Source organism: Pleurodeles waltl, chromosome 2_1 (genome assembly GCF_031143425.1).
Source record: "Pleurodeles waltl isolate 20211129_DDA chromosome 2_1, aPleWal1.hap1.20221129, whole genome shotgun sequence".
NCBI classification, from domain to species: domain Eukaryota; kingdom Metazoa; phylum Chordata; class Amphibia; order Caudata; family Salamandridae; genus Pleurodeles; species Pleurodeles waltl.
In genome coordinates this window covers 93335813-93407901 of record NC_090438.1, presented here as the reverse complement: position 1 = coordinate 93407901, position 72089 = coordinate 93335813, and the positions used below count along the sequence as shown (strand labels likewise).

Below are 72089 nucleotides of genomic sequence, written 5' to 3'. Positions count from 1 at the left end.
GGAGAGAGTGCACCTACGAGCGCATGAGTGTTTGGCTAGCCAAACACACATGCGCACTTAGGTTTCTGTAGCCCGGCTGTCTTGAACAGCCGGGCTGGAGAAACTGAACAGACCCCAAGGCTGTGTCTGAGCGACAGTCCAAGCTGCTCAGACCAACTCTGATGCTGCTTTCATGCTAGCGTTAGCATGAAAGCAGCACCAGGATTGCTGGGGAGCCTGTGCTGGTGTCCCAATGAATGCTAGGACACCAGAAGAAGAGCAGAGGTGCAAGGCCTCAGGCGGCGATGGGAAGAGGTAAATTTTTTAAATCATATTTTTATTTCCCTGTCCCTCCCCCCTGCCCGGCCCTCACCTTGGGATTTGTGGTGGCAGCCGCAGTCTCATACCCTCCCCACCTTAATCATCCATAGATGAGCTCCTGCCCGGCGCCAAATTGGAGACATAGGTGTTTAAGTAGCCACGTGCCTCAGACTCACTGTGAACGGTCTCCCTTGCATTCATTTGCACTCACTCATCTTCCATTTAATTATCTAAAGATGTGTGGCGGTGCATTTTGTTTGGTTCTCCTAAACCCCTGTGACGTATGTGATAAATGGTGGAGGAGGGGGGAAGGATAAGTAGATTTACAAACAAAATGAACTTAGGCTGTGTTGGTAGCTTGTCGAAACAATAATTAAATTCTATTCAACTCTGCTGATTTTTAGAGGGCAATGACCACCTTTGTGTGTATATTCAACTTGAAGGATTTCTGGTAGAGACAGAAAGGACAAAGAGAATGGAAATTAGGTAGCAAAAAAGCCACGTTTCAAGTGATTTCCTAAAAGCAAGATGATTTGTATCTGGACAATGGCTGGACAATGCGTTACGTCTGGCCGGCAGATACTAGGACCTCCCTCCAAATTTTGAAAGACAAATTTTGGGGGTGGGACACATGCCACTGTTGATCTGAGAATGTAGATTGGGGAGTAGTGTGAAACTTTGGAATGATAAGACTTTGGTCATAGTAGGTACAATGAATCAGAAAAAGAGACTTAAAAAATAACATTCATGTAGAGATGGGTAGCCAATGAATGGTGGCCATAGAGGGCTCTACATGGGAAATCGATGGGAGACTGAAGATAAGTTGCACTGCAGTGTTCTAGATATGCTGAAGTTTGGATGTTAAGAAGGCTGGGAGTCTGCAGCAGTGTATTTTGCAGTAATCAAACCTTGATAGGATATTGACATGAGCCAGTACCTGTCAGGAGGTTGTAGGCAAGAGATGAAGACTTTTCCTCAAAAGATGGAGTTGGGATAAAAAGGAAGAGGAAGTCTCCTTATCTTTGTAGTCAAGGAGAGGTTGTTGTCATACCTGAAGCCTAGGTTGCTTACCTCGTTTACTGAGGTAGGAGGCGTCCCTAGATTCTACAGTCACCTACCGTTGAACAAAAGTGCATGCTGCATACCTATCAACATAATTTTCGTTTTCTCTGTATATTTTAAGAAAATTTCTATTTATCCAAGAGATTACGTAATTGAAACAAATTTGAAAAATTAAACAAGGATTGTTAGAGGAATCATCAAGACAAAATTAAATGTGATTGTCGTCAGGGTAGGTCAATCTGGATAATCCATGCTCAAGTTTCCAAGAATTGCATGGGTTTAGGGGGAGGTGTACCTCTTGGGATTCTGTAAATATGATGTGATTCAGGTAAGGGCCTTGCACCTGATGTCCACCTGGTGAAGCTGGGTGGTTAGAATATCTTATGGCACTGTGTTAAAACCCAAAATGGGTCTATTAGAACCAAGTCAGCAGAATGACCATGGTACACAAGTCACATAAGGTCATTAAGAACTGATATAAAAGAAGCTTCTCTAGTATGGAATGATTCAATGCCAGATTGGGTGGGATCTACAATTGTGTTTGTTTCAAGAAAAAATGAAATTTGGAGACTTACTTCCTTTTCTGGTATATTGATCGGGAAAGGAAGAAGAGGGATGGGTTCAACTATGCTTAGTGCAGTTTAATCTGCAGGTTTCCCTAGAGGGGGTATACTCATGGACTGTTTCCAGCTTGGTGGAACGCTAAAATGATTGAGTGATAGGTTAAACAATTTTCTAAGTAGTGGGAAGATAAGCTATGGTCAGGTGTCGGTTCCCAGCAGGGCGGGGATGGGGGGAGTATTTTATGGAAAGGATGTGATTACATGTTCCTTTAGGTTCTGGTGTGTTACTTTCATAGACATTGGGCGTGTTAGAGGTGCCTAAACTAAGCAGAGGGAGCATGGGGGCACGAAGTGTATTGGGTGAAACATATTGAACTGTTGTGTTATTTTATCATGTAGAAAAAGCAAGAAACCAAGAGACGTGGATTGGAATAGAGTTGCTGGCATTCCACAGCAAGGGTGCTTTATGAGGTTGGAGACTGCTTTAAGATTTGCTTAGAGGAATTTGTGGTGTTGTTACATTTTATCTAGAAATAGCTCTTCTTTGGAGTCAGTCAACCAGGTTAGAGGGAGACGGCTGCATGACCTGTAAGCAGACAGCTCCCTACAGTTATCTGTGATGCCAGCTATCATATGCCAAATGGATTGACAAACCTGCTGTGCTAAAATGCTCTGAGGTATTGTGTCCAAAATGATACCCCAAAGCTGCCTGAAGAAGCTCAGCGTTGAGATTGCTGTCAAGTGCTTCACCAGTGCCAATTGCCCTAAAAGACTCAGTAGGATCTCCATTGTCAATGGAGAGCCCTAGTCTTGCGTTTATAGACGGTTGCTTCTTACTAAGGGGAGAGGGCCCCATTACTTCCATGCCACAAGGAGGCCTTTCGCAGAATCTAAGGTTTTTCTTGGATCATATTCCACCAGACGGCGGGGGGTGTGGCAGCAAGAGCGCCATCTGGCTTAAAGAGACAGTGTCAGGTCTTCCCCTGAGATGTTTTCCACTTACGGAAATTGAGATGGCTACTGGTGCAATATGTAGCATCCTCCCTAGCCCGAGAGCATGTAAATGACCACACAACACACTGAGCTCATTAGCAGATGGATTTAATCCTCAGCATATGATCACACTCCACTCTCGGATCATGTCATATCTGTTAATAAACACACCTGAACACCTCCCAACAAGTTACGCAATTCCTTTTTGAGTCTGCCTAGAATCGCACGGGTCCTAGCGCGCAAAGGCTCACAACACTACACAATAGATAAAACCAGCTAACAGTGTTCAGGATTACTTCTTCTAAGGCACCTTATTACTGTAAAAAGATAATGGTGGGAAGGAAGAAGATGTGCTTATTTACCCTCCTTGGGCACGATTCCCATATGTGTGGCTCAGATACATGCCAACCTGGTCAGGCATGGACACACCCTAATCTGCCTTTGGACCATGAACTAGTGGGACGAAATGCTTTATCGAAAAGTGAAATTATAGATCCTTCATTGTGGTTGCAGGTCCAAGCCTCATGTTACCCATCTCACACATACAAAAATAGCTGCATGCAATACTCTGGGAAGTTTATGTACAAGCCAAGTCAAGGGGACTAGAACTATGGGCAACAGATCTCCAGAGAGCCGGGTACAATGCCTTTACACAGGGAGCACACATGGACCCTCACTCTCTTTAGCCCTTCTGGTTCGCCTTATTGTGGTAAGGTCTCAACCCTTCTCTCCTTCCACCACAGGCAGGGGCACCACCTACCTCCCTGGCAGTGTAAATCCAGAAGTGTCTTCTGGGGGAGGAAATTCCATAAATGTTAAGTTGACAACTACATCTTGCTACTTCTTGTGAGGTAAGCCTTCCATGCTCCCCGGAAGTCCATCTAAGTATCTTCTCTGGACAGTATGAAGCTAGTTACAATGACTGTGAGGGGTCCGCAGGCCTGGGTTTCTTTATTTCTCTCCGTCTGTGCCTTACAATGATAGACTGCTTACTCGAGGTATCTGACGCCTTTTGGCTTGAGGAGGCCCAGTGCCTGGCCATCCTACTCTTTAGTGCCCTTGGGTCATCCTTCCTTTTGGTGGAGGCCATGAGCCTTTCAGGCTCTCCCCATTAGTGACAGTCAGGGGCCCTAATGGCACAGAAGTGTCCCTACAAAGCTGCCCTGCACACAGCACCTACAAGCATCTCTCTCTTCAGAGGTCACCTTGCTTCAGAACAACTCTAGAAAAGCTCCACTTACAGCAGTACTTGTGGAACATACCTAGGCAGCCAGTAGGGAGCGACAGTCCTCACCATCGTCGCAGGGTAATTTACATTACTGCTTCCTACAGAATGCTCCTTTTCTGATGAAGATCTATTTGATTATCACTTATTTATATATTGAGCCAGCTTGGTCCGTGAGTTTTAAAAAGCCTGTACCAGACTGCGGTGGCATCAGAGCACATACATCGCAGCAAGCAACGCCTCACAGAAGTAAAAAGAACATTTCTAACAGGAAAACAATGAAAAGTACAAAGGATGAGGGTAACAAAATAATATGGAGCAATACAAAGGTGTAAACACGGTACCTTTGACAGAGGAACCCTTTGGTGAAGACCATGAAGCTGAGACAACAGGAGCTCTTTAGATTAAAGTGTGTAGGGAGTACCAGCCGGGATGTGATGGAGGCAATGTTGAGGGTGGGGAGTGAACTCATAAGATGGGAGGAGCAGAGGGGGAGGGGGAGAGAAGAGGTAGTAGCTTGCCCTTGTGAGACAGAGGAGGGCCTCATTAAGCGAGAGACGGTGTGACAAAAGATGTTGGTCCTAGTTTCTTTCAAAAGCACAATGCCATAGAGTCGGTCAAAGATGCAAGATAAAGGCATTCCGAATTGGAGGTACAACCTGGCAAAGTTTAGGACAAAGGTCCATGGTTTTTTGAAGGGGTAGACTCCATAAATAGCAATGCAGAGCTGCATTGAGATCTATGTGGCCCACAAAGCTCTATATCATCATGTAAGCATTTAAGGGCACTGGAATAGACAACCTTGTGAATTTGTCAAGACGTTTCATTTTGAGAAATGATACAGAGTCACTGGGATGCTTCTTGTGGAGATGAAAGAGCAGGAATGATGTGGTCAGAACATCCACTATCTGAGATAGATATGGTGTAGCACATAAGGCACCCTGGAGTGGGGAAGGGAGATTCACGAAAAGACCAATCTAAAGCAGACGCAATTGTCCAGTTAAACCACCAGAGGTTGACCTAAAGACTAGAAATCAGCAGCAGGAAGCACGTGTTAAACACCTATTAGGAGACACAGTGATAGAAGACAGCTGTGTGGTTGACATGAGTCTGAAAGTGAAGTTTTCTTTTAGTGTGAAATCCACTGATTTTATGTTGTCAACCAAAACAAGCGTGAAATTGAACTGGGACAAGAAGAAGAGAGGGATTTATGACAACGCAGAAGAATTTAGAAAAAAAACTGTATTTTGGTTGTTTAGTATGGTGCTGTATTTTGAAATGCAGGATGGTAGCAAATACAGAGGTAAAAGGTTTGAGGATGTCAGATTTAGAAGACATTCCAGCTGAGTGTCATCAGCATTCAGATGGTATTTAGTCCTGGAATCTTGCAGCAGGTCACCAAGAGGTTCCATATAGAGGTTGAAAAGTGATGGAGCTAAAATTGTCCTTTGTGGGAATTTGTGAGGAAGTGTGAGGGGTTGGACAGTGACATCAATTATTACCCTGAGAGAGCAGGTTCGAGGTCGGATGGGGTCCAGATACAATGTCAGCCTCCCCCGCCACCTCCCAACCCATGGCTTGCCTTGTGCTCTGCTGGAGATTGCACCTGCTGCAGTTTTGCAGATCTCACCAACAACAGTCACGGACACTTACGGGCAGGGTGGCCCTACACTCCAAGTGTGAGTTACACTGAAGATCAACTGTGAGATACACAAGACAAATTTCAGGTAAGAGGGTGGCATGAAAGTATGTTAACTTATCTTTTATCTATAACCACAAGATTTGGCCAATTTGGCACAATGGATATTTCCTTATCATTACTCACTACACTTTTTTTCTGGAGGTTACCTGCCATTACTTCCCGTACTGTACTGAGAACTCATACATGTTACTTACAACTCATAAGATTCATTATAGGTACCACAATATGACCACTAGTGCATGTAAGTCAGGGGAGCTAGCAGCGGTTCAGGGGGTCATGTGAGGATTGTGATTGGGGTATGTGCAAGATGGTGAAGAGAGGCTTAGAAGTTAATTTAAAACTCTACTAGTTAATTTTGAATGGTGGGTAGTTGAAGACTCTTGATACAAATGATTAGTTTTGCCTGCATGACCTCAAAACAATGCACAGTGAGAACATGGATTGGTGCCAGATGCATTAGAGTATCCAGCTGGTATCTTTAAGGGCAGAAACAAACTTGTCATATCATGTGCAATTTCCAAATCAATCAATCAATCAATCAATCAATCAGGGAATTTGTAAAGCGCACTACTCACCCGTGAGGGTCTCAAGGCGCTGAGGCAAGGGCCGGCTGCTACTACTTGAACAGCCATGTCTTGAGGTGTCTCCTGAAGGTAAAGAGGTCCTTGGTCTGACGCAGGTGGGTGGGAAGAGTGTTCCACGTCTTGGCGGCGAGGTGCGAGAACGATTTTCCGCCGGTGGTTCCTCTGCGGCTGCGTGGGATGGTGGCGAGGGCAAGGTCCACGGAGTGAATCTACCGGATCGGGGTGTAGAAGGAGAGCCATCTATAAAGGTATTATGGTCCGGTGTTGTGCATTGCCTTGTGAGCGTGGGTGAGGAGTTTGAATGTGATTCTCTTGTTGACAGGAAGCCAACGTAGGTCTCTCAGGTGGGCTGTGATGTGGCAGTGGTGGGGGATGTCCAGGATGAGGAATGTGGAGGCGTTGTGGATGCGTTGCAGTTTTTTCTGGAGTTTTGCCGTGGTTCCTGCATAAAGGGCATTGCCGTAGTCCAGTTTGCTGCTTATGAGGGCTTGGGTGACTGTTCTTCTGGTTTCAGTGGGGATCCATTTGTAGATCTTCCGAAGCATGCAGAGGGTGTTGAAGCAGGAGGAGGAGATGGCGTTGACTTGCTGTGTCATAGGTAGCGAAGAGTCCAGGATGAATCCCAGGTTGTGTGCGTGGTCGGAGGGTGTCGGTGCGGTTCCTAGTGTGGCAGGCCACCAGGAGTCGTCCCATGCGGAGGGGGTGGAGTGAAAATGAGGATCTCAGTTTTGTCGGAATTCAGTTTCAGGCAGCTGTTCTTCATCCATTAGGCGATGGCCTTCATTCCTTCGTGGAGGTTGGTCTTGGCGGTGTCCTTGGTGAGGGAGAGAATCAACTGGGCGTCATGGGCATATGAGATGATGTTGAGGTTGTGAGATCGGGCGATGTTTGCGAGCGGAGGGTTGGGCTGAGGGACAAACCCTGGGTTACGCGGCAGATGATTTTGGAAGCTTCAGAGCGGAATGGAGGGAGGTGACTCTCTGAGTTCTGCCAGTGAGAAAGGAGGTGATCCAGTCCAGGGCTCTGTTATGGATTCCTGCATTGTTGAGATGTGTGCGTTGGGTGTGGTGGCAGACAGTTTTGAACGGGGCTGAGAGGTCCAGGAGGATGAGGGCCGCAGCTTCGCCCTTGTCTAGTATGGTTCTGATGTCGTCGGTGGAGGCGATGAGGGTGGTTTCAGTGCTGTGGTTTCTGCAGAATCCGGATTGGGATGGGTCCAGAGTGTTGTTCTGCTAGAGGAAATGGGTCAGTTGTTTGTTGACAATTTTCTCTATGACTTTTGCCGGGAAGGGGAGCAGGGAGATGGACCGGAAATTCTTGAGGTCCTTTGGGTCCACCTTGGGTTTCTTGAGGAGGGTGTTGATCTCAGCATGTTTCCAGCTCTCCGGGAAGGTGGCGGACTCGAAGGAACTGTTGATGATTTTCCGGAGTTGGGGTGGGATGACAGAGCTTGCTTTGTTGAAGATGTGGTGAGGGCAGGGATCAGATGGTGAGCCGGAGTGGATGGTGTTCATGATTTCGATGGTGTCATGGTCGTTTATCGTGGGTCCAGGAGAGCAGGAGGCTGGTGGGCTGTGAGTCTGTGGCGTCGGTGGTTGATGGGTGGGTCTGAGAACTGAAGCTGGCATGGTTGTCTGCAATCATGCGGTAGAAGAAGGTGGCTAGGGACTCGCAGAGGTCTTGTGATGGCAGGATGTCGTTGACGTTGGAGCCGGGGTTGGAGAGCTCCTTCACGATGTTGAAGAGCTCCTCGTGGCTGTGAGCGTTGTTGTCGATGCATTCTTTGAAGGCGGTTCTCTTGGCTGCTCGGATGAGTTGGTGGGGTCTGCGGATGGCATTCTTGAAGGCAGTGTGGTTGTCCAGTGTCTGATCTCGGCGCTCCTTCTTTTCGAGTCTTCGGCATGTTTGCTTAGATTCTTGGTGGTCGGCGGTGATCCAGAAGGCCTTTCTGTCGGTGCATCTGTTGAAAGGATTTTTGATTGCGGCGAGAGTGTTGGCACAGTCGTCGATCCATTGCCTGAGGTTGTGTGCTGCTGTGTCAGTGTCGGTGGTGTCAATAGGTGGGCTCCGGGAGAGGGTGGTGATCAGTTGGTCTTCGGTGACCTTGTTCCAACTGCGGTGGGGAATCCATTGTGGGTGATGGTGTTTGTGGGTTTCTCAAAGGAGAAGTGGATGTAGCAGTGGTGGGTCCAGTGGAGTTAGGTGCTGTGGCTGTAGGAGACATGTTTGCTGTCAGAGAAAATGGGATCAAGCGTGTGTCCTGTGGAGTGGGTGGGTTTCATGACGAGCTGTTTGAAGCCGAGGTTGGAGAGGTTGTCGAGAAAGGTGGTAGAATTGTTGTCATTGGTGTTCTCGAGGAGGAAGTTCAAGTCCCCAAGGAGTATGTAGTCTGTGGATGTGAGAGCGTGCATGCTGATGACGTTGGTGATGGAGTCGCTGAACTACTGTCCGGGGCCGGGGGTCTGTAAACGAGGGTCCCTCAAAGGGTGGTGTTTGGGTCAGTGTGGATCTGGAAGTGCAGGTGTTCTTCGGTGCTGGTCGTGATCCTGAGTGTGTTCTTGTGGACAATGGCGATGCCTCCTCCTTGTTTGTTGGAGCTGTCCCTGTGGGTGATCTTGTAGCTGTCCAGGATAGCTGTGGCGATTTCGGGCGCTGAGGAGGGGTTCATCCAGGTCTCGGTCAGGAAGGCAACGTCTGGGGAAGTTGAGACGAGTAGATTCCAAAGTTCGACGGCGTGTTTGTGGACGGAGCAGGTGCTGAGTAGGATGCATCTGAGATGGTTTATTCCTGCCTTGGTGGGTTGGTCGTCAGCGTGGAGGCTGGTGAAGGTGCAGTTCCGGCAGGAGAAGGGTCCGCGGGTGAGCTGAGAGGTGGCTTGATGGTAGGTGGGTGGGCGGCCGTTGTTGAGGGCGTGGAGGGTGGTGGCGTCGTAGCGAAGAAGGGTGTAGCGGCGGTGGGGGGCGAGAACCAGGGGTTTCGGTGCTGGGCATGGTCCAGGCGTGGACAGGCGCAGACGGGCTTGCCTTTGGTGTGGCCGCATTAAGTAGAGAGGGGGGAGAGGACAGCTGGGAGGTGGGAGCGGGGTAAAAAAACGGCACACAAAAAAGGGGGCGGCCCGCAGGGGCAGCGGGAGTGCAGCGTGAGAGAGGAGGGGGCGGGCCGCAGGGGCAGCAGCAGCGGGGGAGAGTGAGAGAGAGCAGAGTGGAAGGAAAAGCGAAGAAAGAGTGGAAAGCAAAAAGTCAGAAGGAGCACTGAGGGGAGCGAACGGCAAACGGAGCACAAAGGGAGCAGAAACGGAAGAGAAAGCACACAGAGAGCACAAATGAGGTTGGTGGCCTTCAGTAGATCAGAGGCGGAAAAGATTGATAAGCTAGTCATAGATGAAGGGAAGAGCTTTGCCTGGGCAAACATTCACGGACACATTTATCAAACTTCATGCAGTGCAGCAAGCCACTTTGCTGCTCTGCGCCAGTGGCGAAACAAAGACCCCCTCCCCCCCTGGTGCAAGGGGGCCCCCTCAGCACAGAACCCAGGATCCTTGTGCCATCATGCAAGGGTGCCTGCTTTGTAGGCAAGATTGTTTTTGTGCATGAATGGGCACCTCCCTGCACAAAAACAACCCTCAGAGGTGCAACAAGGAGAAATATCTTTATTTCTCCACGTTGTTTCCTCTAAGTGTGCTGCAGCACACTTAGAAAGAGAAAAATGCCTAAGAGGATTGTTTTTGTGTAGAAGATGCAAGAAGGTGGGGAGGCGTAGCATTTTGACGCATTCCTAGGTTTACCAGTGTTGATAAATCTCGGAATGCGCCAAAATCCATGGGTGGATGTGTGGGAACACCCACGCTCTACACATGGAGCGCCTCCCTCGGGAAGAGCAACACAAGGCAGCGTGTTGCGCTGCCTTGCATTACTCCAAATTTATCAAAACATTCAGGGGCACACAAGGTGGCCTCTAGAATGTCACTTGAAGGTGAATGTCACTTGTGTAGCACAAGGGTGATGAAAAACCTTTATAAATATGCCCCTCAGTGTGATGCCAGCCGTTGAGTTGGACAAGACCACTACATTGTCTGCGAGGTTACCAGTGTTTTATTATCTGGATAGTGTGGATAGTGGATCCCAGGTAGCGGGACTAGAGGGGACTGAGATCACGATGTGCAAATGACTCAAGAAGTGATTGATCCAAGGGCAGTTCGACTGAAATTTAGGGGCAGCTGCATACATAGGGTAATTCAAATGGCAAATGGCAGAGTGAGTGGACCCCAGTACTTGGAAGATGCCTAACAATTGAATATCAAAATTTTATTTTTTCACTGACACGATTCTGAGATAGGATAACACTTCTCCTCTACTTCATGACTATACCAGCTCCTGGGTGTACAGTACATCCACTTTAGGACACTGGACTTGGTCGATTGTATGACTCATGGAATACCCTCTTCATTTGTTGGTACTGTGAAACTCAGGCCCATATTTATACTCGGTTTGTGCTGAATTAGCGTCATTTTTTGTTTATGCTACTTCAGCGCAAACCTAACTTCATATTTATACTTTGGCGCTAGACATGTCTAGTGCCAAAGTTATGGAGTCAACGTTGTTTTCTGAACGTGAAAACCTACCTCGCGTCAATGAGATGCAAGGTAGGCGTTCCTGTCCAGAAAAGGACGATATGGCCTTTGCGCCATATTTATCCCCCTGTGCTAAAATCTAGCATGGGGGCCTTAAATAATGGCGCTAAGCTTGCTTAGCGCCATTATCTAACGCCTGGGTATGGGCAGGTGTAAGGGGACCTGTAGGAATATTTCCATGGTCAGAGACCCCAGGGACACCCCCACCCACACCAGAGGGACACCACAGGATGGGGGACCTATCCCAGGTAAGTCCCGGTAAGTATATTTTATTTTTTCTATTACTTCGCTCGGGGGCCCTGACTTGGGGACCCTGCATGGCGCTGGCCCCAATGGCCATGCCCAGGGGACATTTGTCCCCTGGGCATGGCCATTGGGGTGGTGGGCATGCCTCCTGTCTTTACTAAGACAGGAGCCATGTCCATGGGGGTTGTGCACCAGAAAATGGAGCTACACTGCTTAGAGGCAATTGTTCTGCCTCTAAACAGTGTAGCGCCATAATTCGGTGCACAAGCCCCGGTTTCACCTACGCCTCCCCCGCACTGTTAGCGTCCTTTCCAAGGACGCTGAAAGGGCATTAGCGCCGGCTAGCACCATTCCATTAATATGGCACCCGGTCGGTGTCTTGGAATGGCGCTAGCTGGCGCTAAAAAGTATAAATATGCCCCTCAGTTCCTACTCAAGGCACTAGACCTGGTTGATTGTACAACTCATGGAAGGACCTCCTTATTTGGCAGTAATTTAACCCTATCAGCTCCAAGGTGTATAATACAACCACTTTAAGCACAGGACCCAGTCAATTACATGGCAAAATGGAAGGACCTCCCTATTTGTTAGTAATTTGACAATACCACTCCCTGGGCCGTTGTGTGGCCCATAGAAGGACCTCTTTATTTGTTAGTAATTTGAGCATACTGCTCCTGGCTGGACCATCCATCCACATTAAGGCAATGGACCCAGGCAGTTGTACAGCCCGTTGAGGACCTGATTATTTTTAGTAAATTGATTATACCAGCTCCTGGGTTTACAGTACATCCACTTTGAGGAATTAGACCCGATCAATGGTACCGTCCATAGAAGGACCTCCTTATATGTTAGTAATTTGACTGTACCAGCTCCAAGGTGTACAAAACATTTTCGTTAAGGAAGTAGATCCACTTTGTTATATGCCCATGAAAATACATCCTTATTTGTTAATAACTTGACTATACTGCTCATAAGACACTAGACCTGGTCAATTGTATCATCCATGGAAGGACCTCCTTATGTATTAGCAATTTCACTATACTGGCTCCAAGGTGTACAAAACATCCGCTTGAAGGAACTAGACCCAGTTGGCTGAAAAGACCTCCTTACTAGTTAGTCATTTGACTATACCCTTCCTGAATGTAGAATACATCCACTTTAAAGCACTAGAGCCAGTCATTTGAGTGGACCATAAAATGACCTCTTTAGTTTGACTAAACCAGCTCCTTGGTGTTCAATACATACACTTTAAGGCACTAGACCTGGTCAATTGTATAGCCCATGAAATGACCTCCTTATGTGTGGGTAGTGTGACTATACCACTCCTAAGTGTACAATACATCCACTTTAGAGCACTAGACTCAGTCTATTGCACCCCGTATCCATAGAAGCAAGACAGGAGGTAGGGCTTTCTCTTACCTGGCAGCCAAATACTGGAACAAGTTCCTGCGACACATCATGACACTGGGTCACTTATGGATTTCCGCAAACTGATCTTACTTGCAGAACCCACACCTGCTCAGTGCCTGGAAACCCTCATGGGTGACAAGTTTCATGCTGTACAAATCCATGTCACATTACATACTATATTGCTCACAGGTATACAATACATCCACTTTTAAGGCACTAGATCCAGTCATTTGTATGGACCATAAAAGGACCTCCTTATTTGTTAGTAATTTGACTATACCACTCTTGGGTGTACAATACATCCGCTTTAAGGCACTGGACTTGGTCGATTGGATGGCCCATGGAATGGTCTCTTCATTTGTTGGTAATATGAAATTCAGTTCCTGCTTAAGTTTGGCTTTCAAGTCAGTACAAGCATCTTTGGGGCATATTTACTTGAAAGTGGTGCATTACTCCTGATGCACCTCTTTTCTTGCGTTGCCCTGCGTCACTCTAACGACACCATGTGTGCGCCGCATTTACTATACAAAGCACCATGGCGCGTGTTAGAACAATAGTGTAAAAAAAGTTTGACGCTATTGTGGCGCTTTGCAGGATTAGGGCCAAAAATTATGGCACAAAACATGAGGTAGTGAAATCTTGTAGATTTGACTGCGCCATTTTCAAGGTCCTCCCACCACTGCATTGCACGCCGGAAATGTCCACCTAACGCCACATTAGCATAAAACAAATGATTCTAATGTGGCACAAGGAGGCGCTAGGGGCTTGGGGCTAGGGGCTTGTTAAAATGGCCCTTTGTGTTTTGAGCTTTTCTTGGAGTGTGACATGGCTTGTTTTGTTGTTGGCCCCTTCTGCCTGGATTGCACGTCCACAAACTTTACAAGCCACCTAGCACTACTTGGCTCTTTGAAGGCAGGAAGCGATATAGCTAGAGATTTATGCAGAATGGTCTGAGGTGCTTGGTAATACTTTTTCATTTGATCAAGCCAAGATTTGGGTGAAAACGTTTACAAACGCTTAAAGTTGAAGCGCAGTTCATCCAATAGAGAAAAACACAGATGAAATTCTAAATACAATAAAAAAGGGTTTAGTACCCATGATGTTCATTTAAAGATGGAAGACATGACCTGCGATGAGTGGTTCACCCTGCACCAAGTATGCTCTGTGGGCACCAAGATCTTCTACAAAGGTCTCATGCAAACAGAAGAATCAGATGCATAGCTCATACTGCACAATGGAACAAGGTCATAATGTATGCAGTTTTTCATATAATATCGCCCATGTCATGACATAACAGATGCTTATTGCTACCCATCTCAATGGTATTGATGGCATTGACCTCAGGCGGATGAAAGGCTAAGTTGGCCACCAGAATTTATTAGACCCGACTGATAATGCGGATAACTGCTGTGAATAAAGCATAACATATACTGAAACCCACTTTTAGTGACCGTAATCCTTTTTCAGAGTTTCTGAAGCTCGGTGACTTCTGCACATTCATGTCTCTTTTCTTAATATTTATTAAGTGGAACAAAAAGGCACTGCACGAAAAGGACGAAACTTGTGGGGAAAAACTCAATAAGACAAACATAAAATGAAGAACAGTTCAAATTACTAATATTTATTCTTATTGACAAAAAGAAAATACCTTAAACATTTGGTTGGGGCATTTATATTTCTTTTTAAAGATTTGGGTGTGGGTTGGGAAAATCGAAGATAGAATATTTAAGGGTAACAATAGCTTGATCAGAATATCGAGGAACAAAGGGCTTTATTTAGATTCTGGCAGATGAGGGTACGCCCTCAGAATGTGGCGGATGTCTTATCCCCCTTAATATGATCTCCATAGGATATCATGGGATTGTAATAATGCGGACAGGAAATCCGTCACATTTGTGAAGGAGTATTCCCCTCCGCCAAGCCCTAAATCAGGCCTAAAAGCGCCTATGGGTGAGTTTGTATAGATTTTCTATATCTAACTCCACATATATGTATCTTGCTAATATATATAACTTCATGGTATGTAGATGTGGAATTAAGACTAGTGAATCCATTTAGGGGTTGCCATGGATATCAGCTGCGACTGCTGTCTTGCCCCTTCTGACCCCTGGCACTGCTATGCAACCCCAGAGCCTTCAGGGGGCAAAGTCAGTACCAAGGACACAGGGACAGCTCTGCATTCCTTCCTTACTTTCTGCTCATTTTCATTATACTAACAGTGAATAATACTGTATTATGCATTATTAGTGCAATAAAAATATAGCACAAGGCTGAAACATAACCTTTGGTGGCAGCTGATTTAATTAAAAAAAGGTTTTAAAAAAATATTTTAAATGCATGTTTTCTGTGTGCATGTGAGTGAGTTTTTTTATGTGAGAGAGTGTGTGTGTACGTGTGATCACGTGTCAGAATCCGTGTGTGAGTGAAAGTGAGAGTCAGTGACAGGCAGAGAGAGACTGTGTGAGATTGGGGCCCAGATTTAATACTCTTTGATGCAAGGCAACCCTGCACCTAAGTTGCTGTGCTGCCTTGTGTCAAAGGGAGAGAGAAGAAGTGTTTCACATCTACTAAAACATGGCACATTTCTTTCTCCCTTTGCGCTCTCTTGGCAGCCATGCGCTAACGCACACACGCTTGCGCTCTAGTGCAAGGGTGTGTGCATATTCTGAAGCATTGGTTATGCACTCAAAGGGGTCCCTTCCAGTACAAAACTATGCTTTAAGGCTTTTGCCCACGTTGAATGTGTGCTGTACAATGCATTCCACTTGCAAAGTGGGAAAAATGAGGAGAAGAAATAAAAAAACAATTTCCTCCTTCAACCTCCCTTGAGGATCCGTAAAATGTTGGTGCAGATTCCCGTCTACCAAGGTTTGTTGTTAGGGATTTGCATCAAACCAATGGGCTGTTGCATTGGGAAACCCATGCACCCACAATGGGACGCACCCATGACGCAAAGTAACGCAAAGTAGCACATAGCACAATTTTGCTCTACTGTGGGATAGTAGTAAATCCCACCCCAACACTTTGCACCAGGTTTGCATCACTAATGATGTACACCCTGCAAAAAGCATTTGTAAGCCTGAGAGTCAGTAAGTCTGAGTGAGTGACAATGAGTGAGATTATGGGTGAATGCAAATGAGCGAGTAAGAATGAATAAGAATGAGTGTAAGGAGATCTAAGAGAGTTTAAGTGAGAATGAATGAGTATGAGTGAGAGAATGAGTGTGAGTGAATGTGAGTGGGAGCGAGAATGTGATGTGATGCCTACAAGCTTGTCATTGGTTCAGGCATACTGAAGGTAATTATTGTCTTTTAGAGATACCTAGGACAATCTACTGGCACAAGCATATTTGCAGCAATTCTTAGAATGACAGACTCCTGTGACAAAATTCTCATACTTAACTGGGGTCAATTCTTGTCATAAAGGGCACAAATTGTGAAATACTGGTACTAGCATAGGATAGATAATTTGTGGCTTATAGGATACATACTGGCATACGTTTAGAGATTCTTGGCATGTGGACATGTGGACACTAGTGATAAATGCTAGTACTAGCATAATGGAGGTAATTCTTGACATAAAGTTGGACAGCCTGGCATATGGGAAGGTGGAAAGCATGACAAACTGCTGGGCCTGGCATACTGAGGTAATGTTTGACATAAGGCTCATCTATGATGTATGGATGGTATAAATTGGAAAATTCTGGCACTGGCATATTTTATATATTTTTTTATAAGGGGGCACTAATAGAATATGGAGGCATAGATGGCAAAATGATGGCCCTGGCACAATGGAGTTAATTGTTGACATATAGGGGCGCCCATACCACATTTTGAAAAAAATGTGTCAGCTCTTGGGGAACACCAGGTTTCATTGGATTGGCGTATCATGAAAGCATTTGAATATATAATAGGTGCCCTTTCAGTGCATATGGTATTTTATCAAATGTATGTGAAAAATGTCCTAGTTCACCTTATTCTTTTAAAATGTTTCTCAGGGGAAGAAATCTCCTTAAATGAGGTCTGTCTTGCTCAGTGTGAAGGGTCAAATTATGTCACTTTCTGTAATGTCATTAAGGTGAAAGGGTATGTGATGTCACTTTGGCTACTCTTGGCATTTTGGTGACTCAAGGCCCTGGCATTCATAGCTCTCTAGGTTTACTTACCTGTTCAATATTTTGTCCCTCGATATCCTGCTCACAATGTGGAGAGCTGTTGATGTTCTGCCTTCGATATTCCCTGCCACAATCAAAGGGTTTGTCTTCAGAATAGATGTAGGATTGACTGAAGGGTTAGGGTTAGATTTGAGGTTTGTGACAGGGATATGGTTACTTTTAGGCTTATGGATTGGACTGGGGTTAGTGTTCGGCTATGGGTCGGGATAAGGGTAAAGAAAAGTTCATGGGTAAGGGTTCGCTTCATTGGTTAGGATCCTGGTTATGGTTGTGATTTAGGGTAAGGTTAGGGTGATTCGTTTGGGGGTCGATATTTGCCTGTTTAGGGTTAAAGTTAGGGCCAGGGGTGTGGTCAGGAATGTTCTGTATTCTGATATTCTTCATATTAGTTCCCTTATAATTTTAAAAGCAATGTAAAATGCATTTTTCTTCATAATGGGTTCTTCCAAATCCCTTCTTATTAAATATTTGCTTCAGTTTTTCATTATTCTTTAGCACGTAGATGTACATGAAAATACACATCTTATGAATGATGCTGCGACTGAATATACAAACATAAATATTAATGTCAATAAATATAAACTATGAAAACAAATAGGATTGTTCTACTAATCACAGGTTCCATCTTATGTCTGTAATTCGCATCCCCAAATGGTTTTATCGAGTTGGCCAACATATTGCTAGTGGTTTGACTCCAGTCTTCTAGGCGCTGTCCTGCCGTGGCCTTGGATGTGGCTGAGTCTGTGACTTATTGCAGGCGTGTCAAGTCTGATGTTTTAGGTATGTAATCATCATGAGGGGGATCTCCAGCTGATCAATGAGGTGTATTCTGTTGACCTGTTTCAGAATCTTCCTGATCACCATCCTGGACTGGGACATCAATGATTTAGGATGAGCTGTGCAAAAAAGAGAAAATTAATAAAATTAATCGAAAGTGAACTCTGGAATTGACAATGCTCATGCACCACGTGGCATGGCGTAGACTTCTGTGACACAGGAAGGGCTATGATTTATTTAAATCTGTGTTTTACATTTATATTTAACAGTGGTGCAGTCGACATTTTAAACATATCCATGGATGGATACATGAGAAGATAAAGGAAGAAGCAGACAGATGGATAGGGAGACAAACAGGCAGGCAAGCAGGGAGATGGATGGATGAATGGCAGAATGTATGTATGGGTGGATGGGGAAGAATGGATTGATAGATGAATAGATGGCAGATTGGGTGGATGGATAGATGAATAAATGAATGGATGGAACAGGGAAAAATTGAATGATGGATGAAAGAATGAAAGGATGACAGAATGTGAATGTGAAATTGATGGATGGATGGATGGATGGATGGATGGATGGATGGATAGAACGGTAAATGGATTGATGGTTTTGTGAATAGATGGATAGGCAGAGAGATAGATAGATAGATAGATAGATAGATAGATAGATAGATAGATAGATAGATAGATAGATAAATAGTTAGATAGATAGATAGATTAGGACAGTCTGCCGCAGGCCGATAATAACTGGGACAGACTCACATAAACCTGGAGACTGAGATAGGCTTACCAAGCCTGGGAAAGACAGAGACAGTCTAGATAGACTTAAGCAGACTCACATAGACTTAGAGAGACAAGAACAGACTAACATAGGCTGGGAAAGACAGCCAGAATACAGTGAGGCAGGCTGGCCTAGTCCCAGCTAAACTGAGATAAAGAGTGCTAGAAAGTAATAGATCTGCTAAAAAGCTAGAATAGGCTGGGATAGACTGCAGTAAATTGTGATAGGGGAAGAGAGACAAAGGTATACTGAGATAAATTGCGAAAGGTTAAAATAAACTGAAAAGGACTGAGGCAATGATGAATAGATGGGCATAGACTGTAATAGACTGGATTGAGACCAGCTGAAATCTGCATCGCTCCTGGCTGTCCCTCGATTTAAACAAGCATTTGCAATGCAATGGGTCTCACGTTTGCTCGAGTTAGAGCTATTAGCGTTGCAAATTCCTTACTGGACTTTTCTTGCCACATAAATTGAAAATGAAAAGTTAAACAGTTGATATAAGTGAGCCGATTCAAAGCGGCATGGCAGCCATGAGCATGAGCGCGAAGGAGAGACACAAAAGGAAAAATAAGTTTGGTCACAGTCAAACGTGTCGGCAAATGTGCAATTATCCATGTAACAGGGTCGGTGTCCAAGGCGGTAACAAAACTACCCCAAGGAGGGACAAACGTAAAGCATTTACCAATGACAACAAAGGATTTTTAAAAGGCTTGCCCACAAACGAGTGAAAGTGATGGGTGTGAGGTGGGCATGGTTAAAAGCCCACAATACTTAGAACAGGTCAATGCACTTGCGCACTCGACCTAAAAAAGGGAATGGATGGCCTCAATTTTTCTTTTACGGCCTCCTCTATCTGGAACTCTCATCCTTTTTCTTTACAGTCATATACTAATTATCGTACCTTTTGAAAAGAACTAAAAACATGCCTTTTCAAACAAGTTTATCTCAGCTTTTAATTTACTTTTTTAAGAAACCCTTGGTGATCGAGAGCTCAAAAAATAAAAATTAACATAGCAAAACAAAACTGAGACAGACGGTGAGAGATTGAAATAGATATGCATAACATCCTAGACCAGAACTATGTAACTTGAGTAATAGTAGTGAGACAACATGAATAGTTATAGTCCATTAACAAAATTAAGTGGTTTAAGCCACACAGAACAGGCAGCTAACACGTGTTTCATCTTATGACGACTTTTTCAAGGCTCCAAAAAGACCAATAAAGTCCACAAAAAGCCCGACGTCATGAAAGCGAAAAGGGCGAAGTATATTGTGCACTGTATCAGCAGAAAAAAATACTCCTGATGGACAAAGATAGTGTATTGATAGTCCTTAAATGCAAGAGTCAGTGGCCAAATGTGTTAAAGCTAGCAATCCAGACAGGGGAGCCCTGATAAGCCCCCCGTCAATCTGTTCGTCGGCCAGTAACCGGCTCCACATTAACGGTGTGGGTACGAACTGTCATAAGTCGAAACACATGTCGGCTGCCTGTTCTTTGTGGATTAAACAACTTAATTTCATTAATGGACTATGACTTCTGTGTGTACTAATTGGACAATTCATGTTGTCTTGCTACTATTACTCAAGGTAAATGGTTCTGCTATAGGATTTTATGCATAGTGGGTGGGGGAAGTTCTCTCACAAAGTTTTTGACACTGCTGGGGTAGCGGGTTTGTTCTACCTAATGAACAGACAAAGATTATTTACCTGTACTAATTGGTTGCAAACGGGAAGTGCGGTATTGGCTTTACCACTGCTACCTTTTTCTTTTTAGAGATTGAAATAGATTGGTCTGAGTTTATACAGACTTTCAAAAACTGAAATGGACTTATAGAGACTGGAATAGGCTGGAATAGACTTTGGTAGACTACAATAAACTGAGAACATGAGTCAGATGGACGGAAATAAATTGAGATGGACTGAGGAGTACTGCGATCAACTGAGGTGGCCTGAGCCAGACCGGAATAATCTGAGATTAACTGGGATTCACTGAGCAGTGATAGAGGCTGAGAGAGATTAAGACACATTGAGATAGACTGAAATAGAGTGACCTCAGGAAATGTAAAATGCCCTATTAAAATAAGTATCATTATTCCCATAAATACCCCTAGGAAGATGGAATAGTTAGAACATTCCAGAAGTACTCACATGAGTAAGAGTTTAGGCATGAGTACATGCGGCAAGTGCGCATTCAATCAGCACTATTCAGAACGACGCATCCATAAAACCTTTTTTTCTTCCCTGAGGTACATAGTTTTCTTTGTGAAAAAAACGTCATCTTCATTTTAACAGTTTTTGAGGGTGTTATCTCTTTACGTCTACCCTGCATGAAGAAATAATCATTCCCTCAAGAGGAAATAATCTCTGAATTCATCAAGGGTGGAAATGTTTCTTACTAATATTTGTGACTAATCACAATCCCTCACATATGTGGATGTTAACCTACCTTTCAAACCACCAATGCTCTGGAATATCCAGTCCCCACCACACACAAATGGACACCCTAATGACAGAATTTGATGTGTGAGCAAATCCATTTGAAAGGATACATTCTCGTGCTGCTCATAACAAACATGAATTTACACATGCACATCAAGCCATTTGTTCAACTTAGTAGTACAAACAACTTAATGAATTAGGCCCCAGCTGCATTTATAAGTCCAGCCCGGGTCAAATGTACAAAACACTTATGTGGTTACAAACTATGCAATGTGCAAAATTAAAGGGTTTGCGACCACAAAAAATAGTGCGTTCGAAAGGTTTTCTCACTTAAAAAGTGGTTCCACAACTTATCTCGAATATCAGTTAGGAGGGTGCATGAAAGGGGTCCACTACTTACTGCACTTTGAAACTACATATATTAGCAGTTTATGGCTGCAATTACAAACCATTGATCAGATACTGATACCTGAGTTGGTGGTGGTATGTGTTGCACAAAGGGGAAGCAACCCCATTTAGGAATCATGTCAAGCTGTCTCGGGAAAGCAGATAGTGGCACAGGTGTCAATGCAGCCCTATTGTCCACAGCAATTGTTTCTTTATGGGCATGGCAGCTCCAAAAAAACAAACAGGATTGCAAATGCAGGAAGGGAGGTCTGTAGTTCCTTTGCAGTTCACCATCCCCACATTTGCAGCTACTAGAAGGCGGATACAAATTGTACCTCGTCTAATTATTACCTACTGGGCAAGTCATTTTGCAACACCCCTGTGAATGAACCTCTTTGTACATAAGTTGCATCACAAAATGCAAACTAGTGGGTGTGCGTTATGCACTTCCTGGTTTGGAGACAGGGATTAGTACATTGGGCTCAATGTTCTAAATGTGGTTAGTGTTGCAGCATACAATACTGTCCCTACAAGGTGACCATGACCCGAAGCATTAATAATTATGTGACTGACAGCATATTTTAGTAATAAGAAAATAATGTTTATTTACATGTGTCTGTTAGCAGAACTGGGCCTTCAAATGTAATTTACTAGGCCTTTTCCTGTTTGCACTGACAGCTGAAGAAAACAGGGCTTTTAAAAGTTCCACAAACAAGTTCCTTATGTGCATTTTTATCTTCTGTGTTTTTTCTTTTCATAAAATATTCAAAATGGGATTCACATTACAGTGCTGTTTTCTTGTACTATATCAGTATGTAGCATTAATCAAGGCTTTTGCTGCCTGCTGCCATAGCTGTGTTCCTATTCATTGTAATGGCTTATTGTTTCATTTGCTTCATTAGTGCAATGTTGTTTTCCCTTTTTTGTAGGCTAACAGGGCTTATTATTCATTAATAAATTAGTCATTCCGTAAAGTGGCCTGTTTTATGCACCACAAGTTCTACAATGTTGATTGGTTTATGTCATGGAGCTTTGCTATTACAGCCCTATGATATCAATTCATGCCATGTTGAGAGCATTGTTTTCCACTTCTTTGAAACTGTAAAATGTGCCTTTTCTGGGATGTGTGCCAGACTTATCTTAGATTCATGCCATGCCTTTTGCATGCATCTACGAAGGCAGACTGTATGACAGTCTGTTATTTAATTTATGCTTAATGAGCTTTCCATGCTTCTATACTGAGCATACCTTCATCGTGGACTGTTGTATGACTTTATAATTAGACGTTTGCTTTTGAACGTACGATCCCCACATTAGACTGTCTACAATTTATCTCTTTTCCTTGACTTGTGAATGGAGTCGATTTATATTAGTTCACTACTGAACTACATTTTGAATATGGTAATTCCGTCGCAATTAGGTTTATTTTTATGCATTATAGATACAGATTTGATTCTGACTAACTACTTTTTGCCTTCTGTAATGATTATAAATTCTGAGTAAACGTTTATGGTTTGACTTTGAATACTGTCCTGCAAACATTTTCTTTATTGGTACAAGGACCCTCATCCTTTGGGACTCAGTCGGGAGTGGGACAGTTTAAACCAAATTCCAGCTGCTGCTGCAAAAAACAACTTATGGAAATGCAACCCTCGGAGAATATCCTGATGCAATTTCCTCCTTTAAACTATTCTTAAGGCACGTTTTGGTGAGAACGTTCATTTGGACCTAGTACGCAGCTTAATACCAGCTTGCAAACTGCAAACCTGGAAGGTCTAAGTGCTGTTTCACTTTATTGATGGAAGGGTAATACCATTTTTGGGAGGTGGAGTCATGTTGTCACTTTTGTATATTGTCAGTACTCCCCTGGGGGAACCATGCATTTTGTATGTGGGGCTCCAGCATTCCCTAATGTGTTTGTAGAACATATGGCATTCTTTAAAAATATTAAGGCTTACACTCTACACTGTTTCATTACTTTAAAGGCAGAGAATGATCCATAGCAGCACCAAAACACTTGTGCAACAAGAAGAACCTTCTGATAGAATCTGTGCACTGTTTAAACAAACATGTCCACCCATGTTCACCAGTTTTGCTGCATGTGTAATGGTAAATGGAGATGACAGTATTTGCACCAGGGCAAAACAATGAGTAACTAGATTTCACACTTTTTTGCTGAGATTGCTGATTGAACAGGAAAATAAAAAATAAAAAAATCTGTTTGCTTCATGTTTTTAAACAGCTTCTTAGTGCATTAGTGCACTACAATGTATTTGATAAGATCTCCATTACGTGTGTAAAAAGATTTATAATTGTAAACAGTGCCTGTGTATTTGCAATTCAATTTCCCCATTTTATCGTGGTGCAAACACCTTGCTGTGATATGAGCCAGAACAAATAGTCTTTAATTCATTCCACTGCACACAAACAACAAAATAGTCCAAAATCGATTTGCATTTTTTCCACCTGTGCAAAGTTTCTGGAATGTGTGCCAAATTCAGTCATTTAGAATAATGTTAAATTTACCTCTCTCTTTCATTAGCATTTCCAGTGCTTCATGGTTAGGGAAAGTTTTATCGACAAGAATGTTAGGCAGGTATACGTCTGCTCCAAAATCTATCAGAAGCTTGATGAAGGAAGTATGACAACCATGTTTGAGACACATTTCAAGAACTGTCTTTGGTTGTTTGGTACGCGCCAGGATGTTTATATCTGTGGTGTTGTAGTTTGGATCGGCTCCATAGAGTAAAAGCAGTCTGAAGCACTCAAGATGCCCGTAGACAGCGGCCAAGTACAAGGGACCAGTAGTTCCAGTATTATTAGAAGCCCAGCCTGGGAGCCTTGACTTCACATTTGTTTCAGCCCCATAATGTAAGAGTTCCCTTAAAATGTTCACATCGCCTTCACGAGCAGCTGTTAGCACAGGTGAGCAACTGTTGTGGATGCTCCCACAAGGGTTGGCTCCAGCCTTTAAGAGGACTTTCACACAATCCAGATGTCCGGCGCTAACGGCTGTGAAAAGTGGAGTTTGTGCTTTCACATCTAGGCTGTCTACTTCAGCTCCGTGGGCCAACAGAACTTCTAAGCACCGGAGGTGGCCCAGCGTGGCAGCCAGGCGTAGAGGGCTCACGGGGACACCCCAGCCACTTCTGCTGTTGATGAAGGCCTTGTATTGTTCTTGGGACAGGAGTTCATGCAAGATGATATGGTCGTTGTTTGACACTGCTTGGTTGAGTTCCTTTTTCTCTCCATTGTCTTCTACGTCTTCGTGGGACTGTAGCATGGAGAAGATCTTTGTGATGTCCATCAGACTCATCTTGATTTTTCTTGCTAAGACCATCTTTCAGTGGAGAAACTTGGAATGCGTTAAGCCTAGGAGACAAAGACACACGCTACATTTTAGATCCAGTTATGGTTCAGGCTGTAAACCTGTATCATTTAGGCATGTTTTGACATCACAAATAACTGTTAGAGCTATTATATGTATCCTAGTAGACAACTACATGTATCTTAGCAGACGACTGAATTTTTTTAAAGAAAGTAAAAAATAACTTGTGTAACTGTTAAGGACAGTCCATTCTTAAAGCATTAATCATTCATATACTTACAACCCTAGTAGATCCTCTAGAGGTAAAATATTGAGTGGTTATATATCTTTTTATGTTACTAAGCTGTGGACTCACCCGCTTTGTAACTGCTCCTAACTTCTGAAAACACTGGAATTGTAGCACAGAATGACACATTTATTGTCAAAAGGAAAAGTCAGGATTAGAACTTAGAGCTCCTTATTCCGTGGCAGACAACATAATGCATAGACCACATCCCAACCTTTCTGACATGCTGTTTCACCTATGCAAAGCTCAGATTTGTTAAAGGAGGTATTTTTGACTTTGTTTTTTTCTTCTTAGACATTGACTTACAAAGCTCTTGAGATAAAAGCAAACAAGAGGGTATGCACAAGAAAACAATGCATTGTGAAATAGTTAAGATGCTAAAACATAATTAAAAAAAAAATATTCCAGTAGAAATATATTGAAGCACCACTTATGAATTAATTTAAAAATGATGCATAAAAGGTCATAATTTCAAGGTTACTAGTAAATCCCTATGCTGGCACATTACCTGCAGCTGTGTATTGATTACTAAAGTATTTAGTAGATTATGCATACACAAATTAGGCATATCAAGAAAACATTGACATTTTTGTCTTAAAAAGTATTTTCAAACTATTTGTTCATTAGTTCTTTTTATTCAGGGAAAATAGTCTTAATTTTAAAAACTTAAGGAGCCCTGATGTATTTCCATTATCCGTACACCTCCAGGCTGCACTGAAAATACCCCCCAAACATGTTTTTTGGAATGTCCTATATTAAATAGTTAGTGGCTTATATGCAAACTACTTAACATAATTATGAGGCTATTTAAAAAGGCAAATAATTTTTTCAAGTAACAGTGAACAAATGTTCAATTGTTGGCTTTTCACCTTTACATATTTCTATTTTTGAAATATATTTTGCTACACTACTGATATCTAGTATCCAAATATCAGCTAATTTTTGTAGGATTTTTGAGTAGCATTTATTGTAAATATATAAAATTACTGTTTCATGACTTTAGCAATAGCCAACCGACTGAAAGGTTCTATACAACACTATCGTAGTTTTAATTTCAAACTGCATAAATATTAACCACACAGTATTAACGACCACTTTATCATCAAGGCAAGCGTATATGGGGAAGTATAGATTTAGCCCCCCATTATGACTTTGGCAGACCGGAAAGGCCATCCGCCGAAGTCCTGCCGTTGGCTTACCGCCCGTGTGGTCCCCTTCCCGCGGTCCCTAATATGAGTTTCCCATTGGATCAGCGGGAGGAAACTCCCAGCGGGAAATAGCCCACAACATTGACACCGGCTCAAAATAGAGCCGGTGGCAATGTTGCTGTGCGTAGGGTGCACCAGCACCCATCGCGCTTTTCACTGTCTGCAACGCAGACAGTGAAAAGCACGACGGGGCTGGCCATGGGGGCCCCTGCACTGCCCATGCCAAGTGCATGGGGAGTGCAGGGACCCCCATGGGGCCCCCTGTACCCCATCTCCACCAGCCTTTACATGGCAGTGCTACCGCTATGTAATCGCCAGCGGAGAAGGGACTCGTAATCCCCAGGCGCGTTTCCCTGGCTGATTAGGACTGCCAGCACTGCCAGCCCCTCCAGTGGAGGAGAAGTGGCGGAGCTGGCGGTCCGACCGTGGCAAAACCACCACAGTCGTAATGTGGCTGTCGGACCGCTACATTGGCGGCGGTCCAACCGCCACCGCGGCCCTGGCCGTCTTAAGACCGCCAGAGTCATAATGAGGGGCTTAGTGTTTTTAGCTCCATATTTATTTACCTTGATGATGTGACAATAGTTGAGACTGTTAAATCAATAGATTTGCCGGTCGATATTAAAACCATGATATTGTGGTATATTCAGTGGTCTGGTACTCACTATCCAGAGTACCTGTTTTGGTCCACAAATGTGATGGTACTCTCTCATTAAAAGTATTGCAGAGAAGTGCAGGTACCCTCCATTTCATAAGAATGATTGCAGGCACTTAGTACCAAACAGGTAAATAAATGAAGATCTATTGAACTAAAATACAATCTAACATGAAAATGAAAGTCAGTATGTTTATTGGATAATATGCAGCAACATGCTATTGCATTGCTCCTGCACAAGTTCAAAGGTATTTAAATCTACCGGATATATTTTACAGTAGACTATTCCACATAACTTTGTTTATTAAATTTTTGCATCCATGGCAAGTGTTATTTCACAATGTTTATAAATGTCTAAAACAGAAGATGGTGTTACTTTGTACGTAAATTCTACCCTGATAGCTGCATTTGCTGCACTAATATTACAGCAGGTTTTTGGTTTGATTGATATGGTTTGTTAACAATTTGTTTTCAGTAGAAAAATATGATAATTTGGCAAAAGAGGCATAAGATATTCCTGAATGTTAAGAATGGAAGGGCAAAATATGACGTTGGTACCCATTTTTATGGTATAAATTTTGGGTGTATACACGATCTAATATTGTTCCCTCACCATGGTGCACAGCCCTCTTGCTAAATTTATGTTGTTGAATACATACATCTAGTAGAATACATGTCTCTGCCTGGTGGTGTATTCAAAATAAAGTGTGGTAAGTGAGTAAAGAAGAACAAATCAGTTGTCCTTTTCTCCCAAAGACTCCAGATCTGTGAATTGGGTTTGAGTGGATGTTTGTTATCTATCTGTCTGTTTAAAGTCAGTAGCTGTGCTGCTGTCAATGCAGGATCAGATGTATCAGCAATACACACATCAAATCAAAATGTGGCCAGATATCATATCACTTTTAAATCAAATTTTAACCAGTCTTAAAGTACATGCCACTTTGAACTAAGAGCGGTGACTTAAGCAGTGCCGATGCATACTAGGTCATTGTGTAAGAACTTGAACAGATGGATTTTCAGAATTCTTCCATCTCCAAGAATTCGAAAAGACCCTGAGTTATTATGCATGCATTTATATTGCCTATATGCCATGATATAAAGGTGGCGTCAATGTGCAGTGTAGAACAAACATTACCTTCATTATATAGTATAAAATAATAAAAATGAATGCTATCAAGAAGAAAATCGAGGACACTCTTGAAGACAAGACATTTCAGTAATTTCTGAAAACTCACAGCATTGTCATAAATACACATATTTTTAACAATGTATCTACATGCATGTAATTCATGGTAAATTGTCTTTCAGTCCTGGAATAATAACAAAGTCAAAGTAGCTGTTCCTTCTTTGGGTCTTTTCTTTAACCATTTATATATTTTCTGTGTTCTTTTTAAAATAAAAAGCAAAAATGTTCAATATTTTTCATGTGAAAACAACTGCATCAAGGTGTAATATTGGTTGGTTCAAATGATAATTTGTCAGATAGCTGCTGTCAATATTATTAAAAATTGCTTTTTCGGTAGTCAGATATGAATACTAGAAATAATAGGACAAATTCACAGTTATCCCTCCTGACCTTAGTTTGTAGGATTCCTTGACTGGGTGACTATAACCCCAGTGGTCCACCTAAGTGTGAATGGAACGAGAAGTAATGTGCTGTGCCCTCTGTTGCTGATATGGCTGTATCTTGGTGACTAAAAGTTAAGAAGAGTAAAGATTGGCAGTCAAGACCATTTGTGAGAAGTTCCATCGCTAATGTGGGGGCATTTAGCATGCATATACTCTATGTTTATATGGCCACAAATTAGCAGTGTGGCCATTTTAGTGTAGGCGGAGTAGCATCCCATGCAATCACTTCCTCAGGGCAATCTTTAACAATGTATTAAATGAGGTATAAAATCTTTCATCAGCACAATTTATGTCAAAATTATTTTTCCATGTTGCATGTATGTAATGCCCCTTTATAGTCATTCAGAGTGTTGGATGTTATTTAATTCCCTATTTTGAATTTTAAAAATGAATTTCAAATAGCTTAAGAACAATTTTATAAGAAATATGTACTATTTTTGTATTTTCGTTCACACAAATTTATATTTATTTATATGTCCAACATTTTAAATAATATAATTTAACATAATGTAACATTATTTCCGATGGGGTTTCTTTAAGTCTCTACCCCTATAATCTTATATGGGGGCGAGTTGCAGTACTAGTACGTGTGTAGTGCCGGGTCTACTACAAAAGTGTATGTCACTACAAAAGTGTAGCTTGTGAATACCGAAAAGTAGTAAACTTACTCAGAAGTGTAAACTTACTCTAAAGCAGACTTTGTGAAGCAAGCCCTCTGTCTTTCGATCGCAGATGCTATATAACACCACAGGTGTCTAATATGTATGGAATGAGGTATATCAGAGAACAATTTCTGCATTGTAAGTAATGGAATACCTCTTACAATAATATAAATAATATTTTTTCATTGTGGAGTTCCAAAGTCGTTTAAAACCTCCAACCTGTTCCTCTATAATGTCACAGAAGTCTTTGGTGCCTGACAAACAGAATTTCTACACAGGTGCATGATCATGTATTTATTTTCTTTCTGATGATCAACATTTATCCTAGTTAAAGGTTCAGGACAGGACTTGCTGTTTGCGGAGCGGCTTGGGGGAATGGAACTGAGTTTTAAGGGTGTTGCTGGGCATGTCTGCTGTAACGTTAGGACAATATATCATCACTCTGGTGGCTCTAAAAGGCACAGCATGCCAAAAGTCAAATTGCCAACCCCACTCTATAAAGTTTAGATTAGGACTATAGTCCAAAGGGTCAAGGATTATAGCCTGCTATGATGTTAGACTACAGGCTTAGGGGACAAAGAAGAAACTATCATGATTTCCTTCCTAGTGACCAAAGTCCAAGGTCCATTTGAATTAAGATCAATATGTACTAACAGAATTTAATGAGGGGGGGCGTGTCCGGACGCCATGACGGTTGCAGTCTCTCCGTGAGGCTCCCGTCCCAGTCTCCCCGTCTCTGGGTTTCCTGCACCCTAATAGCCCAGCAAATTAAACAGCTGGAGGGCGGAAGGTGCGTGGAGCCCTGCGATCACATCTGTAGCGGTCCAGGACCCTGCGGTCCTCATCAGAAGCGCCGAGGCAGACCAGCGCAGATCCACAGAGAATCCCAAGATGGCGACCGCCATCTTAACCACGGAGCTGGTGCCCGTTTAACAACGAGCAAGGACGCCCCTTCGACCATATGCCGCGGTGAGTGCCGGAGGAGCCGCCGGACACAGGGGCCGGCTCCTTGGAGCTGCAGGAGACCGCGGAATAGCCGGAATGCCGGTGGGGACCTGGCTGGGTCGACGGCACCGTGCTGAGAGGGGCTGCGCTTGTCTCCGGCCCCCCCGAGGCCTCGGAGTGGGGTGGCCGGAGGCGAGGGACCAGATCACCAGCGGTCTCTTCCCCATGGCTGGGGTGAGTTCGGTGAGGCCACGCGATTCGGGGCCCTGGCTGATCAAGCCTGGGGGCCGCCGCACTGTGTGCAAAGTGCGGGCTTCCAGAGGCCTTACAGGATCGTCGGCCTCTCTGCGATGCTGAGGTGAGAAGCCCTCGGGCAATAGAAGATACGTCCCCAGCCCTGGGAGGTAGCAGAAGACGGCAAGACTGGCCTGATCCCTGGGGAGACCACAACTACGAAACTGCACCTAGTGGGGGGAGTCATTACCAACACAGGATCTCCTGAATACTCTGAAGTGGACCCCCCGGCTTTGGGGGCTCACTCTCAGATTGGGGTTTGCGGCTGTCGGTGGAGGAGGCCCCCCTTTTTCTCCCTTCGTTGGATGGTGATTCTCCCCTGGAGATAGGGGATGGAGATGGCGCCGGGCTAATCGAGGGCATTTTCGGTACCATATGGCATAAAAAGTGAAGCTCAAACAACCGGTGAATGAGAGACGATCAAAGGTCCGGTTCTTGGATTTACAGACTAGTGCGAAGAGGAGAGACTGGTCGAGGGGGGGGCTGACCCTTTCGCATCTCATCTTAACCCACCGCCTGTGTGGATCCCAGCGAACAGAGGTGAAACCTCCTACGACAAATACATTCCTAGTCGTACAGAATGGGCAAAACAGGCCGAAGACGGGACACGGACCATAACACCGGTCCCTCCACTAAAGAGATGGTCGAGCTGGGGGACACCACGAACCCCGCCCAAGAGGGGGGGAGAAGCGATCCTACCCTCCAAGATGTTCTGTTGGCCATAACAGCCTCTCGGGTAGCCCTGGAGGGGAAAATTGATGCACTGGCCACAGACTTTACGGTGTTCAGGGATGACCGCCGCCGTCTGGCTGAAAAAGTGTCCGCCACAGACAAACAATTGGAGGAACTATGGCCTGAAATAAAAGACAATACTAAGTTGACACAACAAATGGAAAAGCAGATTAGAGAACTAGAACTGCGGGCTGAAGATGCCGAAAATAGATCGCGGCTAAATAATATCCGCGTGATAGGTTTACCAGAACGAACTGAAAATTCCAACTTAGTGGAATTCCTTGAGAGCTGGCTGAGAGAGGATGTAGCGGAAGGCGGACTATCCCCTTTCTTTGCTATTGAGAGAGCCCACAGGGTCCCGGCTTGCCCTCCCCCTCCGGGGCCCCCCCCAAGACCAGTAATAGCCAAGCTGCTTCATTATAGAGACAGGGACTATCTACTAAGCCAAAGCAGGAAGAGAGGAGACTGCACGCTTGATAACCATGTGATCCGTACCTTTCCCGACTTCTCCAAAGAAGTGCAGAAGCAGAGAGCATCTTTTAGGGACGCCAAACAAAAACTTCGCAAGATGAGGATCCAATATGGAATGATGTTCCCGGCCAAGTTGAGAGTGGTGACCAAAACTGGAACACAATTTTTCAGCACGGCAGAGGAAACGTGGCGATGGATCGACACACAGACAACGGGGGAGGTAGAACGCAGACCTGAGAACCTTTACCTGGATCAAAAGAGAAAAAGCAGACACAACAAGGCTGGTAGAATGGGTAGCCCATCCCCGCTGGAAATACTGAAAGAGAGACAAAAGGCGATGGAAGCAGCTGCCTCCCTGAGCTGCTCTGACCAAGGTTCCATTAAACAGTCCCAAGAAGAACTAGAACATTCAGAGTCAGAACAAGAATCTGAGTTTTTGCACTCCTCCGACAAAATCGGGCCCGATGTGACGCCAGGTACTTCGGACTGTATCATCTGACGGAACATCTAATGAACTCACCCGCAGGGATAACAAGAGCTCAGGAATGGAGATCTGCCAGGACTACAGTTACATTAGCGGTCAGAGGCGAGACCACCACCTAACTCTGTATCAAGAGATCGGCTGAGCTTACGACAGAGCTGGGGCTACGAAATCCCCGTGTTATATTCTCCCACAAGACGGGGGGACGGTGCCACGGTACACTCTTGGTTCGAGCTAGGAGCACCCCCTACTCTGATAGACTGGTTAAATTTTCTTTAGTTTGGACGAGAGACGTTCTTACTTTTGTCCTGGGGATGGGGAGTTGGGTAGTTACATGTTGGGTTTTTGATATGGGGATAGATGAGCATTTAAGAGTCTTTACAGAGAAAAAGGAGTTGACCCTTGAAACTACTAGTCTGGCTGGAGTGTGTGTGAGCTTCCATCTAGAGGGGCTTGCCCGAAAATGGGGGGAAAATTCCCAACATGGCGATGCTAAAATCCTATAAGTTCCTCACGTGGAACATCAGGGGCATGCACTCGATGGTTAAAAGATACAAGATTTTTTCATATTTACAGCGACGGGGAATTCAGATAGCAATGCTCCAAGAAACTCACCTAACACAAGCGGAGGGCAAGGCCCTTCAAAAGAGATGGAGAGGCCAGGCATCCTACACTTCTTATTCCGCCTATTCAAGGGGCACCCTGATCTGGATCGGAGCCGGAGTTCCCTTCCAGATGTTGGATAACCTTATAGACCCTGTGGGTCGGTTTGTGGCAGTCCGGGGCAGATTAGAGGGCAAGGACGCAACACTGATTAATGTCTATGCACCCAACACTGACCAGGGAGAGTTTTTCTCACGTATATCCAGTTTATTAGCCCCATACCTACAATCATCGGTGGTGCTGGGGGGTGACTTCAACTGTGTGGGAGATCCCAGTTTGGATAGATCACATCCACTGCTGAATAACTCTCCCTTGGTGAAAGTAGCTCGGCAATTCTCTGCCTGGCAAACAAACTGGGGGCTAATCAATGCCTGGCGTAGGTTACATCCATCCAAAAGGGACTACTCTTTCTTCTCCCACCTACACGAATTACATGTTAGATTGGACGCATTCCTCTGCTCCGCAGATATATACCCACAAATACTCGATGCAGAATATTTGACCTGCACAATTTCAGACCACAATCCCCTTTTACTGTCTTTGAGGTGGGGGTCCTCTATTCCTCGCATCCCCACCTGGAGACTCATACCCGAAATCTTGGAGGACACACTCTTCCGGGCTGAGTTACAACAATACGTCATTCAGTATTTTGAGGATAATGAAGCTTCCACCGCTAGCCTCCTGACTGAATGGGATGCCTTTAAGTTGATAGTGCGAGGGAGATGTATAGCGGGGATGGTGGGGGTGCGCAGGACCCTCCTAGGGGACACAGAACGGGCTGAGGACAAGCTGCGAGAGGCTGAGAAAAACAGACCTGGGAATCCACAATTACAGAACTCTGTGCAGGAGCTTAGAGCAGAGGTGGCCCATTGCACTGAACGCCTCCGGTGCTTTAATTATACAAATTATCTCACTCGGGTGCACAGTGAAAGGGCCAAGGCAGGCCGACTACTTGCTTGGGTGGTGTCTCAATCCCTCAGGTCCCCTACTATAATGGATCTAACCACTGACCAAGGGAATCACATATACGGGCAAGAACAAATTAACTCACATTTCACAACCTTCTACGAACGCTTATACAGGAAAAGACTCAATTACATTGGGGAATCCACTGAAGATTACTTAACTGAACTACAGTTGAACCCACTTTTACCTGAGGTCTCAGAACAACTAGAGGGGCACATCACATTTGCAGAAATTAGGGAGGCCATAGGGGGTCTGGCTAGGGGGAAATCCCCGGGGACAGATGGACTCCCCATTGAATTTTACGCCACCTACACGGACATACTTTCCCCAAGATTAGGAAACCTATATAAAATTGCCAAAGAACAGGGCGCATTACCGGCATCTACCCGCAAGGCGGTCATAGTCCTTCTCCTCAAACCTGGTAAAACCCCAACTGAAGTAGGGGCTTATAGACCTTTATCCATGCTGAACCTCGATTACAAAACCCTCAGTAAGATTTTGGCAACTAGACTCCTCCCATTGATGTCCTCATTGATACACCCAGATCAGTCAGGTTTCTTTCTTGGGCGAAACACAGCTGGGAACATCTGCAGACTAATAGCCATCATGAGAGTCCAGGCCTCTGCAGCTACCCTTACCGGAGTCCTGGCGGTAGACATAGAGAAAGTCTTTGATAGCTTAGACTGGGATTTTTTATACACGGTGATGGCCAAACTTGCACTTGGGCCCGAATACATCTCCTGGGTGAAACTGCTATACACCAAACCCACTGCCAGAGTGCGCCCAGGGCAAACAATATCCAATAGCTATAAGGTTGAGCGTGGTACAAGGCAGGGCTGCCCATTGTCTCCTCTCTTATTTGCTTTGGCGATGGAACCATTAGCAGCTGCAGCCAGGGCAGGAAAAGGGGGTCCGGGTATACCAGCAGGGGGCGAGAGACATCGTATAGCCCTTTATGCAGACAATCTTTTAATATTCCTAGATGATGTCCAGAGAGATTTACCCCGAGTGCCACAAATGCTCTCCCGGTTTGAGGGATATTCGGGCTTAAAAGTGAACTGGGACAAAACAGGCCTGTTCCCACTTGGGGGACCACGTGCGCCACCGATTAGCCTGGGCCTGGTCAAGTGGGTTCCGAATGGGCTCCCTTATCTGGGAGTGAAAATCTATCATGATTCCCAAGACATCCTTGAGGGCAATATTGGAAGCTCCATGCGCTCCATAAAATCTTGTATGGCTTTTTGGCAGACATTGCCACTATCAGTGGCTGGGCGGATAGCTGTCCTCAAAATGATTGTACTTCCAAGACTGCTGTATCATTTCACAGTGTTACCAATTTGGATTCCGAAAGCCATCTTTAAAGATTTAGACACGATGGTAATATCATTTATATGGGGAGAGGGGAGGAGGAGGGTAGCCCTATCTAAGCTTCAATGACAGTCCACGGATGGTGGTCTGGCGGTCCCTGACTTCGAGGCCTATTATTTGGCGGCGCAGCTTCAGTGGTTGGCACACTGGATGTCATGTAGATTAGAGGCAAGAATGAATGTGAGGGCGTTCACTCCGCAGGGACATAGACTGTTTGAGATCCTATTGAGAACCCCCGGGGATGGGAAACAGGACCCTCCTGAATTAAAAATCCTGACTCAGTGTTGGAAGACTTTCCTGCGCAGGATCAAGGTGGAGACACCCTATTCACCAGAGCTACCCCTCTTGTCTTTACAGGCCCTACCACATCGGGCACTTGGAATGAACTTAAGGACTGGGTGGAGGCTGGGATCCTTACGGTGGGTGCCCTATTTAAAGACAGCACATTGATGTCCTTTGAGGCCCTCAGGACGGATTTTGGCCTACCAGGGGGGCACTTTTTAGTACATGGGGCAATAACGGCCAGTATTCGCAGGCACTGGTGGGGGAGGGGGAGTGAGCCTCCTACACAGGCTGTTTGCACTTATTTGTCTTCTGCAAACGGCAAACTTAAAGCAGTCTCAACCCTGTACGGACTGTTACGAGCAGACAGAATAACCCCTGTGACCCTCCTTAAACAAACTTGGGAGAAGGATCTGAACCGGGATATCCCAGAGGAAGAATGGGGGCACATTCTGAGGGGCCTCCCTAAAGGGACACGAAATGCCACATTCAAGCTCATAAATTTCTACGTCCTGCACCAAGCATTCCTGACACCAGCACGCATCAACAAATACTTTGGGAAGGCAACGGAGTGCTGCCCGCGATGTGGGTCGGTGGGGGCAGAATTCAGACACATGTTCTGGGATTGTCCCCAGCTGGAGCCTTCCTGGTCAGAGGTATGCCAAACACTGGTGCGCCTTCTGAGTAGGGAGGTACCCTGTTCCATGGGCCACTGCCTCTTGAACGGTTTTACTCATTCTGCTAAAAACAAAGTCACGGATAGATTCCAGGACTTGGCCTTATCACTGGCCAGACGAGAGATCGCATCAACTTGGAAAAACCCAAGGGGACCTAGAACACCTCAGTGGAAAAGTGAGTTATCTAAGTGGGCGAGTAGTGAAGGGACTATCCTCCACCGAGAGGCCAGGAGAGGAATTAGACCCCCTGAAGTAGCAGAGGGCTGGGAGGTGATACTAGATACTCTTAAAGCCGAAACCCAGACCTGAGTATTCTCCTATTGATCTCACGAGTCAAGGGGCCTACATGATACAAGAACTCATAGTTATGGGGGCCTCAGCCTGGGTCCTGAAACTTGGGACCGAGAGACTAAAATAAGATGGACTGCGCTGCTCCTAGCCTCAGTTGCTAAACGTCATACAAGCATGACATGGGCTACTCCACAAACACTATTAACATATGAATCAGAGCTCTCTAAGGGAAGGGAACGGGGCGGGAAGTGGGAGGAAGGGTATTGTTAAGTAATAACTTAGTAATTTGTTGATCACGACCTGTTAGGACTTTTGGTTTACAATGTAACGCAGCCAGCCTGCTAAATGTGTTTTTGGAAATTGCCTTGCAAGAGGTTGCATTGTTGATGTAAAGAATGACCAATTGAAAATCTTAATAAAATTTGGTTTTAAAAAAAAATTTACTAACAGGATTTAATGATTACAATCAGATCTAGGCCTACAGTACCATAACAGGAGTGCAACCCAGGTTAATGCTGATGTGCAACCTCACTGGGTGTGCCTGGGGAAAACCAGGATCATGTACCCAGTGGTGACACTGACAGTGCCACCCCTGGCAAACTTTTCTCTTGCCTTTGAAGGAGACGGAGCTTCTGACATAGAGGTGAAGCTTTTGCCTGCACCCTTTTCTCCCTGTTTTATGGCACCCTATTTCCCATACACCACTGTTTGTAATACAGAGTAAACATAAAAACAAACTCATTTGTTTGAGACCACACCCACATGCAAATGAGGGAATTCCTACATTACATTGCGCTAAGACAAAACATGTCACTTTGCAAAGTGTGTTATGATTTGGGATGCAGAAGCATTTGCTCCTCCTTCTATGATATAAAAATGTGACTGTCCCACCTCTAACAGCCCATTTGTGCTTTTCCTCTTTTCAGCTAATTGAGAGATAGGTGATTGTTTTTAACAAGTATTGGCAATGCCTATTGACCTTGATTACCCTTACATTCCAACGAGACGGCTGACATTGTTTGTTTCTAGTAGTCTGTTCAAGATCGATCCTATATCTTCCACCTTCCTGCTGCAGTTTTTCTAGTGACCACCATATTGCACTGAAAAACAGGAAACTGGTTCTGTTTAAACGTGGCTCTGGTTGCAATGCTATGTTCAGAGCAGGAAGAATGATGACTATAAAGACGGCAAAATCAAATACCTCCTGTAGGTGGGTCATACATAGAAAGGGTGGAAAGTAACACATAGCAGCAACGCAACTGATATTAACATGTAAGTCATCTAATCGGGAGCAAAGATTGCCTCTGTGGAGTATGGTATACAATGCTGCCCAAGACAGACAGCTGGAGCTCTGTATAATTAGACCCCAAATAGCAGTGTAAGAGTTCAGGAGTATTGCTTTTTTGACAGATCCATACAACAAAATGATAGCCTTCTACCAGTAAAATTTGTTTGTGAGCCCCTAAGATTTTCATTTAGGCTCACAGACATACCAAAGCAATGGGTAGGATGGGGCCCTCTCTGAGGTACGGCGCCTGTTCGACCGTATTGACTGCAAGAATTGCTGGGAACTTTCTGCCCCTATCCACAGTAATGCAAATATTTGGCATATGTGTTCAAGGCTCCTTGCTCTTCTGACAATCATTAAAACATTGCTTGGGTGAGAGAAGTTTTAGGTCTGGCCTAGAGACAGCTTTAGCTGTTTTGCAAGCTCTAGAAGAGTTATAATCCGCCAATATATTCAAAAGGATGATGTGAATGTTCAAGATAAAAATGTATTTAGTAGGTACAGAAAAAAAAAACAGCCACAGCTTCACTCAAGACATTCCTCCAGTAACTGTCCCTTCACAGTTCCAAGCTTCAACCTATAATATTCTAATGGAACATGCCAAGCAGGGAGGGAAAAACTAAGGAATGACATGAAGGGATATATACACGATATATACCAACAAGCATAATGAACATTACCACACACAATCACTCCATAACACAATATCTCAAATATTGAAATGAGGCTGTATAACTAACATTCAAGAACGAGTTATAACAACAATTCTGCTGAAGTTCCAAATCTATCCGTACTCCATTTTGGCTGCTCCACAGAACACTTTTTTGACCCTTATAGTTGGCTATAATGTGAAACACCCTTCATTATTTCATTAGATCACCCTTTTTTATCTGTATAAGCTTAGTTTCTTTGTGGGAATCATACATTTCTTTACATTTGTCCTGCAAGTGCATCTCTCTATTTATCATTTGTTCTTTCTCCCACTGTATCTCTCCACCCATGGAGGATACATTTTCGCATAAAGTTTACATTTTTTAAATACAACAAAGGGAGTCAAACCAGTAGTGCAATGTGGTGTAAATCTGTATTCTTCAACTCTCTTATTTACAACCTGAATCCAGCTCCCACCTTAGCTATTTCTATGATCTCTTTGAGAGTGCAACTTTATCTCTCAACCATTCCATTAGTTTCAGGTCGATACAATGCACATTTTTTTTTACTAATCCCTCTGTCATTTAAAAACTCTCTCATCTCTCTTGAAGGCAACTGAACTCCATTGTCTGTGAGAATAATCTTGAGATTACCCTTTCTCGCAAACTCTGTGAAAAACTTTATAAGGGCTTCAGTGTTGATGCCCTCAGTAAAACCAGCTTCTAGCCATATTGACACCATACCCATGGCAACCACTAAATATTTACTTGATGTACCAATTGTGATGGGTCCCACTATGCCAACCCAATTTCCTCCCACACTTCTCGGGATAAATCCCTGCAAATCATAGGAACTGATCTAGTCTTCAAAACTTTGTCTGACACACTACATTCTACACATTCTCTCACCAATCAGTCTACTGCCATATCCATACCTTGCCAGCAGTATTTGTTTCTGAGTCTTTCCTTTGTTTTGCTTATACCTTGGTGTACTTCATGACCTAATCTTAAGAGACGATCTCTGATGCCTAAAGGGGGCACTAGTCTTGTACCTCTCAAAAGAATGTTATTAGGAACTGACATCTCATGTAACACTTTGTTGAACCCGAGAAATGTATCATCTTTCTTGCACTCTTTCTTTCCTGATAATAAACATTGACAAACTTGCTCTAAGACTTCATCCTTGTCTCTCTCCTCTAACCATTCCTCTTCCTTGACACAGCCTAAAGTCACACTACAAACTTTCAGATCTTCATCCGTCCACCACTCTACTTTACTGTCTATTTCATTATTCTCTGAATCTTTAGTTAACCTGGACAAACAATCCGCTACTTTGTTATTTGCACCAGGTAAGTAGTTTACTACAAATTGAAAATCTTGAAAGCTCACCAACCACTTACAAATTCTCAAAGATATATTGTCTAAGCCCTTCTTAATAAATACTTCTTGCAATGGTTTATGATGAGTTTGTACTTCAAATCTTGCTCCCCACACAAATTGTTTAAAATTACGTAATGCCCAATACACAGCTAGCGCTTCCTTCTTAATCATCAAATATCATTGTTCAGCTCCCCTCAAAGACCGAGAAGCAAAGGCTATGGTTTCTTCTTCCTTATCCCCTCTTTTCTGTTTCAGCACAGCACCAATACCTCTTTCACCTGCATCAGTCACTATTATGCATGGCTGACTAGATACAAATGCTATAACAGCCTGAGCTGATAATAACTCTATTTTGATTTTCTCAAGTTCTTCCTGACATTTTTCAGACCAGGTGAACTGTTCACCCTTCCTTGACAGAGAACGTATCGTTCCTGTGCAGTTAGAAAAATTAGGAATACATCTCGAATAATATTAGCACATTCCTAAAAAGGATTGCACCTCTTCCTTTTTTGTGGGAGGAGATAAATTGCTTATGGTTCTTATCAACTTTTCTTGGGGCTTAGCAGCATCACCAGTCACTATGTGACCAAGATAGGTTATTTCTGGTTGACAGAATTTACCTTTGTTGGTCATACCTTTCTTTTCAAAAACTCTCAAGTCTTCTCTCACTTTCTCAAGATGTCTTTCCAAATACCATCATAAATCAACACATCACCTTGAAAAACCTTGACCCCAGGCATCCCCTTGAATAAACCTGACATGATTCTTTGGAGGACAGATGCGATCAAACAGAGCACAAATGACATTATGTTGAATCTAAAAACTCCAAAGGGAGTAATAAAATCAGCAAGATCTCTTGTGCCAGTACTAAGTTTTATCTGTTGATAAGCAGATGTCAAATCTGGTGTGGTAAAATACTTGGCATTATGTATTAATGTGATCATTGCCAATATATCTGGCAAAGGAAATTCATCTTCAATTACTTCTTTGTTGAGGTGCCTAAGATCTATGCATAATCTTATGCCTCCAGAGGGTTTGGAAGCTACTAACACTGGAGCAATCCACTGAGCAACTTTAACTGGCTCAATTATGTTTTCTTTCATAAGTCTATTAAGTTCATTTTCTACTGCACCTCGTAAATTCAAAGGAATATTTCTCACTTTACAGGCAATAGGTTTTGCTCCATCGTTCAGTATAATGTGATGTACATATCCTTTAACACACCCCACCTTGTCTGTAAATACCTGTGGTAACTCTTGAGGAGTGGCATTAGGATCTAAAGAGATATCTAATAAGCTTTGATGAGGCCAACTCAATATAGTGTCTCCTTTAGCAGATACATATATCTTTCCACTTGCCTTATTCCCTTTAAACTTTATATCCACATCAAAATATCCTATAAGATCTATTGGCTTACCACCATAACTATAAGGTGCTACATCCGGTTCCTTCAAATTAACTTTTCCTTTAAATAGTTTAACTTAATCTTCATCAGACACCAAAAATAGATGTGCCCCTGAATCCATCATCATTGAGATAGGAATATTATTACGTTTAACGATATGTAAGGGATATTCACACTGTTTACATCCCACACGCTTGACATCATTGACAACTTGTAATATCACATCAGTCTCTTCATCAGCAACTTCATTAACTTTCTCTTCAGACAAAGAAGATTTGCAGTATTTTGCGAAGTGAACTCTCTTTCCACAAACTCTACATGTCACATTGAGAGCTTGGCAATCTTTAAAATTAACCTTGTGACTGGGACTTCCACATTTGTAGCAAGTATTTTTAGTTTCAACCATTTTCCCACCTTTTTTATATTAGAAAATAAAACTTGGATCACAGAGTTATCATTTTTGCATTTCTGTAAATTTTGTAAACATGAGAGTGAATGTTCTATTTGTCTGGCTACAAAGATTACTTCTGAAAGACGGATCATTTTTGCACCGTAACACTTCTCATACTTTATCTATATTGCACTCTAGCATACATTGATCTCTTATTCTCTCTTCAGACTGTTCCCAAGTTACATGTGGAAGCTAATTTCCTAAGTACTGTGACATAGTCTTCCACAGATTCATTTTCCTGCTGTTTACGTTTCCCAAAATAATACCTTTGTAAGATAATAGATACTTTGGGTAAGAAGTGTAAATCTAGTTTTTTGATTACTGTATCGTATTCGTTTAAATTATCACCATCACCATCAGATTCAAGATCAGGAAGGTTCTCTAAGATCTCCTGACCTTTTGCACAAGCTTCATTTAATAAAACAAGCCTGGCAGTCAACAGGTCTGACACTGGATTCTGGCTTTTTGGAGTTGTCAATTTTTGGAGTTGTTTGCTTTGACATGCTTTTAGCAAAACTGTAGTGCTGGGGAAGCTGCTGTGTTACAGCTAGAGAATCAGCCGTGCTCAACTGGGCATTGGCCACCCATTCCTCTGTACACAGCCAACCTCTTGCTGTGCACAGCTTTTGTCCTTAGACAGCAGGGTTTGGCTGCAGGGCGTGGGATTGGGCTCGGCCCTGCGCCCAAACCCACTGTTGGCAGCCAACCTCCCACTGTGCCCTGCTAACAGCTAAGTGTTGGGGAGGGGTTAGCCAACTGGCCTGCACCCATGGGCAGCCAAACCCCAGTTGCACACCACCCTCTGCCATGCGCATCAGTGGATTTGGTGCAACGTCTGGCCCGAGGCCAGGCTCTGACCCCAACCCCGCTGTGGACAGCAATCCCCTGCATCACAAGATCCTGAGTCAATCCTGTTTATTTCAGATTCAAAATCCATAAAACATAATGAAATGGCATACAAAAACAACATTATACTATCCTGAGTCCTTTAATGGTGGCCGTAACATAACATTTTACTCTGTGTTGCAGCCAATCAGATCTCTCTGTATTGTGATACCAAAAGGGACAAGCAGATTGCCACTCCAAATATATCTAGCTTTCAAACCCCTTCATGACCACCCAAGTGACCACCACTGAGAAAAAAATATAATATATTTTATAACTATATATATATATATATATATGTTTATATATAGTACAATATATATATATGATGCTATATATATGTATTCACTAAAAAAAACAAAGGTTACAGGGATGTTATAGTTAGGTTCTGAATTTACTCATGCGAAGCAATAGAAATTCAGCAGTTATAGTTAAAGTTATTTCAGGTAACCTTTAGTTTTTTCAGTGAATTTCAGTGTTTTTTTAAATTCTATTCTGGGAAAACCCCTTGCCTCCCCACTTCCACAAGCGCAATGTGGTAAGGGTAGCCCTAACCTGTCTCTTATATTGTTTTTTAATTGTTTTTTAGGACTCCGGGGCTGGATTCCTGGGTACTGTAATGGCAGCCACAACATTTCTCTTCATGTTGCAGCCATTCAATTAGCTCTTTCGGTCCCCGTGGGACTACCTTGGGACCAGCCAATCAAAATGCTTTATTTTCTTGCAGAACTCCTGTGGGAGTTCCTCTGTACTAGATATTGCTATTTTTTTAACCTTAATTTCTCAAAATAATGAATAGATTTACACCAAATCACAAAGGCCACACTTTCTGGGTATAGAGCTAGTTTCTACCGAATTTGGTGTAATTCTTTTTTAGCTTTTTTTGAGGTAGCAGTGTCTAATTTTCCCTACAAAAAAGCATTTTGGGGCTCCTCTCTTTCTCAGCACATGCTTGACGAATCACCCCAGAACTTTCCTGGAAAAAATCTGAGGTGGATGAACTTTTCATTTAGATAGTTTTGTGAACGTTTATCAAACAGAGCTTAAGTTATTACCAAAACAAAAAGCACTCTTCCTTTGGAAACTCTAACCTACATAGTGGCAATCACCACAGTGCAATATATATATATTGCATATATATTGCACAGCGGTGCAATATATATAGATAGATATATATATATTACCTACTGGCAGTCGCCAGTAGGTAGTTATAGTTAGGACCACATTTCCATAGAAAAAGCGTTTTTTGACTTGCCCCTATCTTTGGCGCCCTTCGAGGAATCTTCACAAAATTTACCAGAAAAAAAGTGTTCTCGAGAATCTTTGTACATAGGAAGTTTCGGGCTGATCCGTCAAGCGGGAACCGAGAAAAAGGGGACGAGGGGAGTGTGTTTCCCATTATAATTCCCGTAGGGATTTTGAACATGACTACAGCCCGAACTGCTGGACATAATTACACCAAATTTGGCAGAAAGGTAGCTTTTGGACCCAGAAAGAACCTTTTCCATCGCTTGGTGTAAATCTGTTCAGTAGATTTTTAGATAAAAAAAAAAAAAGAAATATAGATATCTTGAGGCACGACGTCTTTGCAAATACTCACAATGTCGGGCTGAGATCTGATTGGCTGCTAACACTTTAACTAGGAAGTGCTGGCAGCCATCTTGGGACTCGGCTTCAGCAGAGTCCCAGAAAAAACTTTATAAGTTTGCTGAAAATCAAAACAGATCTGCAATTCCAGCAAAATTAAAAGTAAAAAACAATTGCAGGCTCCCATGCTTGTTTTGGAAAAAGTCCCTGGGTGGACCAGGTCCCTGGGGTATTATTTAACAAAAAGAGGGAGACCCACGGGCCCCCTTTCTGAGGCTCTTGGAGTCCCGTGTACCACCCCTCTCTAGACCAAAAAACTCCTTTTTATGAGGGGAGGCCCATATGGCCTCCCCTGTAGCCCTGGGGACAGCTGCCTCCCCAGAGCTGAATATGTAATTTATGCGGTGGGCCTGTATGCCGCCCTTCCACATCCCCAGGGATGACCACCTCCCCAGGACTGAAATAATATGATGAAGGGGGACCGTTGCGGATCCCGGCTCTGGGGACCACCACCACCTCCTCTGGGCAATTGATTGCAAATAAGGGAGGGGGGGAAGGTGGCTGCCCGCAGTCCAGAGGGCCACGTGGCCTGCCCACAGCCCGGGGATCACCACCTCCCCGGGGCTGAAATAAATTGATGAAGGTGGTCTGTTGTGGACCTCCGGCCCCAGAGGCCACCACCTCCCTGGGGCAATTGAGTGCAAATAAGGGGGGGCTGCATTGACCCCCAGCCCTGGGGACCACCACTTCCTCAGGGCTAAATTAAAGGTTGGAGAGGGGCCACATAGCGTCAATAATTGCCCTGGGGACCGCCACCTCCCAGGGTCGGCTCCAGCTATGTTCTGGGGTACCCAACCCCAGGATAGAGCTGTTTGCTCTGACTTGGCGGTAGCTTTGACAGCTTTTGCCTAATCAGAGCAAACACTCTGATTCCAGTGGGTGAGAGCTGTCAAAGTGCTCTTGCCCACTGGAAGCAGAGGTTTCATCTCTTTCCCTGCCCGCAGAGATGAAAGAGATGAAACAATTGCTTTTGCAGACATGGAGCTGCATTTTTAGTAGCTCACTGTGTGCAAAAGCAATACTGGCTCTTGCAGGAGAGGGGAAGCTGGCTGGGGCCTCAGGGGCTTTGAGGCTGCCTCTGGGGTCCCAATGCACACTGGGTGCCCGGGGGGGGGAAGGCACCTAGGACAGATAGTCGGGCCCTGGGGAAGGGGTTCCCAAGGCCAAAATCGGCTCAAGGAGGGAGGCCGTGCTGCTCCCCCCCTCCATACATGCCAACATTTTAGAAGAGACAAGTGGGAGATTTCTAAAAAAAAATTGGGAGAATGTATTTCCCTCAATGACTTTTATTGGGGCCTGAATCGGGTTACTGTTACGTATGGGATTTGCAAGTCCGCTGCTGCTGAATTGGATATTAGATACGCAAATGTATTTTTTTTTTTCTTACCTGTCAGGAGCACTGAGAAAACGCTATGGCAGGCAGTGAGAGCATGATTAAAGTGCTATGCACTGGCCTGCAGGAGCAGGTTACTGGCAGTGCATACTCTGAGTTTCACAAGACCAGGCCTTGTCAGCTGAAGCCTGCAGAGGAGTTGGGTTTTTACATGCAGTAATCGGGAGGCGAGAGAGTAGACTTGAAATCGGTAGTCTCCCGTCTGAATCAGGAGGGTTGGCATGTATGCCTCTCCTCCATTTAATGAAGGCTGTGTCCCGGGGATGGGGTCAGCATGGCCTCCTTCCTCTATTCAATTAAGGCTGGGACCCAGGAGATGAGGTCCCCGGGGCCAAATTCATCCCGGGGAGGGCAGCCCCCTCCTCCATTTTATTTATGGCTGGGCCCCAAGAGATGGGGTCCCCGGAGCCAAAATTGGCCCGGGGAGGGAGACCGTGGGGTTGGGCACTTATGGGGCTTGGCCACAGGCCAGGCCCTGTGGTCCAACCCCTGCTGCTCACGACCGAAGGCCGTGCGCACGTGAGGCCAATCCCTGCTGTGCACAGCTGAAAGCGATGCGCTTCAGTGGTTGGATTAAGATATAGTAATTAAAACACAGAAATTCACTGAAAAAAACAAAGGTTACAGGGACGTTATAGTTAGGAAATACAATTTAAAAAAAAAACATTGAAATTCACTGAAAAAAACAAAGGTTACCTGAAATAACTTTAACTATAACTGCTGAATTTCTATGGCTTTGTAGAATTAAATTCAGAACCTAACTATAATATCCCTGTAACCTTTGTTTTTTTCAGTTTTCAGTGAATACACACACACACACACATATATATATATATATATATATATATATATATATATATATATATATATATAGTATTGGTAGCTATAGTTAGGACCAACTTTTCCCCAGACAAAGGCCCTCATTACCAGATTGGCGGTAATGACCTCCTACCGCCACGGCCGCCAAAATACTGCCGCCGTGGCTACCAGCCGGCAACGCGTATTAATACCGCCAGAAATCCGGCAGAACACCGCCAGGAATCCGGCAGAACACCGCCAGGAATCCGGCAGAACACCGCCAACGGTCATGGCGGCGGTCGGCAGTAAGGCGCCGCTGCTGACAGCAGCACCGCCACGCCAGCAAAACAGCACCGACCGTTTCATGAGCAATGATACGGCCTGGCAGTGTTCTGCTGGCGGACGCTGCTGTTGCCAGCAGCGCCGCGGACCCTCTCCAGCCGGAGGACCCCCTGCAAGCAGGTAAGTCGGGATCTCTGACCAGAGAGGGGGGTGGGGGGTGTTGTGTGTATGGGGGAGGGGGTGTGTATGTTTTGGGATACGTGCATGCGGGGGTGAATCGCGGTGGATGCATGCGTGAAAGAGTGATTGTGAGTGTTGTGTGTCGTCGATGCATGTGTGTCTCAAGGTCTGTTGGTGTATGTTGTGGTGTGTGGGTATGTATGTCTGCATGCGTGGGTGGTGGTGGGTATGCGTGTGTGCATGTGTGTATATGGGTGCACATGTCGGTCTGTATATGTGCGGGGGCAGGAGCAGGTGGGGGAGGGTGGGGGAAGACTCTGGGGAGGAGGTGGGGCGCGGGGAGACCCCTATCAGTGTCAGGGAAGGGATTCCCTGGCACTGATAGTGCCTACCACCATGGTTTTCGTGGCGGTACAGAAACCACAGAAACCATGGCGGTAGGCCGGGTCGTAATCCCGAGGGTGGGAATGTGATGGCCCCCAGGCTGGAGACCGAAGTCTCCAGCCCAGCGGCCGTTGCCACCCTGGCGGTCAGTGTGTTAAAACGGCGGTTTTGGATGGCGGTAACCGCCATGGTCCAAATCCCGATTGTTTTACCGCCGGCCTGTTGGCGGTATTACCGTTGCTTTAACACCGACCGCAAGGGTTGTAATGAGGGCCAAAGTTTTTTTTTTTACTAATAACTTTTGTGCTGTCTGACAAATCCTAATGAAATTTTCAAAACTCGTGCAGTAGTTAGTTCAGCTGCTATCTAGAAAGTTTTGGGGTGATTCATCAAGCAGGGGTCAAAAAGGAGGGCCAAAAAAATTGATTTTGCATTTTTTAACACGACTACAGCTGAACCACTGAGCGGATTTACATTAAATTTGGCAGAAAGCTAGATCTTGATCCAGAAAGACCTCTCTTTGCCATTTGGTGCAAATCTAATCAGCAGTTTTGGAGTTATTAAAGAAATACAAATATTAATATCTAGGAATGGGAATTCCTCGTGGTGCCACTCACTGGGGATCTTCAGGTCCAGGCAAAAGCAAGGCTCTGATTGGCTGGCCACAACCTGATAGGGAAGTTGTGGCCACCATTTTGTTTGTCACTTGGGCCCGGAGAGGGAAAAAAAAAATGTAAAAACACATAAGCGGTCAGGATACAGGTATCCTGATCCTAAAGGACACATGGAGAAGTCCCTGAGGAACCTCTCATGGGCAAGAAATTGCCTGAAAGTTTTTTTGGGGCCTACGCGAGGATCTGCGGATGCCCCGCAATGCTCAGTGTGACCCCCAGTCTAACTTTGTGATGGATTTGTGGATCTGAGGCACTATTTAAGAAAAAAAAACATACCCACTCACACACCAAACCCCCTCGGAGCACGACTAAAGGCTGTGTGCAGCTTATGGTTGGGTGCATGCGGGGGGGGGTTGGACGCAGGTCGGGCCCTGCTGCAATCCCTGCCAAGCACTCCCGAAGGTCGTACGCCGTGGTGGTTGTATTAATGTAGGGTAATTATATACTACTTTTCATTTTAAAAAACTATAGAAATTCACTGGAAAAACCAAAGGTTACAGGGACGTTATAGTTAGGTTCACAGTTTTACCCACACAAAACCATAGAACAAACTATAACTTGTGCTGTTGAGTAGCTTGTGCTGTTGAGTAGCTTTCGGTCACAAGTTTTAGATTCTTCAGATAAGTATAACTATAACTGGTGAATTTCTATGGTTTTGTATGGGTAAAACATGAATCTAACTATAACGTTCCTGTAACCTTTGTTTTTTTCAGTGAATATAAATATATATGTATATGTAGAGAGAGAGAGAGAGAGAGAGAGAGAGAGAGACACGGGTGTTGCATCAGCCATTGCCGCCGTCCTTTGTAACTGTCATTCACATTTTGCTTCTGCAGACAACAGCATACAGCATGTGGAAATGGGCCTACCCACTTCAGCCATTGGCTCGCTTGCACTGTGAGTGACAGCATTCTGACCGATCACTTGTGCATATGCGCCAAAATTTAAGTGCACTGTAGGCACTAGGACTGGTGGGCCTGTTCTTTACTTTGCAAATGCTTTATCTTTCAATTTATCCTTCACTTTTATCCTTGTGTATCTAAAATATATCATCAGTTCACAGTGATTTAAAGCCAACTGCACCTTTTTTTAGGCCATTAAGAGTCATAATTTCTTGTGATATACCTTAAAACTAAAAAGGATCTCTACGCTTGCTCCAAGGACAGTCGCCTGCTAGGTAGCATCTTAGTGTTCCATTAATCTGATATAAAATTGATATATTTTTGTTTATTGCAAGCATTTTGCCGCAATGTGGAGGTGAAAACATTTTTTTTCAGGTTGTAGTATTTCCTTGCAGAAAATGCTAATAACCTTCACACCAATGCTTGTTATTCAAGGGATTTATATTCGTGCTATTTCTCTGCCGTGTAGTGAGTAATCAATCGATTCATTAGCCATTCTTGCATATAAAAGGTTTTCTACTCTATCCAGCATGGCAGTACTGTTCGGTGCTGCTTGAGGACGGTTTCAGAAGTGAGAAGGCCAGACAATAAGCGTGGGCTCGCCCATATGGGCAGGTATCCACAGCTCTACCTCGAAGCTGAAGAGGTCACAGCTTCACAATCGTACCGTTGCCTAGGCAACCCAACATCCAGCGGCTGATATATGTGGTCTCGAGCCTGAGGCCTGCAGGGCTTTATGATAAGATCAAGGTATCAATGCGACTCGTGTGTGATCTGTGGGACCTGGGACGACTGAAATGGACCACAGTGCAGGAGTGAGCTCTCCAGACCACCCTGATTCATCTTGAGTGAAACCAATGCATTTCCTGCGATTATCCCGGTCCAAGCATGTTGAAGGTTTGTAGAGAAATTATGATACATGCCAATAGATCCAAACCAGGCTGAAGCCTCCCGATCTTTGAAGCCATACAAGACTTTATTCTGTTGTCTCCCTCCTGAAAATACCTCCATTTCAATAGATGTCAGTGGGTGAAATACATTCTTCTGATTAATTTTTCTTTAAATCTATCACTGTCCTCTTCCAAAATGTCGGCATGTATGATTTAATGAGTAGGAGACGTGGCTGGGTTGGGGTACAGAATGGGCCCTGCGGGGAGGGGGGCACACCCCAACCCTTTCCGTGCATGTGAGAGAAACAGTGGTGCTTCTTCAGCTTTTATTTCGTATAGTTGAAGTGCCCAGGCGAGTAGCTGTAAGACTCCACCAACGAGCCCATCTGAAAGACATCACAGCCTCTCTATCACAACAGGGCATCTTTCCGCCTCACGTCACAAGTTAGGTTAGAGAGATGTAAATAAAAACAGAATATTCTGGGAATCCATTGGTTACGCTGAATCCTTCACAGCTCCCTCCCTTGATTACTATTCTCTCTGACTCAGTCACCACTCCTGGCATTACTAATCATGTTGCCTGGTCCTCCCAGCTTCATTCACTATTTCTTCAGCCTCATTGGCCGCAGACTGCATCGCTACATATTTACTATGTCTCACCTACAATCCACTCTGTCTCGTTCACTGCTCCCTTCGTCATCCAATGTTTACCCTATCAGATTCACTAATGACCCAAGGCTCATTCTGGCATCATCATGCCTCGATCATTCCTCCTTTTGTTAAATCAGTATTTACTGTATCTCTTTCACTGCATGTCTCATTGAGTACTAGTCACTCTGTCTCTTTCACTGCATCTCGTTCACTTTTCACTTCGCTACCATTTCACTAGTGATCCTACCTCTTTTACTGTCCTCTCCCCTATTCACTGTTCAGGCTATCTCGTCCACTGTTAACATTGCCTCGTCTCCTTCACTTTTTCATGCTTCATTCACTAGTAACTCAGCCTCATTTACTGATTTCCGTCTTATTTGTTAAACACCGTGTAACCATTTAAAACTACCCCATCCTTATTCACTATTCAGTCTTTCTAGGTTGCTATTGCTTAATCATAGCTCCTCGATCTCATTCGCTGTTCACCCCACCTCATCTCATTCACTGCTCCCTGCCTCATTACTGTTTGATCTATCATTCACTGTGCTGTGGTGAATCCATTTTAGTTCTTAATGGGAATCAGGAGTTTAGCTTAGCCTTTGGCTTGCAGTCCTGTGCTCTGCCCCCATCACATCAGTGACTTTTAACCCACTTAGCATACTCTGTTTTAGTCCATTTATTTTATTTTATTATTTAAGATGGCTGCCATTGTTTATAGTTTATAGAAATGTTTTGATTTGCGTTATCAGGGCCACTCTGTGAAGGCGTCACTATCAGCGTCCTAATCATGTGATGTACATAGGTATTCACATCATGTCCCTTTCTCACTTACAAGTGATAGGAACATAATGTACACTTTTTGGGGATTGTTTATATAATTGCTGCCACAAGTCTGCCTCCTTATAAGTTGTTTGGAAGCATACCTGTGTCAGGGGTCCTACACGATCTGTATAAATACATCTCACACGGACAAGGTCATTAGAGGGGTTCCTTCCAGATGCCATCTACACTGCACGTCACCTTGCTGCAGAACTCAGCCTTTGTGTCACCACGGAGTCTGACCTAGAGACGTCATTCCAAGGTAACAGGGGTTGGGGGGGGGCTTCTCATTGACATGGCAGATTAGGTTTATCATACCTAGCTCTCATTAGGTTAGAGATTAGGTTCTCTTTGCTAGGAATTTTACATCTCGTTTATTGCAAGATTGTGAGGTTTTTTTATTCATAAGTCTAATTTTCACAATTATGCTTCATTTACTTTTCATTATACTAATCATTGCAGCTCATGCATTTTACTGTAGATTGCAGTCTTTTCAATAAACCTATTGAAAACTCTCCTGCATCTCCTTTATTGCCTATGTATGACTGAGACTTGCTGCTAACGAGAGAAAAGGGTAACTTCCGTTCCACCATAACTCCCCTGAGATATCGCAATCTAGAGTCCATGCATAATGCTGCCAGAAATCACCTTTTACTATTTGTGTTTTGGTGAGGTATTGCTTGTGAGCCGGAAGGGTTGGGCCAACAATTGCGACTTGTTGTAGGAGTGACTCAGTTGCATACAAACAAAAGTGCTGTCATCCCTAAACCAGCAGTCTCGCTTAGGAGCGAGAGTCCAACTACGACAGTGGAGCAGCGTAATTTAGTGTTCCACCCATTTATATACAACTTATATATGAATGTATATATATATATATATCTATGTGCATTTTAATAATCAGTTGTAGTAAGTGGGCATATATTCACTTTGATGAGAGCCACCTGTATATTTAGTTGAATTATAATACATGTATTTTAAAAAGTAAAATGTATGCCTTCCTTAAAATGTACTTAGGGTATTTACATATGCTAACTGTATTCATTTAGAAACTATTCTGAATCTAATGTTGCCATAACTTATAACCAGGCCCTACTTGCACATGTTGCAAATTCATAAGTGTTTGCTAATGTCTTATTTTGTCTCCTCTAGTAGGCAACTGAGCCTTAATTAGAAGTTGGCTTTGGATATGGAGACTGAGACGGTGGAAGAGCTCCTCCTGTACCAAGCAGACCGGACTGATGTTACATCCAAGGTTGCCCAGATGATTAGTCTTTTGTTGGGGGCTGGGAAACTAGGGAGTCTACCTGCAGCCAGAGAACAATTTCTTCGGATTTAGTTTGGTAGAAACTCACATGAAGAAGCCTTTTAGAATGTTCTTTCATGTTTAATTGTGTGCTCTTTAGAACAGCAGATCAGACACTATCCTGACTTTCACTGGCAGAAGACTTCTTTTCAAGGCTGCTGATTTCTCTTGACCAGAATGTTGAGCCTCGTGCTTGAGCACTCATACTTTTTCCCTTGAACCTTAAACTTGGTTCATATGATCAGTGGCAGCTGCTGTCAGCAAAAAGAGGTGGGCAGCACGGGGGAGAATAGAACAAAAAATGAAATAAAGCATACCTGCCACCCGCCGCCTATCCCCCTCAGTGCTCTTCTGCTGCTGGTACACAGGCCCCCCTGCGATGGGGAGGGGAGAATGTTACGCCCCTATAAGGGCCCCCCAACCCTTTGAGGACCCCTCAACCCTTCAGGGGCCCCAATTTTTCAGGGCCCCTCATTCAGCCTAAGACAAAGGAATATATGTGGGGAATGGGAGACCCTTCTTCATATACGGTATGGAGCTCCATCATTTTGCGTTACACAGGGCTCAAGTCCAAAGCAAGAAGTGGGGGACCAATCAAATTAGGGCTATGGAAGTGACATCATGGTGTGTAACATCACAGCGCGCACCCCACAGATGTCAGGAGAAACACTGTCTAGGGTGATCAGTCCAAAGTGCGTATCTGCCTGTGTGGCCAATAGGCAGCAGCAAAGGCTGCTTTTTGTGACATGCACCAAACCCCACATTTATAGCAATGGCGTATCTCCCAGAAATAAGTCGAAATCTAAGGAAAAATCATGTCCTGCTGACCCTTGCGTGCATTAAATTGGACACAAAATCACAATGGATTTGAGAAGCCGTGTCGCCCTATTTGTGAGGAGTATTGCAGAACGACTGCTGGCTGTACTTGAACAGCATACTCTGCTACAAAGCGTCTCTACTTTGTACTTACTCCTTACTTCAGCCAAGTGCATGTGAGGAACTGTTAACTGGATTTTACCGAGCTTTCATGATAGGGTTTTAGTGTGTAAACCCAGTTTGGGAATAGTGATGCACGAGGAGATGAAACAATTTGCCCAGGGCCACACAGTTTAATTAATGCAGTGAGGTATGCAGCTGCTGAAAAAAAGGACTTGTCAAAAGCCCACCACAAGCACCAAGACATGCTACATGTGTGAAGGGTCGTACCCTCACCAAGGGCCATGCCCTGCCCAAGGCAAGAAGTGCTCTCATTACAACAAACTAAACCATTTTGCCAAGGCATGCCGGTAGTCGGAACGTCAAAGACAACTTAAGCACAAAGCAGTCAATCTAGAACAACCACCGGTGGGCATGGGAGAGGAGGATGACAGGGATGATGATGATGATGACATTGAAGGAACTGTTCACATTGTTTATGCCTTGCAACAAGGAGGACATCTGCAAAGACGCATACCGAAGTGTACCATAATTCTCTCTGGGCACCAAATACCCGCACTCATTGACAAGGGGGCATCCATAAACATCCTGGCGCAGTCAGTATTGCACACCCTCCCAATACAGCCACACCTATGTCCCACAACTACTAGTGTATACACTTTTGGATCTGCCCCACTGTTGCCGCTGGCAGTGGTGTTAACCACTGATATTGCTCATGAGGAACACTCGACATGCACTAAAGTGAATGTGACCAAGACAGGGTTGGGGGATTCTGCTGAGCTGCAAGATGACAGAGCAACTCAATCTCATCTCCTTTGCGTTCAGTGTCCCCCTTGGCAACATAGACGACCTGCTAGTTGAATTCTCACCACTATTCGAGGCCATCAGCTGTCTGAGGGGTCACTTGGTACATCTCCACATCGAAAAGTCAGTCTAGCCAGTCGCCCTAAAACATTGTCGTGTGGCATTTTACTTACGTCCGAAGCTGAGCTAAAGAAACTGGAGCAGGCCGACATCATCAAACAGGTGGATGGTCCAACACCGTGGGTATCTGTGATCGTCATCGCTCGCAGACCAAAGCAACCGGGTGAAGTCAGGATATGTGTAGACAATTGCCTACCGAACCTGGCCATCAAACGCGAGCAACACCTAACACCACAGTGGATGACACTGTTGTGAAGTGGATCAAGATGGTTCTCAAAAATGGATCTGCGAGCTGGGTATCATCAGTTGCTGTTAGCTCCGGAATCAAGAGCCATCACTACTTTCTCCACTCATGTCAGCCTAAGATGGTGCAAACGCCTCAGCTTTGGCATATCGAGTGCGGCTGAAGTTTTTTAGGACACCATTCATGGGGTGCTAGTGGGACTACAAGGAGTCATCAGTGTCAGCGATGTCATCCTGGTACACGCACCCACAATTGAGTCACACCTTGAAATGCTGAAAGCAACTTTCAAACAACTATGCAACTGTGGGCTCACGCTGCACCAGGAAAAGTGTGCATTTTTACAAAGTGAAGTCGCCTTCTTTGGTTATTGGTTCTCAGGGGAAGGAATCATGCCTGACCCAGCCAAAGTGCAGGACATTCAGTCAGCTTCGCCACCTACCAATGTGTCAAGTGTCCGCCGTTTTTTAGGAATGGTCACCTATTGTGGGAGTTTTATAAAAAATCTCACCACTTTAACCATCTCATTAAGAGAACTGACAAAAGCCAATTCCATGTGGGAATGGGGCCCGGATCAGGAAGCTGCCTTCCAAGCCACCAAGATGGCATTGTCCAAAAACACCACATTGGTCTACTTCGATCTAAACAAGGAGTCAGAGTTGGTGGTGGATGCTAGTCCTACAGGCCCAGGGAATGTCCCCTCTCAGAAGCAGGATGATGGGGGGGGGGGGCTGTGGCCTATGCAAGCAGGGCACTAACCGACACCAAACAGCGATACTCACATATCGAGAAAGAGGCCATTGCAGTACACTGGGTCTGTCACCACTTTCATTTGTATGTCTGCAGCCAGTCATTCCTTATCCGCATGGACCACAAGCCCCTCACATCCCTCTTTAATGGTTCCTCTTCTAAACCACTTCCCAGGATTGAAGTGGGTCTTACAGCTTCAGGACTATCGATTCTCAGAGGTATATCGACCAGGGTCTCAAAATCATGGGGAATACCTGTCCCAGCACGCAAGACCTGCCACCCCTCACAAAGCTTCTGAGGCCAAAGAGGTGGAGGAATATGTGCGCTTTGTGGTCGAAAGATGGAGGCCTCTCCCCATCTCGGTAGATGATCTCAAGGAAGCGACGGCTGCTGACGAGTGTCTCCAGTTAGCAGTCTCTACCACTGCTTCTGGGAATTGGCACCTGCTCCTCCATAATGTGGAGCGAAAGACGGAAGAAGCAAAATTAACTCTATCATCACTGCACAAGATCTGACATGAGTTAGCTATCTCTCCAGAGGGATGCCTTCAAAGGGGTCCAAGACTAGTGATTCCAATTTGACCGCAGCAGCGAGTTGTGGATTCGGCCCATTCGTCACACTAAGGAGTGGTAAAAACTAAGTCCAAGCTCTGAAGTAAAGTGTGGTTTCGTGGGCTGGACGACAAAGTTGAACACGCCATGCGGCAGTGCTCGATGTGCCAAGCTGTTGTTCCAGCAGAGCTACCCACACCAATCATTACGGAGACAATCCCTTCAGTACCATGGTTCAGAGCCAGTGCCGATTTTGGAGATTTGCCGGATGGTCGACATATACTCGTAGTGATCGATGACTTTTCTAAAAATACGGAAGTCGAGATTATGGATTCTATTGCCCCCGCTCAAACTATTCCTTGGCTGGAGAAAGTAATGGCCTCTCACTGGCTACTGAAAGAGCACAGAACGGACAATTGACCCACCTTTTCAAGTCAAGAATTTTCTAAATATCTGAAATCCAGAGGCATCACTCACAGGAGGATCACTCATCGATGGCCCCAGGCAAACGGCGAAGCAGAACATTTCATGAGAACCTTAAACATAGTTCTACGAATTGTGGTGGCCAACAATCAGGGAGTGGAGTGTGCCATCTATGGTTTCCTCCACGAGTACAGCCTGACTCTTCACTCCTCGACCGGCATACCGCCAAGCACCTTATGCATGAACTGAATGGTGGGAGACACGATTCCTCATGTGAAGAAATCTTCCAAAGTATTCGATCAAGCAGCTGATGCATTATTGAGGCGTAGAAGCCAACATGACCGAGTGTCAAAGAGGAGACGTGCCAAGCAACCGGAGATCCGCTTTGGTGATCTGGTCCAGATACAGAATCGACGTTGCGGGAGCAAATTCTTACTGACTTTCAAAAATGATCCATGGACAGTGAGTGTCATTAAAGGTACAATGATCACGGCCCGGAAGGGCGGGGAATCTGTTACGAGAAACATCTAATTTTTCAAACTGTACCAAAAGCCTGAAGCCGAGCCAGTGAATACTAAAATCGCTGCAGGTGACTTTTTGGTTGACAGCAACGGTCCCTGAACTATGAGTCAGCCTGGTCCACCCGCTATGTCACCCCATCAATCACCGGACGAGGCTGTCATCCAGTCCCAGGGTGGGACTGCCTACGAATCTACAAAGAGTGAGCCATCGAATGCTGTCCTCCAAGAAGGGAACAGGGCAGCACACCATGACCCACCACATCCAAGACAGCTTACGGAGCGATAAAACCTGCGGCCTCGACCAGTGATGTCTATCCGACTCAAGGAGTTTGTACTAACTTGAGCCACCATGAGCTGATATGAAGACAAAATATTAGGACTCTGTTGCCGCTCATACCACACTGGAAGACCCTGCCGAGGGATCCTCCTATGTGCCCACGTGAAAAGACATGAAGAACTGTGTTATTGTGTATTCTGTTTTTCTCCTGGGTATAAAGCAGGAATGCTATGTATTTTGGTTCAGCCCAACTGGCGCTCCATGACAGGGGGATAATTGCGGAGTGCCCCGCCTCGTCTGGACATGATGGTAATGTCCGTGATGTGGGAGGTGGAATTAATAAATGGCCTGGGGAATAGGGACTTATGGTCCTTTTATGTGCACATTTCTCAAAACGGAACGTCTGGTCTTTTATCTTCAGTGACCACAAGAAAAGGCTAGTATAGTGCTAGAATACAATAGTGATGGCAGCCTGAAAGTGCCATCTCACAAATATGCTATTTGGTTAATGACGTGTCATATATTGCACCGTAGTGGCCTCTTAGAAACACTTCTGGGCACGTAAATACTGTGGTTAGGTGCTAGGGTTGGAGAAGATACTCCGTTTTCTCTACTAGTCTCCCACAGCTCAGCTAGTCTGCGCCCTTGAGAAGAACGGGCCATTAGTAGAAGGGTAAGGTTAAATAACTGGTGAAAGGAGCTCCCAGCAGCGGTGCATGGACTGGAGGCAGGCTATCGCTGTGGTGACTAGCGGAGCTAGGTCCACTTCTTACTTCTAAGTGCACAGCGCGCTCCGCCCCGAGCTCTTGGGACTTCTTGTGCTCGAAGGAGTGTGACCTATTTATCCGGACGGAGCTCGTCGCCTGTGCATGGCGTACAGTAACACATGCATGACGGCTGCTGACCTTCTGCCAGCCCACTGTGTTACATGGCGGCAAGGGTTGAGGTCAGAGTGAGAGCTGATGGGAAGGCCCCGCGGCAGGAGGAAAAGAGGAGGAGATCCTTACAGATGGATCTGACCTTAACCTTATAATTTAGTGCTAGATCATGATGCCATGTGTGCAGTGCAGCTACTGTTGTATGCGACGGAAGACAGGATGAACAACAGGCCAAAACAACTTCAGACAAAGAAGAGAAACTCACCTATGTAGCATTTTCACCAGTCCTCTTGACTGGATTGCAGTGGCACAACTAACCCAAGAACCTGGAAGCTGCTGGACTCCTACCCCAGACCACCGATCATTGGAAAATAAACAAGAGTTGCTGGGTCTCAGTGGAAGAGGCAGAGGCCACTGACACACCCACTCCTACATTGTCTCAGATGGCCCGGCCTGCCCCCAACTGTTGAGATTAATGGAGGTCTTCTGTCTCCTCCCTGGGCCATGTGAATAACATCCAAAGTAAATCTTTATTCTCTGCAGTAACACACAGACCGCACAAACCGTGTGTTGTCACTGCCATGACTTATGCCTCCAGGTCGAAGAAATCTTTGCCCAGCCAACAATTTGCAGGGCCAAGGGCCATCCTCCCCCAGCCCCTCAAAAAAACCTCAGATTCATGTTTGTTCACTGAGCAGCCAGGACAATTTTTTGCTAGCTGCTTGGTGTTCCTTCTCACACTTTTGTTACTCCCCCAGGGTGGCAGGGCCATGCTCATCTTGTCCCTTAACTCCAGCCGCCCCTGCAGTTGATGCTGACGCCTTCCTCATAGAACATCCCCTTGCCGCTTTTAGATACTTTATTGAGAACAGGGAAGCTCCTTTATGGAACCTCCTTGGGTGATATTTTGCTTGCTATATATGATTTTATTTTGCATCTTTTTCCTTATAATATACAAATTCAGACTGCATGATCATTTAAATATGTATGTTTTCACAAAACATTTCTTCAGTTTTGTTGATTGATTTAACTTGTAATTTGAGCTAAATTGTTATTAAAAACCCTTGAGATTTGGACTCCATCCTCTGTCGTTTTTTTGTGCAGCCATGTTGGTTTCACTGTAATTGAATTGTACTGCTGATGTTAGCTCCTTTCCTGCATCTCAACAATCAAAGATCCATAACATTTTGTTCCTTTTTCTGTTTTTGGGGTAACCTCCCAAACCCCACATTGTTGAAAAACCTCACCTTCCTTTACCTTTACCCACCCTAAACCCTAAAAACTCTTTACCTCCCCTTACTCTTAAAATCCTTACCCTTGCCACCCAGAACCTTTAAGTTCCTTAGTCCTTAAATCCATTTTTAAATGGCATAATATGTATGATATTTAAAAAATAAATGCTTACCTGATTGGTGAAACTACGAAAAAGTGCTTGCATGGTATTTACCTGAATACTTAGGACATAAATGGTACCTTCCTGTGGGATAAAGACGAAAAGGTAAAGACTGCATAGCCTCCAGAGAGTTTCTGAAAATATTTAATTAAAAGATGAGATGGCTCAGTAGAAGAGCTGAAACTGTCCTATTGAACGTATAGCAGTACTGCTGTGAAGCACATGTCCTTTCCCATATGATGCAGCCCTGCTGTGCTACTTATAATACAATCGTCCTGGCAGAAAGAGCAACTGATGAACATGAATCCCCAGTTCCAAATTTGGCAGCTCTGGCTGTAACACCACATCTTCTCTTCTTATTATACTAGTTATCAGCAGGGTCAGACTGGGACATAAAATAGGTCTAAGCAGCAAAATAAAGGTTTCCCCTATTAGCGAATCAGACAGATAAAACAGTGACCCACAATTGCAAATCGGGCGGTTTTGAACTTGTAAAGTTACACTGTAAAGGTGTTTTGCAAGGTCGTGGAGGTTGCACGCATTTGTGTTTGCTGCAAGCAATGTTTGTGGTAATATCGGGGGAATCATCTGAAAAAACAGCCACAAACCCAGCCCACACACTAACCTGTCAGACCCGCCCATCAGGCACTACCTGATTGCCCCATAGGCCAGTCCAACACTCAGGGGCGTAGCTTGGTCAGTATGACTGGGAGGGGGTGGGGGGTGTGCTTCAGATTTCCCAACAATAACGCTGGGACATCTTATTGAAACATTGTTATGAGAAACAGGACGTGAGGGGGACTGAAAGGGCATTGGAAAGGGAGAGGGGGGCAGGTTGGTAGGAGTATTAAAATTAAATGTTTTTCAAACTAATCAACATTTTCTAAGGCCTTCAAAACATAGGAGAGAGAGTCTGTGTGTTCCTCCAAAATATATATCATGCATAATAAAGACTTCAAAATATAGAGTGCAAAAATAAAGACAAGGCAAAACGACTGACCTAATATTCAGCTAACCTAGCACCCTATCCATCGTAGGGTAGGATTATGATACAATTCTAACTACAGACCTGGTAGATTTGGGGAAAGTGCTTGGTGGGGACAGGTGCATATAGATATTTTTGAATAGTTCTTAGTTTTGCAACCTACATAATGCACTACTCCTGCTCATACCACTGGTACTGGACACTGCATGTGCAGTGCCTGCTCACCCCAGTAGACATATCTGGATACAGTTATTTATGTATAGTGTGCATTTTTTGTATTAAACATAATACACTAATCCAACTCAGGGCAATAGAGCTGGCAGCCCACACAGTATTCCTGCTCATGCCGGTGATACTGGGCACTGCGTGTGGAGATGGGCACTACATGCACCTCTCTGCTCGTACCAAGGGGGCTGGATGCTTTGTACCCTGTGTCTACTCACTACAATAGTGCTGGGCACTGTTTGCTTGCACCAGTGATGCTGAGGATGCTGCAGAGGCATTTTCATCTTCACCCAAGGTAATAGAGATGCTATGTGAGGAAGTGTAACTTTGTCTTTATTTCATCAGCGGTGTTGGACCCTTATGCACCCTAATGGCACTGTTACTGGCCGGGTGTGGTGGCTTAGTGGACTAATGCATCCACTGTAGGGGCCTGTGTTTGACCTCATGGTCACATGTTCAAATCAGGCGGGTCTACTCAGCCTTTCATCCAAGTTCTGAGGTTGATAAAATGAGTACCATTGAGTTGGGTAACAATAAACATCTGTTATTCAGCACCAAGAGGCCTACGGGTGAACGTGCGCTTTACAAATACACATGTTATGTTACTGGACACTGTATGTGCTTTGTCTGCTGAACAATAAGGTGCACTGCCTTCTTGCACCAGAGGTTTTCACTATACAAATAACACACACATACATGCACTGGAAGCTGGTTGCCATGAGCCTTAGCTACTCGTGCTAATGGTGCAAAACTCTGCATGTGCTCTTCCTGCTTGCCCAAATGATGCTAGGAATGTTGCCTGTGTCCTATCTTTCACCATCAGCGGTGCTGGCGATGTTGCTGAGACGTGTCTGGACACTGAGGACAGTGGCTCTGATATTCTTTTAGGCTTGCCTTCAGTCAGCTTTGGGTGTCTGTTGTCAAAGACCTATTAGCCTTGGGCCAGCCGCTTGTTCTTGATTGGATGGCTCTCTTGTCTATCTAATTTCCCTGCTTCTTATTGAATGGCTTTCTTCCCTAGTCTTTGTCCTGCCTCTGGAGCGTTTCTTCTTTACTTGGTGCTGACTGGATGATCTGTGTATTTCAAACTACTTTCCAGCTTTACACTGGACTGCATGCATTTTCTTGCTCTCTGCTTGCTCTTGACTGGATAGCTTTCTTGTCCAACTCATTACCCTAATTAGCATTCAGTGACTTTCCTCCTCGTTCTTTGCTTGTTCTGCCTCCGGAGCATTCTTCTGTACTCTCTTCTGATTTGAACTGGATGATCTGTGTCCTTCCACTGCTTGCATTCAGGGGACCATATGTTTTTCTTGTTCTTTCTGCACTCTGTGGCAATTCATGCATGTTCTTGCCTCCCACTCGTATGCTTCTTTCCCTTTAAAAAAATAACCTGTCCCCCATGCGCTGTCAGTGGTGTAACTCCAGATCATGCTGCCCCCCCCGGCCCCGTAGAATGGGATGTGGACCAACTAAAACGTGCACATCTCCCAGATACTCTTAGGATTGAGGCTGAATTGAGGCCACCTGAGGCATGGTGGCCGCCGTCGCCGCAGGGGGTGAAGGAATCTGCATCATGCCCCCGTCTGTATTGCACCGCCCTACCTACCTACCTCCCCCCCCCCCCCCCCAAGCTCCTCTCTCGCTTCTCCCACTCCCTGGCCACCTTTTTTCACTTGTATTCTTCCTTCTAGTTTACTACTCCCTCCCTGCCTCAAGCTCTTCGGAGGCACCCCGACCCCTGCCCCCCAATGTTGTTTATCCTTAAACCACACCTCAATTGCTCCTACCCCCCCCTGCCATCATGCATCACGTTCTTTTTTTTAAAGAAGGGTTTATTTTTTAATTTTTGGAGCACACGGTAGCTGCAATTGGCTGCCGGGCTGCTCCGTTTTCAAAATGCACTTTTGCGCAAATGTATGGTTCTTAGACCTTCAAGACTGGCATCCAACTGAAAAAATGCCAGTTGTGTCATGCAAGTTGCATGCATGCGAGATAGCGGGTTAACATGAACACGTCAATAGCTGGGCTGCCTTCGCGTCATGACGCATGCACGTGCAGTCTCCATTGCCCTTTTGTTTATTTTGCAGATGCTGCACAAAACGTTTGTTTTCTCCTTTTGACGATTATTAATGGCATCGACAAAAAAACACTAGTAACACCAATTGGTCGTCCCCCGCAATCAAAAGGAACGACCTATTGACTTTGCCAATGCATATTGCACCAGCGACGGCGGGGCTCCGTAATTGTCCAGATAGTGCAGCCTGATTAATTGCACAATTGGCACGGGCGATGCTACAGGCACATACACACTATGTGCTTGCACCGGTGACCCTGGGCACACAGGCCTCTGAGTTCTGTTTGTTGATGCACGTCACTGGGGGTGTTGCTAACGTGTGCCTTTTCTAACAGCTTCAGACGTGATTGTGCAGCCTCGAGTGGGGCGCACGCTGCACAGCTACAACAACACCAAGGGTGGCCACACATTAGGAGGGGTTGGCTGTGCCCTGGCCCTCTCAGTCAGAGGTGTCAAGACAGCAGGAAACAACCACAGAACTACAAAAAGATCTAAAATGGAAACCGATTGGATATGTGTCTTATGTTTTTGCTCATTCCCCTGTTACGAGTTGTTTCATAGGGTAGCGCCGGGGGGCTCTCTTGGTCCACCACCCAGGCGGGTCAGCGTTTTAGCACCGCTTTACCAAGCACAACAGCAAACTGCAGGCAGGCAAAGGGTCCTAGCAGGCCCCACCGCATCCAAAGACCACCGATGGTGCTATCAGTAGCCATAACTCTTCCTCACTATTGCGATGGCGTCTAATCTGAACTCACAAATCAAACGACAAACCGCGCGCCGTAGCAGCCACCCCAGCATATCTAGGCGCTGTAAAATGTGCCTACCTATGAAGGTATAAAGATTATCACCCCACGACCAGTCCTGTAAGTACGGGAAAACTCGCGCAGGACAAGGCTCTGCCATTCAGGGCACACAAATCTGGATCAACTAATTACAAGAGCTCATTGCCATAACTCTTTAATTCATTTAAAACAAAACATATCTCAAAAAGGCATCTCCGGCTCACTATCCAGGGGGCGTAGCTTCATATGTGTGCGATGTGCTACACCACCTACTAAATATATTTCTGGTAAATATTTGGGTACTGGTGCTTTCAGTCGGGGATGGTGTCGTGTCAGTCGGATTTCACTAGGGATTTTATATAAACAGACAAAAACGCACATTCACTCTCTCTCCCTTTCTGCTTTAAAAATCTTCAAAAATGTTAGTTATTTTACAATATATTGTTTTCTCTCACTTACTACCAGTGCTTTAAATTCGAAAAATTGAAGTGCAGGTACTCTGTGCCAGAGTACCTGCTTGTTTCCGAGAAGTGCCGGTACTCTCCAATTAAAAGTATTACGTTTTTCTTGAGATGTGCCGGTACTCTCCCTCTCAAAATAAAAAAGTGCCGGTACTCAGTACCGGAGAGTACCGGCCCATTTAAAGCACTGCTTCCTACCCCTACCAACACGTAATCGTCTCCCTTTGTACTGCCCCTTATTCCTCTCGTGCGCCCTGCTTGCCGAACAATGTACTCCAGCACTGTCTACACCTCAGGCCTGTAATACAATCCAGGAGTAAGTATTGCAGAGATATGCTGCGGCCACATGCAGAAACGCACAGCTTGGCTTCCATCCCGTGCAGCGCCTGGAAATATGCAAGTGCTTGAGGCTTCTCGTTCTAGCATCAAACGCCCACTCTTGTGACAGCGTTTTGTGGCGCTGCAGTTAAGTGTGATAACGCATAAACATTCGGGAATGCTTGTGATTATCCACAAGTTACAGAGACAAAGTACCCTCAAGGAGGAAGCAGACGTTGCTCAGTGCTGGAATGAAGGGGGCACCAGCCGGATCTCCAAACCCCTCCCATCCGGGCAGGGACTCCCGCCCACAGCAACTCGGGCTACTCCCAACTCGCCTTTACTCACAGAAACGAGGAAGACCAGTTTATGGGATAACAATGGCCGCAGTTTATTGACACATCAGGAGAGTTACACAGTGCATCAACATCGCATATTTGGTCATCAAATGCCCATACACCCGCCCCCCTTTTGATTAAACATCTTGTGTCCGTCTGATACTTTGACCATGTTGTTGCCGGCACAGCCTCCCTCCCTGATGGCCTTCCAGGTCTGTTGCCCAGTGATGGTGGCTGCTAGGTTCTCCCACCCCACTTGTTACCGATGGACGGTCCCCTTGAGGCCTCTCCTTTTTTGCCTTCTCTGTTTGACCTTGCCCATTCCTCTTGGTCCCAGCCATACGACACCCAACTGATCATATCCCTCACCGAAGACCCCCACACTGCCAAAGCCAACCTCCACAGAGGAATGAAGGCCGTAGCCGACTGGATGAAGGACAGCAGACTGAAGCTGAACTCAGACAAAACAGAGGTCCTCATTCTCGGACCCACCCCATCAGCCTGGGACGACTCTTGGTGGCCCACATCGCTAGGCACAGCCCTGGAACCCACAGACAATGCTCGCAACCTGGGGGTCATCCTCGACTCCACCCTCTCCATGACCAGGCAAGTCAACACCGTCTGCGCATCCTGCTTCAACACCCTGCGGATGCTCCGCAGGATCTTCAAATGGATTCCCCCTGACATGAGGAAAACCGTCACCCAGGCCCTCATCACCAGCAGACTCGACTACAGGAACGCACTCTACTCAGGAACAACAAGCAAGCTCCTGAGACGACTACAACGAATCCAGAACACCTCGGCATGACTAATCCTCGACGTCCCCTGACGCAGCCACATCACACCCCACCTAAGAGGCCTGCACTGGCTCCCCGTCAACAAGATGATCACCTTCAAACTCCTCACCCACGCACACAAAGCACTACACAACACCGGACCTACATACCTCAACAACCGACTCAGCTTCCACACCGCCACCCGAAGCCTCCACTCAGACAACCTCCCCTCGCCACAATTCCCCGTATCTGGAAAACCACCACTGGTGGCAGATCCTTCTCCTACCTCGCCGCCAAGACCTGGAACACTCTCCCCACCATCCTACGACAGACCCAGGACCGGCTGGCCTTCAGAAGATTTCTGAAGACCTGGCTCTTCGATCAGTAGAACCCCCCCCCGCCCCAGCGCCTTGAGACCCTCGCAGGTATGTAGCACGCTTTACAAATGCAGTGATTGATTGATTGATTGATCCAAAGAACCATGGTGGAGCAGGTTTGTTTTAGGCTTTGTGCTTCAGGCCACCTGAGGTTATATATCCACCATGCTGCCTGTGGTTTCCCAACCGCAGGCAGCTCCCCCACTTACTAGTGAAGAACACGTAATTCCAAGGCACCAACTATCTTTAAGATGAACATGTCCATGCCAACGGCCGACAAATGCACTCCATCTGGCCCGTAGTAGCCAGATATTTTGAGGTTAATGAACCCATGCATTATTATGCCCAAAGAATTGGCCTTGCAAATTTTTGACAGCGGTTTTTCAACCGGATTGGGGCTCAGTCTGGCCCCGTGAAATGTACTGAATTGGTCCCTGTGTAATTTGTCACCTCACAGTGTCTGCTTTCTGTTCGCAGCGGCACGTGCAGGATGGGAGGGGGCTTTTTAAAATTTTCTCTACCAGCTTGGGTCCAAAATAAAAGGTGAATTTAAAGGCCCATCAGCCATACTTTTGTTCAAGTATAATCCTGCTGGATGCTATCTGCACCGTAACATCTAGGTGCCAATGTAATGGGGAAACAAAGGCATGCAGCTTGTCACCATTACACAGGAACTTAACAGAAGCGAGGATCTGGAGGCATGATTTTGACTTTGTGCAACTCCTATATGTAAGAGATGGATGTGCATGCACTGTAAGAGTGCTACATAAGTCAGTTTGTTCGAGTGTTTACACAAATAATTTAAAAAGCACGTGCCTTTTTTATTTAATACTTTCATATCGCCATTCACCCCACTGTAGGGTGTCACGGCGCTTTACATCACTCACACACATTGACAATAAATCATACAAGGATGTAGTGTAAATCAATGTACCTGCTGTTATGTAAGACAAAGAGGGTGTCAATGTGTAGGAGTCACATATCTTGTTTACTGGTAGGGGTTATGTGCTAAGATTATACAACTGGGAGAAACATAAAATCAGGATTTAAAAGCAGTTGTTTGCGTTGTTCTAGATTTCTACTAAAAAAATCCCTTTCTACAAGCTTTGTCATAATAGATTGAGAAACAATGATAACGTTCTAAACCTATCTCTTGCAGTCTGCAGGCAGGCCTTGGATGCTGGTTCACAGCTCATTGTGCTATATTAGAAGGCTTTCAATGTATGACACTGCAAGTAATAAATGGATCCCTGTGTCAAAAGCAATGACCCACTTACCTTTCTACATAACAATAATCTGTCATCTGCAAGTTACAGATGTGCTTTCAAAGAGACACATTAACTCTCTTTGCTACTTTGTGAATCAAAACTGTGACAGAACAAAACACAGATCTCTCCAGCAAGAGTTTTAGGCACCAGTTACCTTATCATTATTATTATTCCCTGAGATTTACTGGGCACACAAAACTTGCTGCAGGAGGTGCTTTAACCCCAAACACATTTTAAAATGCAGAATTTGCAAACAATTACGCCAGACAAGATTTACTGTCACATTTCCCCTTGATACCAATTTCTTTGTGACATAGTTTTTAAAATAAGCTGACAGGCTGCTTTTCATGACTCCGCCCCTTATGACTCCCACTTCTTTTCGTTGTCCACCTTGACCCCCAATTTATGGGTTCCTAAAGTAAGATGTTTCCAATTCCAGGACTGACTGTAGGACAGTACCAGGCTGGAGACAGTGTGCACTGGTTACGCCCCTTCCGCAGTATCACACAGTCACGTCACTTCCGTTAGACCGACTTTTGCAGCGCATTGCTGCCCACCCACAGCCACAACATGGCCCCCATATAGTATACTGATCGAGTGGTTCTTTAATGTACCAGGGCGGGTGATTCTTTAACACGGGTTAAAACAGCACCATTAGTGCGCCATCTAATGGTAGCACAAATTTACAACAAAAGACCTGCATATTGCTTTTTAATATCGTTAATGCCTGGGGAGCACCCCATCAGGCAAAATGAGTTTTCCAGTGCTCTGTGAAAGGCAGAATCCATGGGCCTCATGTGCTGTGGCGGCTTAAGTGAAAGCTTATTAATCATGTTATTAATCATGTTATAGTTAATTTAAACCTTTCCATGCTGTGGTGGCTTAAAATTAGAGCCATGTCCCCCAGCCAGCAGCAAACGCCAACAAATGCCACGCACAAATTACGCGTTCGACAGAGTTCTTATTTAAGTGATCATGGTACACAAAGTCAGTGTTCCTAATTAATGCAGTGTTTAGGGGGTGCTTGGCGAGGTCAGACCAGCACATAGGGCAGTTAGGCTATGCCGGATGGGCTGGACTGACAGACTAGTATGTGGGCCTTTTTTTGGCTGTTTGTGAGTTTTTTGTTGTTTATTTTCACGAGATTACCACAAACATTGCCTGCAGCAAGACCAAACCCATGCAGTCTTCTATACCTGACAAAACACTTACACAGCGAGCTTTAACAAAAGGACCACCTTTTTTTTAGCTTTCTAATTCACTAGTGAGGGCCACTTTGAGTTTGGTGCCAGGACCGATTTTCTGACCCAGTCCGCCCCTGGTTCTCAGACCACCACCGGGCCACTACACAGGCTTAGGTACGGATATTATATACAGCCGTCAGTGGCGTAACAAAGGCCCCCGCAGTGCGGAGGGCCAAGCTCCAGTGGGGGTCCTTCAGCACAGTACACTGCCCTGCGACCTCCTGAGTGAGTCCTGAGAGGGGGGTCCCTCCATGTACTGAGCAGGGAGGGACCCCTCAACTTTCGTTAGGCCACTGACAGCTGTACTCCACAAGCTGCAGCCAGTTGTTGGACCGATGTTCACCGGAGGCCACACTCGACCACCAGAGCACAGATCCCAACTTCCCGCGCACAATGGGGCGCCACACCGATGCATGCATTCATCAAATTACCCTGAAAATACTCACAGGCCTGGGTTATCCGGAGCGCTGCCTGGGGTTTCTGGGGGCCATGATGCTGCCCTCTGGCCTTTGTGAGGTGCAAGTGACCCGTCAGCCTTGACCCCCGGCCCCAGTTCTGCCGGCTCCCCTCTCTCGGGCGCCTAGACGCCGATGCCCCGCTGCTGAGGCGCTCGTGCCCCAGGTGTGCGAGGGAAGCGGGCAGTGATGACCAGGGGGAACCAGGCACAGGCTGGGTGGCTCCCTCGGTCCTTCCTTCTCCACAGCTCGCCGACAAGAGAAATGCCACGGCGGCGATAATGGCCACGACGCGGCTAATTTTAGCCCAATAATTTGGCCGGCCTTATCCATGCATCCATTCTTGGACAGTGCCCGAGCGGCAGTCAAAAATAGAGAGACAGGTGCCCCTCTCGGGGGAGGTGGGCAGGGGCTGTTATCATTGGGTATTTCAATTATGCACCACTGGCATGTGGCCAAGGGCCAGGGGGTCGCCTGTTTCAGCCCCCCAAGTACAGAGCCACTCAAGAGGGTCCCAACCTGCACTGCTCTGCCCCTGGAGTGGCACAGCCAGGCCTGCTGCTTCTAACGAGTACTTGTTCCATCCTCCAAAGTGATCCACACATGCATCGCCGCCTGCCTCTTGAATCTCTTTCTTTTCCATAGTTCATCGCCTGTTATTTTTCCTTTTATTTTCTTCTGCTGCTTTTCCTTTTCTTTTTGCGACTGCATGTCTCACTTTCTTGACTTCACTTCTTTCTTCACTATTGATCGTTCTTCTAACTTTCAATTTTTAATTCTTTCACTATCTCCAGCTTCTTTTATGTCTTCCATATTTTATTCATTTTTACTTTTCCCTCTCATGATTTTTTTCCTACGTTTGCATCTTCCAGTCTTCTATTTATCATTCATTTCCCACCTTTCTCTTTTATATATTTTCTTTCTGCCTTATTGCCTGTTTTTGGGTTTGGTTTGATAGCGGAACTGCCTGCATGACCCATTTTCACCAATTCTTTAAAATATACAGCATGAGGTCCATCCAGAGTATGGAGTATCATTCGGCCACCCCTAAAGTACTTACTCTGCAATGCATGAGGGAGTATTGAACAACTGAAAAATACCCAACGTTTTTTGTTTAAATATTGCAGGCAGGACTCAAGTGGGGACCATTTCCAATACCTGCCACCAACATTCAAAAGCATAACAGTCCCCTTATTATTATTTCTATGGTAATCACTGCAACAGCATTATGTGCATGTCAGCGTTTGCATGCCTTACTACATGAAAGCGAAGCCTATTGGCTTTGCCAATATATATATATTTCGTTGTATCTTTCACACTTCATGACATCCCTTCTTTTATCTTCCTATCCTTTGTTCTTTTTTAAGTCTTTATCTCATCTCTTTGCTCCACCACTCTATCTCTATAACTAGATATAAATATGTAGGAATATGTATATCTTAACTCTCCACTTGTCTTCACTCTCTCCTTCCCTTTTGATGACTCTTCTACTATTCTCTGTCTTTCAGCCTTTTCTCTATTTGTTTCCCTGAGAAAACATATATAAATATACATATCTATATACATCTTTTTTCTCTCTCTCTCTCTCTTATATACAGTATGTATATATACATATATATATATATATTCACTTAAAAAAACAAATGTTACAGTGACGTTATAGTTGGACTCACATTTTAAACGTACAAAACCATAGAAATTTACCTGTTATAGTTATCTCAAGTAACTATAACTCGTGCTCTAAGGTAACTATAACTTGCGCTCTTCAGTGAATTTCTATGGGTTTTTTAAATGTAAAGTCATTTTCATCACTATGCCTTAATCAAACCATCACCATGCACTGCGGCCAGCCCCCTTTCCCCCCTCCTCCTTCTCCCCCCTCCTCCTTCCCCCCCCCCCCCGCCTTCCCCCCAACCACCCAACCCCACGCTGCACATGCCTTTGGCCATGCTCAATGAGAGTTAGCAACGGCCTGTTTCTCTAGGTGCGAGAATAGGTGCGAGAATAGGTGTGACAGTGTTTATCTGGGTGTGAGAGTATCTGTGAGAGTGACAGAGTGGGTGCATCAGTATCTTAGTGGGTCTGTGAGTGAGTGCGTGCGTCAGTGTCAGTGGGTCTGTGAGTGAGTGCGTGCGTCAGTGGGTCTGTGAGTTGGTAAGTGAGGGTTTCAGTGGGTCTGTGAGTGGGTAAGTGAGGGTTTCAGTGGGTCTGAGTGGGTCTGTGAGTGTGTGCGTGACTGAGTGTGTGGGTGTGTGAGTAGGTCGGTGAGTGGGTGTGTGAGTAGGTGCGTGAGTGGGTGCGTGAGTGTCCGAGTGCAGCTGTGAGTTGGTATACAAGGGACTGAGTGGGTCTGAGAGTGGGTGCATGAGTGTCTGAGTGGGTCTGAGAGTGGGTGCATGAGTGTCTGAGTGGGTCTGTGAGTAGGTGCATAAGTGAATGGGTGTGTGATTAGGAGAACGATTGAAAGAGAAAGATTGAAAGAGAGAGAGAAACAGAGGGAGATAGTTTTTTAGGCCTTGATGAATGATATACTTAGAAAGAGATATTTCTGGACACATTGAAAAGAAAAATGTATTTGTCAATTAAAAAGAGTGAGATCACCCTTCAGTATGAACCTTTACCTTTTTACGTTTAAAAGAAATTAGAGAAGGAATACAGTCACAGGTACACCTGGAATAGAACTCTAAAATTTTAGTCTGAGGGTCTGTTACCTTAACCCGTAGGTCATAGGTGACTCCTTAATGTGATGCTTCCAGAAATACCTATAACAGTCAATCCACACGTGATAAGAAAGACACATGGATGTTCCATCACTAAGAAGGTTTAACAGTCAAAACACAAATAAATAAAAACACACTGACAAGGGATACTAGAATTTGAACCTTTAGCCTACTGAGTGACAGCACAAGACCTTGAACATTAGGCCAGAAGTGACTATGTTCTGCTCTGCCTCCAAACGTAACTATAACATTTGTACCAAACATCTTGGTAGTCGGACTCTGTGAAATTATTGAATGGCAAGACCATTACAATGACAATATTATATATATATATCTCTCATCCCATTATGGGATATATATATATATATAGATATATATATATATCTATCAAAAACGAAGTTGTCCTCATGTGAAAGCGCACTCCCAACAGGTTATATAAACGGGAAGAAAAAGCAAAGCCAGCAACTCACAGTGAATTCTTTAGGCAGTTTCATTATTCCAGGCCTTAAGTTGTAAAATCATCTCTGGACACGTGTTTCAAGGTCAATATAAAAGTGTTTCACCCTCGTAGGTGCAGCCAGTGCTGGAGGTGTTCCAGGAATTTCTTTCTTACTGCACAGACCGGCATGGCTTCAGCTTGTCTAATTACAGGCACCTGATTAGTCTCTTTGAATACCAGTCCGCCCCAGTGGGCCTCTCAAGTGAGTAACAGTGCATGCTGGTTGTGGTGGAAGCATATACAAGTGTGTTTTTTAACACAGTATCCACCTTGAACTGAATTACTTGAATGTGCTCTCAAAGGTAAACTAGACACATCAAGTAACTTGATTTTACTTTAATTACACAATTTAGTCACGCGGGTGAGTTGGGATTTGAACCCAGGTTTCCTGGACATATAGTGCAATGAAGCAAACAACTAAATGACTTTCTTTTTCTCAGTCCCCTTTGCCAACATATGACAGTGTTTTATACAG

The 72089-nt window shown here is 44.8% G+C and overlaps 1 protein-coding gene across 1 annotated transcript; it reads right to left on the bottom strand.

Annotated features, from left to right (window-relative positions):
• Window positions 1-14315: 14315 nt before the first annotated feature.
• Window positions 14316-68656, bottom strand: ASB12 (ankyrin repeat and SOCS box containing 12). The gene is made up of 3 exons (XM_069210557.1): window positions 68387-68656; window positions 23802-24647; window positions 14316-17785 (listed from the first exon to the last, which is right to left on the bottom strand). The coding sequence occupies exons 2-3, from the start codon at window positions 24613-24615 to the stop codon at window positions 17652-17654; spliced, it is 948 nt and encodes a 315-aa protein (XP_069066658.1). The 5' UTR covers window positions 24616-24647; window positions 68387-68656; the 3' UTR covers window positions 14316-17651.
• Window positions 68657-72089: the final 3433 nt, after the last annotated feature.

Excerpts from the sequence above, each read along its gene's own strand:
- ASB12 (XM_069210557.1), bottom strand. The coding sequence starts at position 24,615 with ATGGTCTTAGCAAGAAAAATCAAGATGAGTCTGATGGACATCACAAAG. Across the intron at positions 17,786-23,801 it reads AATGCTAATGAAAGAGAGAG|CTCATCCTAAATCATTGATG; the intron begins GTAAATTTAACA and ends TTTTTTGCACAG.